This window comes from Hyposmocoma kahamanoa, unplaced genomic scaffold, assembly GCF_003589595.1.
Source record: "Hyposmocoma kahamanoa isolate Upper Pololo Valley unplaced genomic scaffold, ASM358959v1 62, whole genome shotgun sequence".
Classification (NCBI taxonomy): domain Eukaryota; kingdom Metazoa; phylum Arthropoda; class Insecta; order Lepidoptera; family Cosmopterigidae; genus Hyposmocoma; species Hyposmocoma kahamanoa.
Window position 1 is genome coordinate 10,643,190 of NW_020653850.1, and position 72,089 is coordinate 10,715,278.

General features: G+C 35.0%; 2 protein-coding genes across 2 annotated transcripts in view; both read left to right on the top strand.

The window, feature by feature from the left end:
* The first annotated feature begins 20,454 nt into the window (after positions 1-20,454).
* On the top strand, positions 20,455-47,383 carry LOC113229474 (protein takeout-like). The gene is made up of 5 exons (XM_026463073.1): positions 20,455-20,777; positions 37,063-37,282; positions 42,197-42,327; positions 44,370-44,525; positions 46,900-47,383. Exons 1-5 carry the CDS (start codon positions 20,612-20,614, stop codon positions 47,064-47,066), a joined length of 840 nt encoding a protein of 279 aa, XP_026318858.1. The 5' UTR covers positions 20,455-20,611; the 3' UTR covers positions 47,067-47,383.
* Positions 47,384-58,711: 11,328 nt separating this feature from the next.
* LOC113229763 (circadian clock-controlled protein-like) overlaps positions 58,712-72,089 on the top strand; it is a 15,871-nt gene continuing 2,493 nt past the window's right edge. Inside the window, exons 1-3 of the mRNA XM_026463445.1 lie at positions 58,712-58,852; positions 67,302-67,524; positions 69,641-69,771. Of these exons, the coding sequence (XP_026319230.1) occupies positions 58,777-58,852; positions 67,302-67,524; positions 69,641-69,771 (430 nt within the window). The 5' untranslated portion in view covers positions 58,712-58,776. The remainder of the gene's footprint in view (positions 58,853-67,301; positions 67,525-69,640; positions 69,772-72,089) is intronic.

Genomic DNA, 72,089 nt, shown 5'->3' on the forward strand with positions numbered 1-72,089 from the left:
TATATTTCGAATTAAAAAATTCGATTTTAATTTCAAATTCGAATAGCTCCGAAAGCACTAGTGTCCTGTGTTCGAAAATGTGCTGATTAGATTAAGGTCCGCTGCATACGCAGTCCGCAGAATACGTGAGCTTACCTATGTTAGTACTGCTAGACTAGTTTACTTTAGTTACTTCCATAGTATAATGTCCTACGGGATTCTCATGTGGGGTAAAGCGGCAGATATTCAAACGATATTTGTATTGCAAAAACGAGCGATTCGTTCTGTGTACCGTCTAGGCTCTCGGGTTTCTCTCAGAGAAAAGTTTAAGGAGACTGGTATCATGACTGTGGCATCGTAGTACATTTACTCAAATATTTTATATGTCCGTAAAAATATACATAATTTCAATAAGAAAGAAGGTATCCATAATATTAACCTTAGAGCTAAGTCCAAACTCATGGTACCACGATTTCGTTTAACCAAGGTAAACAACTCTTTTATGGGGAACTGTATACGTTTTTACACTAAGATTTCGGAGCATATATTAAGTTTATCATTTTCTAAGTTTAAAAACTATATTAAAAATATTTTGATCGAAAAATCATATTACAAAATTGAAGACTACGTGTTAGATAAAGATGTATGGAAAGACGACATGGCTCCAGAATCCGCACAAATTTGATTCAAAGTGTATTCCATAGCATTTAAGTTTATTGAAAAGAACAATCCCTAGAGTTTCTTGCTCGTTCTTCTCAGGGAGGTCAGCGTAATAATTTTTGACTTTGACTTTGACTTTGGCTGAACAGCGTAGTCAGGATGAGCAAAATTTAAATTAAAATTCTGTCAAACAAAATTTCACAAAACGACTAAGATATACTTATATGATTATATAAGATTTACATATAGACTTTAATGTCAATAGCGCTTTAGGGAATAGTAGAAGATTTCAGCATAACGGAATACAAGCATTTCAGCCAGCCATTATCATTAATCATCTAATGATGTCAAGAAAACTTACCTAATTTTTGGAAGTAATAAACAAAATAACTAAAAACTAAAACATGTGCCATCCTAAAATAGTATTCAATGTTGATATAATAGTAAAAATGTAGAATTTTAAATTATACTTATATACCTTAGATTACAAAACATAGGCAGATGGAGCATTCGTAACAAACTATGTGAAGCTGCTCGTCTTCTATTGTGTGCGTGACAACTAGGAGGGGCGCTGTAGGGACATGCGCATTTGTGTGCGTGTAAGATTGCCAGATGCAGCGAAAAAACTCCCGCATTTTTTCTGATGCTTTCTATAATACTAATGTTACAAACTGGAAATGTTATTTTACAATATGGTACCTACTTAAGTGGTATTAGGATATCAAACAAATTATATGCAATATAAGTTAATATGTAATTGTTATTATTTGATATACATCACACAAAGGAAAAAATATTTTATTAAGATATTTTAAAATCGAAATTTTTTGATAATTCAAAATATTTATTACAATCACAGTTACACAATATCTTAATAACCTTTATTTTGTACACGTTTTTATAATACTACTGTTTCGCGTCTATACATTGAGCATTCGTTTCTGATTTTGATATGTAGAGCAATCGCACCACCAAATACTATTATTATTTTTTATTATATTGACTTTGTAATCAATTCCATGGCATTGACAATCATCTTCTAGTTAGACAAAAATTGTTTGGTTCCCAATGAAACTTTTTAGAACCTGTGAAGTTATGTAATACATTATAATCTTTTACACCTGTAGCCTATGGGTTAACTACAACCAGAAAGCTCTCAGCTCCCTACGAGTTGTATATAATAATATATTCAGGACGCTGTTGCGGCTGCCCCGATTCTGCAGCGCCTCAGGAATGTTCGCGTATGCACAAATAGATGGGTTCGCTGCCATCATACGAAAAAGAGTAGCCTCCTTGATGCGCAGAATCCGTGGTAGCGGCAGCGGCCTCCTGAGTATGATTGCTGGAAGGGTCCAAGGTTCATTCCTTGAGCGCTGGACCAAAATTCACACGTACCCTAAACAGAGTCAATATTTGTAATTTACTAACATTAGTGTATAAGTTTTACTAACCAATATGGATGTATAACATTCGAAATAAATAATTTGAATTGGAATTCGAAAATATTTTATTTTATTTTATTGACACGTTTTCTTTCAAAATCATTCTCTTTATGACATGTGCACAGAACATTGAAAGTTCTATTTTTTCCATCCTCTAAGGAAAATTCTCTGTGTCTATCGGACTACATTTTCTTTTGTGCACATAATGGCTATTAGACATTGGTTTGAGAATAATTTAGGTAAATCTGAGTTACGGTAAAGTTGCAGTACTTGTCTGGACGAACTCTTTCATAAAGAGCTCTACTGTTAATGTCAATCGTAATTATAAATACATAAGGACTCACCTACACTAAGACCTGTGAATTAAGTACCGGTTAAAGAATTAGTTCTTATTATTGGTTGCCGCAGTACAGTTCCAATAAACAGTGATAAAAATTACATCATCAAGGTATTTTAGTATTCAATTTATACCATATAATTAAATTTCACTCAGTGATCTTTTTATTTTACATTCCTTATGAGTATTTAAATATATACTTACTATATCAATCCGAGATATCAATTAAATAACTAATAAATAGCCCAGCACTGGGGAAATCCTATATCGCGGGTGCCATGGTGCCACACATACACAACCACAAATCACACCCAAACTCACGAGATAAATAAATGCCATACAAATATTTCGCCCGGTCGGGAATAGAACCCATGACCTCTGCGTGGCAGACCGGCATAACAACCGTTCGGCCACGGAAACAGTTAATAGGATATCCGTTGGATTAAAAAATATCCATAGGGTTCAAATAACTTCAAGTGAACTTCTCACCGTTGATGTAACAATGGCACATATGCAAAATGATAAATGTTCATATTCTACGAAACTGGTAGATAACTTTTTGTTTATGATACACCGACGATTTTATGGATTATTACAACTAGTAAATTTTCCATTACTCAAAAATAAAATCTTTTTTTATAACGTCAAGTGAGAGACGAACAAATCGTGCGCCTGATGGTAAGCAACACGCCTGTCCATAACAGTTACAGTGTCACTCAGAGCTTTAAATTGTAAAGTTCTGATGGGCACTACCACTGCGCCCGTCACCCTGAGATATAAGTTGACAAGTTCCATGTGCCTGTAATTTTACCAGCACCCTTACCCTTCAAAACCGGAACACAGCAATGCTGACATTACTGATTGGCGGCAGAAATAGGTAAGGCACTACATTGGACGAACTCCTTCACAAGGAGCTCTACTGCTACTAAATCTGTTAGCACAATTCCCACTACTATATACTAAGTGCAAGTCTTTGCGTAAGTCATTTTATTTTCGCATGTCATACGAATTCGTACCAAAAGAAAGAATTTTCAATCCATCCACAATTGGTGGAGAAATTGGTGAGTTCACTGACATGCCTATAAAATTTGAGAATTTTTCTCGATTTTCATGGGATCCCCTCATCGGATTCTGATTTGGTGACAGTAGGACCACCACGAGAGTGCACCCTTTAAAAAGTGAATTTTCAAAATCGGTCCACAATTGATGGAGAAATCGGTATTGTACACTGTCACAGCTATAAAATTTGTGGATTTTCCTCGGTTTAAATGGATTCCCTAATCAGATTCTGACTTGGCGATAATGGAACCACCACGAGATTGCTCTCTTTCAAACAAGAAAAGAATTTTCAAAATCTGAAAACATATATAAAACATACATGCAGTTGAACGCATAACCTCCTGCTTTTTTTTAAAGTCGGTTAATAAAATATCATCTATTCTCTACGAAATACTTAAATCTCAACTAAAATGTTGTTATATCAATTTGTTTTGTACTTTGAGAGGAAAATAGGTCGTATTAAAGCTTTTACTTACTCAAACTTATCAATAACACAACCCTCAATAATCCATCAATCATGGTAATATCTACTGACTGACTGCACTGTGAGATAATACTGTCACATATGTAACAACATACGTGTCAGACGTAGTTGGTAAGAACCTGGAAAATGGATTGACGAAGATCTCTTCAGAATCGCTTTGATTGATAAAAACGATTTCTTAGCAAAAAGCTTTTGGTGGCGCGATTACATAAATATAAAAACATGAATAGAGAAAAATTGTTACTCAAAAAATTTCGTTTTGTCGTATCATTCTTCTTCTTATCGTATCGATTGCATACACTATAATGCTTGTCATCGTGATAAAAAGAATTGCCAATCAGCCAAAGGTATATATATACTCACTGATTGTTGCCCAGGGTTCATCAGACGTATAGGACAGGAATAGCACGTCGTGCGGGGACGGTGCAGTCCAATCCTAACCAAAAGTCTTTTCATTTTTAAACCTCGACGCAAAAAGAGGGACGTTACAAGTTTGAAGCCTTTGTGTATGTATCTGCGTCTTTTTTTTTATGAAAACCAGACGGGACAATCAAGACGTGCGCCTGATGGTAAAGACACACCTGTCCATAACAATTGAAGTGCTTCAAAACTTAAATATCTGAGGTACTGCCACTGCGCTCGTCACCCTGAGACATAAGTTGATAAGTCTCATGTACCTGTAATTTCACCAGCACCCTTACCCTTCAAAACCGGAACGCAGTAATGCTCACTTTACTGCTTGGCGGCAGAAATAGGTAAGGTGGCAGTACTACCCTGGATGAACTCTTTCACAAGGAGCTCTACTGCTACTACAGCCTTGATGGTTAATTGTACACTGTGTTGTATTTTTGCTTACATCGCATGTTGAAATCGATAACGTCACTAAAAAAAAAGTGGCCGTTAAAATTTCTGAAATTAAGTTTGAATTTGAAAAAACGAAAGTTTCGTTTAGCGTGCGATGTTATTGCCTTATCTTACTTCTATTATAAATAAGATTACAAGTTTTTGCCTTTTTGCCTGCAGAATTACACTACATTAAATTATATTCCTTATCACTGACGTTCTTGTCATTGTCGTTTAAATCTTTTATACAAATTCTTTAGCCGTCTATTCTTGGTTAAAACTTTTTCCTTGCTCCACTTATTTACATTGTGGTATTTGGGCCCTTTTACCTTCTTTCAATAGTTGTGTTCTTGGCGTGTAAGTTATTTAACTTGTTATTGATATTGTACAAACTCTTGTACCGTTTTTACAAATACACATTGTACCTTTTTTGCCTTTTTTATTTCGTTCGGGTAACATGTCTCTTTGTTTTGAACTTATTTCCCACTAATAATTTCGCTTGTACAGACATTATAAGGTAGACTAATCAACTCTATTCTTAACTTTATACATTTACAATTGTTATTTGGACAACATCGTTTTTGTACCTATAATATATGATAATATTTCAACTTTCCGACATAGATAAGAGCCAGTACTCGGCAATTCCTGAAAATGTTGAAATTAAAAAAATATATTGGAAAAAATAAATGGAAAAATATAGTATAAGCTTAGAAAATAGTATTATTGCAGAGGCCGGGAAGTAAGGGATTGCTGGACGAGTATGAGTTACAAGGAAAAGCGAGATCTTATATTAATACGAGTTAAAAAATCCCTTTCCCACCGAAACACGTATAGTATTTTACTCAAACAATGTAAGGAAATAATAAGAGACTAAAGAGAGGAAGATATATAAACTCGTATAAAAAGTAAAAAATATTAATTAATGTGAAAAGTAATATTTGACGTGTTAGGACAATTACTAAAAGAAAATGTTATTATTTTTCCAGACACATTAATAGTAGTCTGCTGAACTTCTGATGATGTGTTTGAATGTGTATCTATTACTGTATTTTTATTATTTAGCTCTTCAAACTGGCACTTATTTTCGCCACCAAAATCAAGTACTAAAAAGACGAAAAAACAAAAGTATACCAAAACACTTTAGTTTAAATGTTACCGCCATTTTCTTTTATTTTCTTTTTTTAAGTAAGCGATACAGGTAGGTACTTTTAATTCTCACAACTTTGAACGCTGGGCAGTTGGCTGTACGAGTTTTTCTTTTGCCTGTTTACATAGTTCATTAATTAGCAGGTAGATTTAAAAGTTTAGCGAAGTAGACAATAATGGATTTTCATACGTACTTTGTAGGCCTTGTTCAGAAAGAAGCCCCAAGGTCCATAAATGACAAACTTTCCGTGTTCGTTTTTTTAATAATATATAATACAAACATTTCCGAGCATGTTTGAGAAAAAATATTTTTTGTCTGAGATACAGATTTTTGCAAGTAGTAAATTTTCGATTACTCAACACCAATTACAATACTTTTTTTTCTTTTTTGGTAATTTTTAACTGTTCTTAAAAGCGGACTTTACACTTTTGTGTAATGAAATGAGTTAAAATTTGATTTTGTGAGTACTCGTATATTATAATTTCGCGAAATAAAATCTGTTAGCACAATTCCAACTACTACATATACTAGACGTAAGTCTTTGCATAATTCGTTTTATTTTCGCTTGTGATACGAATTCGTATCATAATTTAATGATTGATGACAGATATTTTCATATTAACAAGTGATGAAAGATGAAAACAAGTGCTCAACAAGTCTCTCGAAGGCTGCCAACGCATAGGCAGCTCATCTGACGTCGACGATGTTCATGGGCGACGCTGACTACCTCCCATCAAGTAGCTCGTCTTTTCGTTTGCCTCCTACTTTGCATTAAAAATACCAATAATCTAATCCCTACTTACCTATGCTTCGAACTTACTTTTTCATTCTAAATCTAATTTTAATATGTTGATTAAACCTTTTTAGAGGTCTTCAATGTTCAAGCTAAATGACATGTGAATACTAAACTATAAAACTTTAGCAAACATATGTCATTTAGTCGTTTTACTTTCTTTTGATAAAGAAAATATTTTGTCCGTTTACTTATACTGAAATTTGGCAAAAATATCCTTAAAACGTTTTTCCTTATTCGGCAATGATGAATTGTTCTTAATTCCGAAAGGAATTGGAAGGTAAAAGCCTTGCTTCATAAAGAAGCCAAATTCACTTTTGTTGTATTTTATTGAGGTTTACTGTTTAAGGTAAAGTAACGTACCTTCATAGCATTTATTTTTAAAATAGTACACGACAACACCAAAAATATTGCTTAGTCCGTTCTGTCATTCAATGCGCAATTTTTTCTTAATTACCACGTGACGGGACGAACAAGTCGTGCGCGTAGTAACCGACACGTCTGTCCTTAACAGCTGCAGTGATGCTCAGAGCTTTAAACCGCAACGATCTGAAGAGCACTGCACTGCGTCCTCCACCCTGAGACATAAGTTAACAAGTAGAATAAATAAACTGTACAATCAAGAGGGGTTACCAGGAGATCTAAGGCACAGGTTATCCTTTTTTAGGCTCCTGTCTCTCACAAAATTGAATACTGAAACTCTATACAACAGCAGTAGTAACAACTCTGTACCTCTCTGATGTGAGAGAAAATAAAAAAAAAAATATTATATTTAAGAACAATATTTTTTTAGTGTATAAAAGTTATATTTGCTCTTACAGCGTGATCTCATGGCGTTTGAGTTTGTTGATTGAAACGGTTTTAAAGTCTTGTTAAAAAAAATTTACTCTTTAATGCAAAAAGAAGTGGAAAATTAATTGGGAAAAGGAACTGAAAACGAATAAGCTCTAGAGAATGCTGTCTGGATAATGGTAAAGGCATCATTAAATATTTTTTATTTTAGTATTCAACTTAAAACGGTGGTCATTACGTAAAACAATTTTGCTATCAGATTTTATACGTTGCTTTTTTACCAAAATGCCCCGGTAGGTAGTGTTTTGGAACATCTTCATTCAACAATTATATTATTTCTTGTCATTGTTATTGTTGTCATTGTTGTTATACAGTGTTATTTTAAATAATGGGATGGCCAAAACATCCGTTTTTCTTCTTATATAACATTTCAAAAGATCTTTTTGAAATGTTATATTTTCTATGGTCATTGTGAAAATAACATTTGAGCGCGCATTTTAGGAATAGGCGGGGAAAGTTTTAAATTCTTAAGAACGCGCGGAACTGATAAATCGTTAAGATGTCTTATTTCATCATGATATAGTCAGGTTACACACATATTTCAAAACATGTGCTAATGTGTTACACGATGGATATATTTTATTCGATCATATAAAATCCTGAAAACAGGCTAAAATTAAAGTCTAAAACGAATTATTTAAGAATAAAATATGTAATTTTTATGTGGAGATGTTTATTTGTAAGTACGTAATGTACGTTTAGTACTTGAAAATGTAGCACTCTGGGTAGGTAATCGATTACCTACGTTAAAAAATTAGCTGGTAAATAATATACATTTATTGCATTAAAAGTTAACTTTTGGAATTAAACAGTTACTATATAACTTTAATTATTATGCAGCTTATGTTGATAGAAAAAGAAAACGTACCTTATTTTAACGCCTGTTAAAGGCGATGCCAACTTTAAAAAAATTATATAACGCGTTTTTGCTCAGTCTTATAACAAAGGCGTTATCTATGTGATAATTTGTATGCTGCGATTTTTTAATTTAACTTTCTACTTACCGGTATTAAGAGAGGAAATAAGATTTTTCTTATTACTATTTAAAAAAATCGATTTAAATTCTCTGATGTTGGGCACTATACTGTTATTACGAAATAAATTGAGATGTTTATCGCCAAATATCTACGAAAATTTATTCGTATGGAGAGAAACACATTCAAATAACGTGAGAGAATTAATGATAAAATTAAAATTTTTATACATAATATCAATTCTATTTTATCTCCTTTACTATAGTAAACTGCAGCCCTACGCTACTGAGCAAGTGCCAATCGTCGACTTTATTTTTATTAGTATTGGTCATGAAAATAGGGCGTTTGATAAGTAACAGCATTAATATGCATATACATATTTAGTCAATTAAGATCTTGACACTTGCCTTGTCTAGTACAATCCTTTACTTGGCATTAACTACTTTAGTTAATGGTTTACGATTTGTAATTTGATGTTTTAGTATTTGGTGTTTGTGACAGTTTTTATTTAATATTGATGAATTTTGAAGTCTTCCTTTCCGTATCGATGGTATGCCATCTATATAGTGTATGCACTATAATGTTTGCCATCGTGGTGAACGGATTTGCGAATCGGCGTAAGGTACTCGCCGATTATTGACCAGGGTGCGCAGGTGTGAAGGAAAGGAGTGGTACGTCGTGCGGGGAAGCTTTCTTTTAATAATATCAAGTAACGGAACGAACAAGTCGTGCGCCTGATGGTAAGCTAGTTAAGCCTGATGGTTAGGGGTGTCATTAAAGCACGCACAGCGTCGACACGATGTCGCGGCACTGAGCGTCTGCGGCATAGTGCCGGACGTTGGGTATTTGCTGGCGTAGCATTGGAAAAACGCTGACGCTAGAAAGACGCTAGTGTGGAGAGTCTCTAAGCGAGCTATTCGCAGCGCTCGCTCAGTTCGCTACGCGTCCAATACAACAATGCCTTTAGGGTGCTGCTGTTAGAGCTGCCACGTTTCTGCAGTGCGTCCACCATGTTTGCTGAAGCGCGAGTGAATGGCTTTAATGCTATGATGCGGAATAAATTGAAATCGCTTTGGACCAGTGTACGTGGCAGCACTAACAGCCTGCTGCTGACGGTAGCCGTAAGAAGTGAGTGCTCAATAATGCAACATTTAAGTAATAATACTTTGTTCTGTATAAAATACGTGTACTAACGTAGTCATAAGTGCATTTTTTATGATACCAAGTAACGGGACGAACAAGTCGTGCACCTGGTGGTAAGCGACACGCCTGTCCATAACAGTTGCTGAGCCATCCGGAGCTTTAAATCGCAAAGATCTAAGGGGCCCTGTCACTGTGCCCGTCACCCTGGGACATCAAGTTGACAAGACCCACATGCCTATAATTTCACCAGCACCCTTATCCTTCAAAACCGGAACGCCGCCGTAACGCTGCATTACTGCTTCGCGGCAGAAATAGTCAAGGTCGCAGTACTTCTCGGGATGAACCCTTTCATGAGCTCTACTGCAACTCCTTTCGTGCGCTTCCTTTGAAGTAAGTAGTAGATACATAATGTCTGGTAGGTATGTGCTATATTATTTACAAGGACTATTTACATGAATAGGTAGCTATATCAAATGGCAACACTGTATCATTCTTAGCCTTCACCTAATCGCTGTACCTCTGTTTTTAAAATTACCAATTAATTCAGAATGTACAAGAGCACCAGCTTAAAAGCCAGCAGAAAATATGCAAGCAAAAAAACTTTAATTCCTAATATTTAAAAAAGGGGACCTTAAAACGTACAAATTACAATATACAAAAGCGTATAACTGCAGCCATTAGTTTTATGTCTGCCTACGGTACTTCCTAGTCGTGTACATGGACACACACAAAACAATAAAACGGTTAATAACTTATTTTCTAAAAGTCGAGTTGTCCCCTGTAGGACTAGCATGACATGGTGCAACTTGCGCAAGAGCGACATAGCAGTATCGCGCCTTAGGGCGTGTGTACACGCTAATAATTTCCACTTGTCTGCTACAAAAAAGCTGAGAATGGTCTTGTACACGACAAGAACTTGGTCGGATCTAGCCACGAAAACATATCGTGTCTGTTGCAGACGAGAAAATGTTCCTTACCCCGATAAGATTTCTTTCTTGTCTGGCGCCGAGGCAGTGTACACAGTTTGTGTGTAGAATAAACACGAATTCTTGCATAGACCCGGCGACTTATCTTAGCGTGGTCACGCGCCCTTACGTCGCTGTCATGCTAGTAGCGCCATGTTGTGCTGGCCTTACTGGTCATGTTAACCATGTACAGCGCGCGAAGGTCGCTATGTAGTGCTATATAGCGTACACAGCCTCTATAAGCGAGTTTCCCTAACTTCATGGTTTTACCGCCACATACAGGAAATTAATTATTTGGATAGTTGTTAAACACCAGGTCAATACGTTACTTTGTATCTTACGTTATGGAAAAGTAAAGAATATTTTGTTGAAAATAATGTTCAGGAATAACCAGTGACAACATTAAAATAGCTCTCCATAGCGCTTATTATTATGATATGTGTATGTAGCTCTTAAACTCCAGAAGATTTCAGAATGCATGCATAACTACGGAGCTTTAAAATATAAGCTTATGTATCTAGCCATTAATAAATTTAACATTACACTTGTGTTCAATTTTATTTAGAAAATTATTATTAATTAAATAATAATTAAATTTATTTTACTGTCTCCGTGGCCGGTTACCATGACTGCCACGCAGAGGTCTCAGGTTCGATTCCCGGGTCGGGAGAAATATTTGTATGGCCTACATTTATTTCACTCGTGAGTTTGGGTGTAATTTGTGGTTGTTTAAGTATGTGTCCATGGCACCCGCGATACAGGGCTTCCCTGTATGTTGAGTGTGTACGTTATTATTAAAAAAAAGTTAATTGTATTAAATAATATCTGAAATCCATAAATATCTCACTATTAGCATTGTTTTTTGCTAATAAAACGGAAAATGTCGATATCCGTTTTCCGAAATAAATGAGACACCGTTCGGAAACTTGTTTGAAACACAGATGTTGCAATTGAGAAAAAAAGTAATAACAATTTTCAGCAGAGTGAAACAACAAACAACAGTCATTTTCGTATAACAACATTGTTGGATTATTCATTCTCACTCTCACTATTTACTCTAACTTTGCATGTTTCACTTAAATTCACATACATATATTCAGGAAGAACCCTCTTCAAGCTAAAAATAGCTGTATACCAGACGTCAGTGAGATTAAGAGAGATTACTTGTTTTTTACACATGTGTATCCCTTACCTTTGAACGTCAGCCAACATTATTCTATGGTCACTTAAATATCACAACACCTCATAAAATAAACCCAGAGACTGGGTTTCAGTGACGAATAAGAATTTGAAAGTTTTGTTTTATTTACAATACTGAGTGACTGGACGAACTAGTCGTGCTTCTGATGGTAAGCGGCGGTGGTTAGAAAAAGAGTACCTCAATATTGGGTAAAATATTCTACTTCTATTGGTGATAAATTTATCCGGTTTATTGAATTTCACCCAATTCACGTTAATCCAGTTATTTTTTATGAGACCGAGGGATGAAACGACTAAGGCGTGCGCCTGGTACGCCTGTCTATAGCAATTGTATTGCCACTCACAGCTTTAAATTGCAAAGATCAGGCAGTGCCACTGCACCCGTCACCCTGAGACATAAGTTAACAAGTCTCTTGTGCCTGTAATTTCACCAGCACCTCACAGCAAATGCTCATATTACTGCTTGGCAGCAAAAATGGGTAACGTGGTAGTACTTCCCTGGACGAACTCTTTCACAGGGAGCAAGGTGTATTTCAATTTAAAAGTAAATCCATATGTAGTAAAAAGTTTACAACAAGTGTTGGAACACGAAGTGAAGTAACTAAGTTGTAACATTCGTCGGTATATTTTCTTTGTAACCATGATGTCTACATAAGTTGAAGTAGTTTACATAGGTCCACATTGTTGCCCTTGCAACATAATAAATATGTTTTCCGGTTTTTGCTTTACAACCTGGTACTTTTCCTCTCGTTTAGAAAAGAAATTTACGCGATATGAGCAACGTACCAGCACCATTATACCCAAATCAAAATCAAAATCGTAACGAAGTTCACATTTCTCCTTGGCGGCAGAAATAGATAAAGTAAATAAAGTAAGTTCAGAGCATCGAATATAATATATAACCAGAAATAGAGACGAAATGTCATTTAATTTGTTTGAAAACTATTCTGCCGTATCATTACTGTGACAACTGCACTGCGATTGGCTAGCCCGAGTTCGAAACAATTGACGGGTGTCGTCAATGGGTGTCGTCAACTGTTTCACTTCAAATCGACCTCTTAACTTGAGCTTTGATATAATGGACGAAAATTGCAAAATTACATATTTAGTATTCAATTTCCGATGAAATGTGATTCCGTTTGTTTTGTAATTAGATGTTTTGCTGTTTTTCCTACACCACCGAATAGAACAGCACGGCATTGTTAGAGATATTATCTTTATTACAATAAATACAGAATATTTTTTGGAATATACGGAGACGTACACACAGGTCAATAGTTGGCCTGTCTATATTTCAGTGCAAACGAGGGTTGATATTTATAAGAGCTATGTCGCTAATGTGTAATTACAAATGGTCAACTTGGGGCCATATTCGATGTCAATTAAAATTTATAACGCACTCTTTCACTTTTTAAAACTGACAAATAGCGTAAAAATGTTTAACAATCAACTTAGTAAACATCTGTCTCAAAAATGCTACTATTCATTGCAAGATTTTTTTAATGACAAGGAAAATTGTTCATAACGTCTTGAAAAAGGAATTTTGATATGTTAACTATATTTAAAAAATATATGACATAATTATGTAATTTAATAAAATGACAAATGTTATGACTATTATTATATAATTCTAGAATAATTTGACGATTAATTTTTTTTTTTTTTAAATACTTTGGACTTCAATTTGACATTTATTTTCCAATTAATTCATTGACTTTTCAGAAAATATTTTGTTTAGATTTAATTATCATTATAATGATATTTTAATTAATGGTAATCAAAATGTGTATTTAAAAAATTGACATTGCTACGCCCTTGCAGGGTACATGTTTGATACTGTAAACTACTATAAGAACTATTATGTAACAACATGTTTCTCAATAAACGTTATTATTATTATTATTATAATGCATTACCAGGAATATATGGCCCTTATTTCGACTCTATTTCTGGTTATATACTCGATGGTTTAGAGTAACTGTTAAATCCATTTATAATTATCTGGCTTTAAAGTTCCATGTTTAAGAGTTATTGTAGGCACAAACGTATTTCAGAAACAATTGCAAAGTTAATTTTTATAACCAGACAATCAGGAAGCAATTCATTATAGCAATGTATTTATTATTATAGTAGCAAAACTCAATGTTGCTATAAGGAAATAAGACAAAACATAATCCTGTACAAAAACAATTCAGTGAAAAAAGTTAAGAAACGCAAAATATTGAAGAAAATTAAGAAATTCATACCGTCGGCAAAATTTTAACAACGTAATTCCTTTTTTGACAAAATCCCGTTTCTACTCTTCATGCGCAATATCGGGCAATTTGTGCAACCGTTTTTACTTAGAAAATAAAACTATAATAATAGATAATAGATTGTAATAATAGATTTTTGTGCCTACTCACATATTGAAGGTTACGAGATTTACTAATTTAGACGACGTTATATCTTTACGTAATATGTATAATAAAAAATTATTACTTTTTACTAATGACGTAAAATATTCACGGTATCTTCCGTAATCTTATTTTGACACGTCAACATTTCTTGAAACAAGATGTTGATTTATGTTTTTTGACTGTTCGCTTTGATCACGCGTACAAGAGAACACACGCAAATATATTTTAGATATAATTCAAAAGTCAATGAACTCATTCGCATACGTTATATTTACAGAAGTTAATGCGCCAATTTCGCACTTTTCCGTATTTCAATTTCAACTGACTTTGACGACTTCCGTGATCGAATGGCTTGCACAACGGTTGTCACGCGGCGTCAGCATCTCTACGGTCCCGGGATCGAGTATTTTTTTAATGATACCAAGTGACAGGACGAACAAGTCGTGCGCATGGTGTTAAGCGACACGCCTGTCCATAGCAGTTACAGTGCCACCCAGAGCTTTAAATCGCAAAGATCTGAGGGACACTGCCACTACGCCTGTCACCTTAAGACATAAGTTTACAAGTGTCATGCGCCTGTAATTTCACCTACCAATCAAAACAGAACCACAGTAGTACTTACGTTACTGCTTGGCGGTAGAAATAGGTAAGGTGGCAGCACTTCCCTGGACCAACTATTTCACAAGGAGCTCTACAGTTACTACTACTATGTAGAAAAACTAACTTTAACCATAACTTGTGCCTTAATTACTTACTTTGGGATCATTACAACGTATGTGATGTTGTATTGGCGTCTAATATTTAATTTAAAACAGTAACGACTTTATTTTTGCTGTTGTTGTGCCACTCAGATGTTAGAATCGCAAAGATCTGAGAGGGCGCTCCTACTGCACCCGTCACTATTGAAACTTAAACACGACTAATCCCATGATGTGCCTGTATTTCACCAGCACCATTACAATTACTATTCAAAACCTAATCTCAGTAACGCTCACATTATTGCGTGGCGGCAGGAATTGTTATGATATTTTACTATAGAGAAACCAATTAATGGTTTCACTTAATGCCTCTAAAGTAGAGGGTCGTGGGTTTGAATCCGGGCTTGCACATTTGAGTTTTTCGGAATCTATGTGCGAAATTTAATTTCAAGTTTCATCATCATCATTACAGCCTGACTTGACCCAATGCTGGGTATAGGCCTCCAAGTTTCTGTGCCACTCCTCACGATCCCGTGCTAATCTCATCCATGTTCGCCCTTGTCTTCTTCGTTTAGTCCTTGGACGCTCCACTTTGCAGTGTCAACAGAATCCCGATTGATATTAAACATTTTAATGGTAATCAATCCAAGGCGCATTTAAAGAATTGACAAATTGATTTTCTATAATTTAAGTGAATTTTTCACCGACTTCAAAAACGGATGAGGTTCTCAATTCGACCGTATGTTTTTTTTTTGTATGTATGTTACGCGATAACTCCGGTATTTGTGAATCGATTTTCATTATTCTTTTTTTGTTGAAAAGAGAGTATCTCCATAGTGGTTCCATTTAATTTTGAAGAAAATCATCCACCTCTAAGGGTGGTTGTTCACGCATGAAGATTTATTTTTATAAACAGCGCCTAAATATTGTTATAAGCAGCAATTATTTTAATTGTTAATTTTGCTATTCTCCAATTCAAGGCGTTTTTCTCTCTCGATATACTTTGAGAAGTGAGAACCGATTTTTATTATATTTTAATGGCGAACTAGGGGATGAATCCGGGTTTGCGAACTACCCGATAACCGATTTCAATAAAACATGGTAATTATATGTAATTCCACGTACTTTTGAGGTCGGTTTTTTAAGTACTCTGTAATGAGATTATATAAAGTGATGTCTAATGTATTTTTTTTTGTTTTTTGGACATTTAAATTTATAGTATATCTTAATTTAATTTTAATGACTGTAATTTTAAGACGTATACGCCCAATTTGGGCACGAACTGCGAAACAAATGTATGCATACATATGTAACGTCTTAATCTACCAGTTCATACAATAAATGTTTCTGATTCCTGATTTCGAGCTTCGTAATGCGGTTCCTCACGTCCTTTACCTTTGTTCAAATTTATCAAGGGCTTTTTCGGTGAAGGAAAACATCGTGTGGATTTCTGCACACATCTGCAAAGCAATTTTATTATATGTGTGAAGTTGTCAATCCACATTGGGACCGCGTGGGAACTGCAGCCCAAGACTCTTATCGTGAGAGGAGGCCTATGCTCAGCAGTGGAACTATTATATAGGCCATGTAATTATAATATTTATAATATGTTTTTGAAAAAGTCCTTCTTAGTTTAAAATAAGCACAGTAATGATTTATAAAGTAACCGACTGTACTTTAACATTTGTAATTTTGTACATTGCTTTTTATGATGTATTTCACAATGAAAACATTATAACTCACTTTTTACTGAGTGTCTTTGAATGCCTTCTTATTGGCATAAGGAACGAAACAACTGTTAAATTATTATTACGCGGTAATGTTATTATTATTCACTGTAAAAATAACAAGAACTCGTGTCTTGCACGAGCGAGTGAGAGTTTCGTAGTATACATATAAATTTTAGAAGCCATCATTTTGGTGGCGCAATGTTTTTGCGTTAATCAAATTGTCCATAAGGCAGCTATTAATAGGCAATACTTTAGTAAAAAAAAGTTACTTTGACCAAATTTTGCCACTAAAATTAATACGACGCCACAGTAATGTCGACAGACACTTTTAATAATCTCAGTATAGAGTACTAAAAAAATCGCCCTCTAAAGTCATTCATCTCCTAGTTTGCCACTCTTAGAGGTGAAACATTTTATTCAAATTGAAATGGGACCATTTCTGAGGTACCCTCTTTTCAACAAAATAAGAATCACCAAAATCGGTTCTCAAATTATCGCGTAACATACATATTAAAAAAAACAAACAGGCGAATCGGGAACCTCCTCCTTTTTTGAAGTCGGTTAAAAAGTTGTGTGCTGTTTCTGTAAAAAGTTTTCGGAAAAAGTACTTTCCTTCACAATTTCCCGTTAAGGCGAGTGACTGGAGGAAATGCGAAGAAAAATGTTTTGTTAGATCAAATGTTAAAAAATAAAAGTTTAAGGGAATGACGTTTAGTATACCAGTTTCAAAGTAGCGTAATAGCTTTAGGTCAATCAAGCATTGTTTAAGCTAAGCATTTAATATTAAAAATGCAAGGTGGCTCGAATTATGTGTCCGTGAGTATATTTTGCTATGGACCTCTATTCTTCGAAAAGCTGCAACATATTGTAATATGCTAGGCGTACAGGGAACGAAAAAGGTAACCATTATTAGCGCTTCAGTGTGTGCGAAACTGAACATAATTTACATTCCCATAAGGTAGAATTTACAATGTACTTGTAAAAGGTAACAAAAAGAAATTGTAAATCTGTTTACTCCTTAAGTCAGAAATTCCCTTAACATAAATTGGTTCTATAGGCAATCAAAACGACAATAAACGTCTTATATACCTGAATCACCGAAATCAAACATGAAGATGTAAAATTTTATTTAGTTTTATATAATATGTTTTTTATATTATATTCAATTATCTTTTGTAAAATTACTCCACTACTTTGTTATAATCATACAAAATCGAACGCTAAAAAAAATTCCTTCAGCTACATTTGAACCAACGCCTTCAGTATGCCGCGCCTGACGCTCTCCCAACTGAGCTACGAAACGTATCAGCAGATCTGACGAATCTTTCTGTACTGTTGATGATTTTTGTTTTTGGTTTTTAACAACTTTTTTGCCATAGCGCCATCTGTGTGAAATCTATGAAAGTTTTTCTTCACACAGTCAGGTATCTTTACAGCTACCAGCGGCTGATAGAGATGTCGCATTAAGAATTGTAATATTAAGTTCATTGAATGTCACGAGTTTTACTACCTATATTATTTAAGATATTCAATTAGTATTAGTTTGTTATAATTTTTACTATAGCCAGACTGCCAGACTACATTGACGTCAGATGTTGGCCAAGATCGAGAGCATTGGGAAAAGAGGGGGGAGGTTTTTGCCAGTGTTAGGACAAAACGGATTTATAAAAAATAATATAATATATAAAAACATTAATAAATAGATTTAACATTAAGAAAAACTCAGTCTATCCGGCTGCATTCGAATTAGTGCCTTCAGCATACCGTGCCTGTTTTATATATTTTAAAGATTGTTATTTCAACGATGCTTCTCGTCATTCATTACATTATCAAACATTGTCCAGCCAGAAAGTATAATACCATCACACTAAGGAAATCCCTGTATAATAATATAAACACAAAACCACTTACTATTTTATTGTTCGTTAAAAAATGTCAACGTGTACAACATGACAAGTATCATGTTGTGCACATGACATCATTGTCATAATATGCATTTACGTACTAAATAGTTCGACCAACGATTATTACCTGATTTCTCACCACGAATTGACTTTTGTGTAATCTATCTATGTACTTATATTAGTGCAAAACTAGCCAATATCTTATTGTTCCCTAAAATATGTCAATACTCTGGACGAACTCTTTCACAAGGAGCTCTATTGCTGCTTAATATCTATCGGCGGGGAACTGTTTGCTTACCAATGTTATTTTAATTTATATTATGTTGTAGTATAAGCTGTTTGTGTCTATTATAAAATAAATAAATAAATAAAATAAATACATAGAAATCAAAAAGAAAACCGACCTCAAAAGTTCGTGGAATTACATCTATTTGCCAAGTTGTATTGAAATCGGTTACCGGAAAGCGAGTGAAACCGATTTCATCCCCTAGTTGGACACCCTTATATGTGAAATATCTTCTTCAAATTTAAATGGGACCAATACTGGGATACTCTCATTCCAAAAAAAACAAACATCAAAATACATGTAATCGCGTCACATACACAAATACAACACAGTCGAATTGAGAAACTCCTCCTTTTTTGAAGTCGGTTAAAAAGAGAAAGATCGCTTTTTAACCAGCTGAACGGATGTTCATCAAACATAGATGAAATTAACCTCCAATAAACAAAAACTACTTTGAAATTCGTCCATCCGTTTAGGAGCTACGATGCCACAGCAGACAGACATACATACATACATATAATAAAAAATAAACACTTATTAGTTGTAATCCCCTAAAACCCATAAAAATATACATCTTTTCAGGAAAGCAACGTTTGCTCTTTTTATTTAACAACCGCACCAATATCTTTTAGTGTTGCCATATTATTTATTTTTTTATTGATTATACCCAAATCGCATCGGTAACTTATTTTTTGAGTCTGATAGTTATTGCAAGCAACAACAAGCATTTCAAATCAAATAACCGATTACACATCTTTTGCTAACACATACACATACAGAGATATACAGGCAACGGTTTCAAACTTCTGTCTTTTTTACGTTGGGTTTTAAACATTCGTTTGCGGTAATTTTATAATTAATTGAACAAATGTGTTGCTCCGACTGCGGCATGGGTTGCTTTTGAGGAGAAAGTTCAGTTTTCCATGGGTTGTTTCATCACGATGTTTTCCTAACCGTATTTCCACTAAATTTTCACAATTTAAATAGTAAAATCATGTAGGTACATACATGCCCACCACACGGATTCAAACCGTCGACCTCTAAATTGAGAAACCACCTTACTCCCACTACGCTACCAACGCTCTTAAACGTAAATAATTTGTTATTTTACGATTGGAATGATGGGAAATAAACAACTTACAAATTTCAATAACAAACTTTTATTTTATTGTTTATTCAATATTGTAACACAAAATTCAGCTAACTAAAGTTTACAATAGATATATCTACTTTTGTAATTTAAATTGGACTTCATCTGACATTATACAAGAGACACCAGTCATGCATTATTTCAAGGGAATAACATTGCATTGTAAGTCATGTATACCGTGTAGGTATTGAGCGTCGATGGAAGTACAAATTTACGCATCGTTTACCCTACTGCAGTATGGCCTTAACATTCCGGATTTTACAAATTACGAAATAATTTAAACTTCATGCAGTGGGCTCCGTAGATATTCTCATAAAATCGTTAGTCCGAACCTTCGCAGTTGATCACGTCCTAGTTTTAAAGTGGCTGCTTCTAAAGTAGTGCGTGGACGAGTGCACCGCCATAGAGCGCGTTTTGTAGAACGGATTAGCAGAGCTCAGCGTTGCGTGAAAAGCAGGCTTCACATTGGCACAGACCTATCCGAATTTATGCAACCAAAAATGAGAAAGAACTCGTTTCATTTTACATAAGCGCCGCGTGTAGCCACAGGGGTCAGCGGCAGTATGTCTCTGGGTTTCGATACGGCTGCCGCCTTTGTTTTCGTAACTATTTATCGAGCAGTCGTACAGACAGTGCGTGTGGGTAGCGCAATGTGTGAAAGACATGTTATGGTTTTCGCGTTTGTGGCGATAGCTGCGTTCTTCCTGACAGCAGAGGCGAAACTTGCGCGTGAGTTTTCTTGATATTACTTTTTTTTTTTTCAAATAATTATAGTTGTAAACTAACAAAGTTTTAAATTCGTATTTTATTTTAAATGTAATTAATACTTAAATTATAATATCCACATTTGCTAAAACATGTTCAATGTTTTTAGCAATACCTTAATTTACGTAAGCAATTGAATGTTGCCAAATAATTAACGCAGTTAACTTCGTCCGAATCGTTTCGAGTAATATCATATCGATTGATTTTTGCAATACAAAATATTTCGTATGCGAAAATTTTGCATAAAAAGTAGGAGGTGATGATTAAATGAAGGAGAAATCGTGACAATCAATCATTAAGTAGCAAATTAGTACCACCTTCGTAATAGGTAATACCGGGCTGCTCATCCGGGAACATCAGCTGATGTCCGGTCCACTTCGCAGGTTCATTCGTGAGTCACAAACTCAACGATTTAGCACAACGAATTATAGATATTACATACATCCTCGTGATTTCATGTTCATTATTTTATAATGATCCAAATTAGAATCTAAATGCTAGGATAAATAAACGCGCCAAATGGAGTAACTGACTTTAAAATACGTAAGAAGTTTAGTTTAAATATCGTAATTAACCCGAAATAAAGATGCCGATTAGCGAAGATATTCCTTTTTTATTTTATTTTTTCATAATACCAAGTGACGGAACCTACAAGTCGCGCGCCTGGTGGAAAGCGATACGCCTATCCATAACATTGCAGTGCCGCTCAGAGCTTTAAATCGCAAACATCCGAGGGACACTACCACTGCGCCCGTTACCCAGATACATAAGTTGTTAAGTCCCATGTGCTTGTAATTTCACCAGCAACCCTCACCATTCAAAACCAGAACACAGTAATGCTCACAAAATTGCCTGGCGGAAGAAATATATAAGGTGACAGCATTTCCCAGGACGAACTCTTTCACAAAGAGTTCTACTGCTACTAAATCCTATAATACAAATCTCACATAGGTTTTTATACGATACCAAGTGAAGGGCCGAACAACAAATGTTTAAATCGCAAAGAACTGACAGGCATTGCCACTCCAGCCTGACTGACTCCAACTTTATAGTTGACGAGTCTCGTAGACCCTATAGTTTGAATCACATGAATCAGAACTATAAACGTGATGCAAATAAATTTAACGAGATCGTGATTACGAAAAAAATGAACCAATTACTTAAATTCTTAATAAACATCGCCACAAATCTTCACAGCCTGAAGAAAATTGAAACTTATAATCGGGTTCGTTGATTTGCACTAGACTGCACGAGTACTGATAAAGCTTTTCTTGTATAATATTTGTTTCATCCGCTACCCTGAGGTTGTCTAATAGTAATTAATGGAAGCATTCAATCCAGTTGAACATGTTCTTAATTTGTTTTCATGTATTCATTGTTCTATTTCCTGTAATATGCAATAATACCTATTTGTTATGCAAGGCTGTAAAGTTGTTGTTTGAGGCGAGTGCTTATTGAAACCTGAGCAAGCAAAGGAGTTTAAGATTGAACGACGAGTGAAGCGAGTGGTTCAAAAATAGAATCCTGAGCGAAGCGAGGGTTTCAAGGCACGAGACGCGAAACAACTTCTCACCTCACTATAGGGAGGAAAAAGGCAGATGAAAGAAAAACAGTTGAAATATAACAAATCAGTTTTATTATACAAAATTGGTCATCGTTGTCAATTTAATGTCATATATACTACATAAGTAATGTTCGACAAATCGCGTAAGTGAACGTGTCATTATGATGTTTTTTTTCACCGAAAGAAAAAGTTAGGTGCACCACAGTCCATTGTCAAGTTCGAATTTCAAAAACGCTTTTGCACGCAGATTTCTAATGAGAAAGAAAGCCTTTCCGAGCTAGTGAGGTGAAAATTATAATTTTTCACTCAGCACCGATACGCTTTTTAAAGTCCAGTCTGATCGTTGGATTTTTTTTTTTGTGTTTGTTTGATCGATGAATTTGGTTTGGGTGTTATGGGAAGTGCCCATGGGGCAAAGTTTAGTTGTAACTCCAACATGCGTTTTATTCTTCTTTGTAGTTTAACTACATCTATAAAGCCTTGTGGTGAGTATATGTCTTGTAATACTTAATTTTCCAATTAACGACTTTCTTCTAACTTCTATTCACTTTTCACTTCTCATTTTGATTCGATTTGATTTTTTCTATCGCACAGTTAATTCCGCTGAAATCTGCTGTCTAGTTTTATCTGCGATAATTCGGCGGATTTTATTACAGTCATAATGGCACATTATTTTGACGTAACAGATAGTTTACTTCTGCTGCAAAGCAACTATTCTTTCTTTTGGTGTACGGCCATTAGCAAAATCCCGTTCTCGTTTATCTGTTCTTGACTTGCATATGAAATTTCGTCAAAAAGTGCTCTCTTTCTTTAACTGGACATTGACGTCGTTCGCCATAATGATTATATTATTTTTGTAAAACTACACACAAAACTGCATACTCATTTTTAAACTTGGCATTGGCAGAATCATTGTAGAAGTCGATGGAGTCATTGTAAAGAAATTGGAATTTTAATTAACAAAGCGCCCAAAGATTAAGTTCTTCCCCAGTCTCTCGTCTAGAAGCCAAAATATATAAAAATAAAAATCTACTCTTTTAGTCTGAGATTTATAAATCGAACTTATAGTTCGGCTAACTAAAACTTTTTCCAACTCTTAAATTTCTATCCTAAGGTTGCCTGCAAAAAATTGCAACTTAGCAATAACGCGGCCTGTTGTACGTTAGCTTACTCTGTGATACTTACATTATTGTTCTGTGTTGTCACTTCACATTCACATTCATTCATTCATTCAAAAATGACGAGCTAAGCGAGTGTTTAATTTTGATTAATCAAAGTCAAACTTCGTTTTAAAATCTCAGCCTTAAAATCTCAAAGCCAATAACTTGATATAAGCCCTTAGGTACGCGTTGATTTACCCTGAGGAAGTCCTAAAAGTTGTTGCATATCAGTTGATACGTACTCATACGAGTTGTCACGCACTAGTTTATGGGTACCAACCTACCTTGGCTTTCGAATAGCTCTGCGTACGGACTACGTATATACGTAGGTACTGCGTATCATCATCACAGTGACAGAGAGATCATCGACCATATGGTCGCTCGTCTCTGTCACTCACTACTTGAAATCCTGAGTCACCTTATTACGGTGTATGCCGGCACTAGCTGCATCTCTTGTTCAACTTCGAGTTACAACTTGAGCAAGTGGCCTCTATTCGTACACTCTTATTTGCTCTTCTTCCCTTCTACCCTGTTACTCAGGTTAGCCTTCATCATCATCATCTCAGCCCGTTAACACCCCCTGCTGGGTATAGGCCTCCTCTTTTGCACGCCAGCTCAATCGACCCCGACAATATCGTCCGACCATCTAGCAGGTGGTCTGCCTCGTAAAAAAGAAGGCTCGATCCACATAAATTTATTACAAGAGGAAAAGAAACGCTGTAACAAATAATACAGTGATATTAAAAAGGTACAACAATATAAAACAATCCCTACAAGCACTAAGCAGTCGAAAGTCCAAGTGCTTACCCCAAGGGGGTCTATATGCGTATATATATCTAATGCTTTATAAACAGTTTAAGTAGAATTAAAGTTATGCATGATGATAAAGAAGCACGCGCTCTCGCTTCGAGGTTTTGATGAGAATGGTGACGAACAAACCAAAGTAAAAATAATGAAGGAAAAGGAATTCGAGAACGATTCAAAATTATCTTAGTAAGGGCCAGTAACCTGTAAAGAGGGTGATAAAAATGTGGGATGATGATGAAGGAGATCGTTATTCGTCGAGACGAATATTACCTATTTAGTTTTAAAGCGACTGTGTTGTCCAGTCACTTTGAAATTAAATCGTATATGAATGACACATAAATATAGCGAAATTTTGGAGATAAATTATTAATATAACGCAATTTTGAGATAAAATAGAACATTACACAATATTTGAGATAATACTATGTTAGTTGTCATGTGCGATGTATTCCCTTTATTGCTTGACGGCCTCAGTGGTCGAGTGGCTTGCACACCGGTTTTCATGATGTCGCCATCTTTAAGGTCCCGGGTTCGATCCCCGGCCGATTCAGTGTAGAAAACTAACTTTTCTATATTGTCTCGAGTCTGGGTGTTTGTAGTTTCGTCGTTGTTTCCGATTTCCATAACACAAGTGCTTTAGCTACTTACTTTGGAATCAAAGCAACGTATGTGATGTTGTCTATTATTTATTATTATTTATTATTATTATTATTGCTTTATTTTATGATACTTCTGAACTTAGATTCCTCTTGATCAGAGTCGCATGACATACTACTGTAGGCTTGTAGGTTAATTTAAGTTTATAAGTTTGTCATTGAATAACAGTCTGATAACTAGTTTTGTTCTGTATAAATATTTTTAATTTAATATTTGGTGTTTCTTGATTTAATGCCATGTAATTATAATATAAACCAATTAAAAAAACATGAAATGTACTTTGTAGTTGCAATTCATTGATGTCTCAGGGGCACTACCTAGAATGCCCAAACCAGTACTGAGAACCGAATCCGAAACATCCTCGTATAGCGCCCAAAGTACTAATCGGCTTCCGAGGTCGTCTTTTAAATTTAACAAATCACAATGCAGCCTTTCATATTAGTTAATAAATATTTCTTCCTAAAGACTCCAAAACACCGGCAAGATATTTTTTATATGATGCCAAGTGACAGAACGAACAAGTCGTTAACCTGGAGGTAAGCGACACGCCTGTCAATAAGAGTTGCAGTGCCACTCAGAGCTTTAAAACACAAAGGTTTATGAGCCACTGAGCTCGTCACCTTGAGAAATCGTAAGTTCACAAGTCCGATGTGCCTGTAATTTCAGAGGAACCAAACCGGATCGCATTAATGCTCAAAATACTGCTTGGTGGCAGACATAGGTAAGGTAGTATATAAGTTCTTCCCTGGGCTAACTCTTTCACAAGGAGCTCTACAGCTAATAAAGATATACCGTCAAGAATCAAAAAGTTTACTGTAAAAAATGCAGAGCACGAGTACGGTATTAATCTGTCTAACGTTCAAACTAAATTTTAAAGTACTTTGCAATTTAAAGGCCAATTCGCAAAAGTAGTGCCATTAGAAAGAGCTTGTTTAATTGTCTACAATCAACTTACACGTATTTGCTTTTAAGATCATAATTCGTGACGTCAAATATTAAAAAAAAATCAATTTGGTAAGTCCAGTGATGACGAAGTCTTGAATTAATTAATTAGGCTATGAATGAATTAGTCAGTCCCATTGAATATTAACGTTGTTACTAAGTACTGTAAATATTTATTATATTAAAGTAAGTGACAGTGAAACGACAGTTAATTTTATAATATGAATTAAGTATAATAAATAAATAATCATTTTCCTCTTCACGGAAAGCCTTAACTGCCGACCCCTAACTCCGTGGATACTTAAGACGTCGTTAACCCATTATTCATCCCACTACTGGACACGCATTTCCTCTAAAAAGACGGTTATGGACTTCACACGTTTTCCAAAGGTTTCAAATCTTCCTCGACGTTGATGTTTTATTGCGATTTTCCCTTCGTCACTGTCGAAAAATGTTTCTGCTATGCGTTTTTAAATTTAAGTAACCTAAACATTAATTTAAGAATTCCAAATTAAAATTTACTTCGATTTAGGCTTTTGCGAGGTTTAGGATCCCATTCTGTCGTAACGTTTTGCGTTGGACGACTGTCGCGTCTAACTTGTTCCCATATCACGACTATCTGTCGTGACTGAGTCGTGGACGTTTTTTTATCGCTGAACGACTTTCGTGTCTAGCAGTTCCCACTAGATCGTGACGACAATTTATCGGTTCACAGCAGCTGCCTTATCGTTTGCACGTCAGAATCGTATGAAGCTGCGATTATCTTTCGTCACATTTTTATCGTGACGTTTTGTTTGTCGTCAGACGACTGTCGCTCTAGCTCTTCCCATTGTCACGACAGTCTATCGTCGTCACGTCAAATAAGTCGTGAATGACAGTTAATCGTGTTGTTCCATATGTGAACAACTCCATTTAAATATACAAGCTACGACATTTTAAACTGCACGACATAATGGGAACGCGTCTTCACTCTGTCGCGCGTTGTCAGGAGCGTACAGAATTGCGCGCGGGAAAGCCTGCACGCGCAATCATACGCGATTACCTGTTTGAATTTTTTTAAACTAGCGTAATTTCGCGCGCGATTGCTCGTTTTCGCTTTTGTTACAGCGGAAAGAGCGTCCATGTAAAGGCTAAATACCGCGTGAAAGGGGCGCGTGTTGGAGCGCGCGAATGCTCACCCGACTAATGAGCGTAATCGCGCGGTCTTTCCCTTTTCGTTCCAACGTTTTTACACGCGCGCTCAATCGCGCACGATTTCTGTATCAGGCTCGATAATGTCTGTGTAAAGCCTATTAGCTATTGCTACAGACTGGCAATCAAACTATTATTTAGGACCTGAGAGAAGAAGAAATAGCCTGAAACGTCGGTTTGTTGCAAAAACCAAATACACGCGACTTAGATCCAAACAATGCTTTAATTTCTAATGCTCCTTGTATTAGTGAAGAAGAAACTGCCTTGTACCATATAACAAATAGATTTTCGTCTAAACAACAAAATTAAACTATCTCAGAAAACTATTTCATAAAGCCGTATAAAACTTCTTTTCCTTTATTATAACTCACTCAATTCAAATGAAGGGCGTTGTCAGCATTTTATGTCCTCGGCCCGCCGCAAGGAACTCAATCTTATTTATTTTTTCTTGCAGAAGTTTCGATTAGCGTCTTCAATTTCTGTTCTATCCAAGTTTAAGTGCTGCGCAAATAAATTCGTATGAATATAAGAGAAATTCAGGCAATACGTGACGGAGCACAAAAGATAAAACTATTACGCGACATCATTTGGGGTCCCTTTTTCGACACGCGTCTCCGAGTAAGTACGCTTGAATGAAAAGTCGAGGTCAGAAAAATTTTACCTACGTACATATTAATAATGTTTATCTTTTTTGTAACTTTGATTTTTCTATCTTTCTCTACATCTTAGAGTAGAGAAAGATAGAAATCTTAGAGGATTTAAAATTAAGATTTCGGAACTTTTAAATATACTTATATAGGTTGTGTAAGGAAAACCACTAGTATGAATGAATCAATTGAACAAATCGATTCATTCCATTAATTAATCGATTTGTAGTTGGCATTACAATTAGTCATCACTAAACCGTCTCTGGTCGGGTCATTGATTTGTTTGTTTACATTTTGTTAAAAATGGATTGAAACTAAGTATAATTAATATTTACGAATGTCTACGTCCAAAATGTCAAAATTGTTTAATGGACTTATTTTTATAAAAAACTTATTCTTTAACAGAATTAAGAACCGAGTACCTCGTTGATGGCCGCGTCACTAAAAAGACCTTCAACAATTCCTTTTAATTTATATTTAATACAAGGTTTCATTCAGCGTGGTTGAACGCCTTAAAGGTCATATACTGCAAAGTACAGAACACAAGATATTTGACCGTATAACAACTAGAGCTAGAGGGACATCATAGGAACAACTTTAGTAAACAAAAAAATATTTCAAATTCGTAAAAAAAATATTTTATGTTTCTCATACGAGTCGTGGACGATCAATCAAAAATTTCGGAAAAATATGGTCGGACCTTTTTGTTACACCCTATAACAATAACTTTATTGTTCGAAAAGGTTTGCAGTTTGATTTATAGCAATGTCCTACGTAGTCCCAATACCGATGCTATCACGTCGGTTTAAAGCTCTATTTACATTCTCAAATCGACCCATGGATATTATGATATTCTACATCAGCCAGAAAGTAAATGTTGCTTTGTTTTTGTTATATGTTTTATTGCTAGTGATTTTTACTTTTTTTAATTTATCATGCCCACTCACAGAAACGGATGTTATGTTATTTTAACTGTACGACGGCAAGACAGGGACTCTGCAAATTTTCTTGAAAGTCTGGCCATTATAATTCCATGAGACTCCACTGAGATTATATTGCGTTTTTGACTATATTTGTTCTACTAAGATCCAGTTGCAATGGCAGTTGAATCTCAATAGAGAATCAGTGGAGTGGCAGTGATAGCATTCATTCATTCTATCACAAGCGATCGATGTTGCCTTACTAAAAGTAACATCTTCCTTCATTTACCGTTCCACCAACATGTATAATAAAATTTTTTCTAATATTGATTTCTTTGACACCACTCTTAGTAAATTAAAAAAAAAATTGATGTTACAAATTGTAAATGACATTTAATGATTTTGTAATCGCTTATTAAACTCTGTCTTATATATTTAATCAATGATATTATACTTTGTTAGTCATGCTCACTTAATTTAGAAAGATTAATTAATGATATTAATGTAAAACTCTAGTAACGCATAAAACAAGAATGTTGTCATTACAAATAACTCTATAAGATATGTTACAGCCGTTCTTATTATAATCTATTTATAATCTGCTGGCACTATAGGTCTATTTTAAGAGGAATATATGTAAATAATTACTATTTCATGTATGACTGTTTGTTGCCACAAATAAATGAAAAAAAAAAAACATTGAAACTTAATTTTTATCTCGTTTAAGCAACAATTTAGTCTTTTTTTATATAATACCAAGTGGCAGGACGAACTAGTCGTGCGCTTGGTGGTAAGCGACCCGCCTATCCATAACAGTTACAGTACTACTCGGAGCTTCAAATCGCAAAGATCTTATGGGCACTGCCACTGCACCCGTCAACCTATGACATAAGTTGACAAGTCCCGTGTGTTTAAAATAAATGTATTTTTAATGTCAAATAATGACTACGTCATCAATGCGCCATTGACTAGCCATTGAAGAGCAGAATACCAAAAAATTGCAATGGCAGTTGAATAATAACTCGATGGGTAGCCACTAACAAGCCTCTCTCTCAGCACTCTTAACTTTTAGCAAAACACCAAAGTACAAAATCCTGCCACTGAGACTCTATCGACAAGCATTAGAAGCTGAAGCCACAGAACGCTACTCTACTCTATCCTGACACACCTCTCGAGCATTACGTATATCAACTACCCTTTTCATACAACTTCTTTTATTCTTGTCCCTTGAAATCGCAACCTTTTTGATGACATCACTGATTCGGCCAATTTAAGTCCTTCTGGGACCTCCTCTTAAAACTCTTTTTATTACACGCAACTGAGACGATTTAAAATGTACAGACTTAATGCCCAGGTCTTCATCGTTCCACATCAATAGACAGTGGGACTTATTTCACTTATCTGATTCTGAATAAATCCTGTTCTTTAAAGTGTATTAACTTATACACAACCGCACGCTTATTCTTCGAGTCTAGTACCGTCCGCTTTCATTCACTACCGGCTACCTCTCTCAGGTCGTTCGTCCACCTTGCCTCACAGGAACCTGCACTACGTTTGTTTTGAAGTTGCCTTCACTCCAGAACTTATCTGATCCATCGGCCATCAGCCCTCTTTCATACACAGCCGGCCCACTGCCACTTCAGCTTATTGATTTAGCGAGTTGGGTTAATTTAGCACTGCTGGCTGCATCGCACATTGAGCAACTTTAAATCTATCATTGAGACACGATGTTAGTGTACACGGCTGGACTACGTGTAGGTTGTAACGCATGCTTGGTGTAAGAAAGCCACATCTGCAAAATGACAACTCTTCAGGAGAGAGGCTTAAAGATTCTATGAACGAAATTAGTGGGTAACTTTGTATATTAATAGAGCTTCTTGTGAAAGAGTTCGTGCAGGGAAGTACCGCCGCACTGCAACTGTCATGGATTAACGTGTCGGTAATCACCAGGCGTACGACTTGTTCGTCATGTGGCTTGATACCGTAAAAAAAAGAAGTATCACAAAATTTTACATACTATGTATACATATTATGCATTAAATTTTATTTTGATGTTATATAGCAGATAAAGATACTCATGATTATAATATGTATTGGTTTTTATTTTATTTATTTTTAGTTTATTTCAGATTATAACATCGTACTAAAGAGTGTACTTTTTGTTGTCTGTTATGTAATTACTTTCTATCCAAAGATTGACTTTACAATAAAGAGTTTTTGTATTGTAAATATATCTATCATCTATATTTTTGCATTCATATTAAACTAATACATCGCTACAACTACAATTAACAACACACGAACGGTTTCCGCGCAATACACGACTGTGTTACTGTTAAGGGAATGTTGTTTACTTTTGGCATATAAAGAATTACTTGAAAATTGTATTACCCACACTATGTGATTTGAAATAAAATAATTAAAACTTTTGAAATAATATTAAGTTTATTGAATATCACGGTCTTTTACTTTTTTTTGTGAAATTATTCCAATAGTTTGTTATAATTATTAAAACAAAAATCGAACTTTACGAAAAATTCCATCGGTCCGACTGGATTTGTACCAGCGCCTTCAGCATACCGTGGCTGACGCTTTGCCAACTAAGCTACGGAACAAATCAGCAGACATTACCAATTTTTCTGTGTGTTGTAAATTGTTTTGCAGCGCCATCTGTGAGGAATCTATCAATGTAAGGCATTGGTCTTCTATATTTGATACGGAGTGATTCATAAAATTTTGAAAATAAGAAAATAAAGTGGCCAGTACAAATTTTTTTTTATCATGATAATGGGACGAACAAATCGTGTGTCTGGTGGTAAGCGACACGCCTGTCCATAACAGTTGCAGTGCCACTCTGAACTTTAAATCGCAAAGATCCGAGAGGCCTTGCCACTGCGTTCTTCACTCTGAGACATATGTTGACAAGTCCCAAGTGCCTGTAATATCACGAAGTAAAAATCTGCTTCAAAGGACTAAAACTTCTCAAACTTTCTTTCATTATGATAGGATAGACATTAACAAAATGTTGTAAAGTAAGTTTGTTCTATATTCATCAAAAGGTAACTAATTTTGAAACAGTTAAGAACTTATACCGCCTTAACACATTGCGTGCACTAATCGCGAAATAGCACTGCCACTCTTGCCCAACCGCGTTGTGGGTAGATCCAGTTACTTAATTTATGATACTGCGAATATGTTGTGTCACATGTTGTATGTAAATTACTGCTTAATATGGTTCAACCTATACAAATTGACTATAATAATGTATCCATCAGATAAATCGTTCGTGTGTTGTTACTTATACTTACACATTTATTCCGGAAGCATCTATGACTTTTACCACACGACATCATTCACCGGCGACACGCGATTTTATGACTTTTGAATAGCGTTGCTTTGTTTATATGAAAACCGCATCACACACACCTGTCGCGGCTCGAATCGATACCTCCAATGAATGAATGTTATTTTTGTGAACAGCCATATTTATATACTAATATTGTACTCCCAAAATTTTGTGAAGACAAAATAAAGAAACAAAAACAAAATTCGAATTTTTTATGAAAAAAAAAACAAAATAAAAACAGAGCAGGTCGAAAAATGAAGTTGGAGGTGTCGAGAAGAGCGCGTAAATGCGTAGTATACAGTTTTCTCCTTGCACATTCCTCCATACATTGCTCTCATGGACTTATGACAGGTGTCTCTTGGTCGCTTAGGTCTTGATATATTTGATTGTGCTAAGGGTCTCAATATCTAATCGGTTTTTATACAGAACGAAAAAGTGTCACGTACATTTTACGCCTCTGTTGTACATTTCCTGTATTAAAATGATTATAGTAATAATTATATGTAATATTTTAAATAATACTCTATAGAAAACAATGCTGTTATTTTGCTTTTTAACCGGCTTCAGAAACTTCGCAAAGCATATTTTTTGTGTGTGTGTGTGTATATGACGTGATTATTCTGACATTTGAGAACCGATTTCGATTATTCTTCTTTTGTTGGAAAACGGTACCTTAGTAGTGCTCCCTCAAATTTGAAGAAAATATTCCGCCTCTAAAGATGGCAAGTTATGGGATAAATCCCGTTTATTGGGTTTGTCCCACTGCGTTAACCAATTTTAACAAAACTTAGCAAATAGATGTAATTCCACAAACTATTGAGATCGGTTTTCTTATATAAAAAAGATATTATTAATAATTATCAATTTAATTGTAAGTAACCTGATAATCATTTTTTTGTGTCCATCCATGTTTCTTCATCATTCTAATACTCACTCTAACACAATCTACCCTAGTAGAGAGCGAGAGAAAAACGACCCATTAAACATTGTAAACTATTTCACTACACTTTTTACTATCTCGCAACTAACAATCGCATGAAGTTAGCTATGCATGTCGCATTGCAGTAAGAACATCATGGAGTCAACAATCTTTGCGGTAGAAACCTTGACTTACATTTTCATAGACGTCTTTTTTATTAGCACCTTAGCCAAGAGCTGTTTGAAGTAACCTTATTTAGGTTTATGATACATTTAAACTATTATTGGCATTTCTAAATTGCTACGCTTGGTTTCTCTACTTCTATCTAATTTTTAGGTTTTGAAGTTTAAGAAATTGTAAGTAATTTAAATAATCAAGTACACATAGTCTTCCAAATAACAATATAACATAATTTAGTACAGAGGTACGAAGTGTTCGTAAATATTGAATTACTTGATATAGCATATGATATATTATTCTTAGATGATAAAATTTAGATTTTTATTTAGTGTACACTGTTTAGTGTACAAGGTGTTGAAGTAAAAACTTTATATACAAAGAGAGTAAGTGCAAGTTATTACATTACGCACAATTTATATTGCCGTGGAATGGCAACGAAGTTTTGTAACCATAGCAATACATTTTATATTAATTGTGTAACGTACAAACTAGATACAAGTCAAAAACAGGTTGGGCGTATTCCTGAGAATCCCACAGCTATCGTGTCGTATCTTATTTGTAAACTTACACGTAAGTAAAAATATTGCTTCCATTCCGTTCCGTTGCAATGTAAATTGAGTATTAATGGGTGGAATTAGCGCAATGAAGTAAATAAACAGTATAAATACTACATAAGTCTCACTGCTAGGCATGGATCTCCTCTCATAGTCCGCCACGTTGGCCCAATGCGGATTAGGGATATTACAAGTTTGCCGAGGGTTGTGAACGTCTTCGACGCACAGGTTTCGTCAGGTTTAGTAGCAGTAGAGCTCCTTGTGAAAGAGTTCGTCCAGGGTAGTACTGCCACTTTACATATTTCTGCCGCCAAGCAGTAATATCAGCGTTACTGTGTTCCGGATTTGAAGGGTAAGGGTGCTGGTGAAATTGTAGGCACATGGGACTTGTCAACTTTTGATGTCTCAAGGTGACTGGCGCAGTGGCAGTGCCCCGCAGATCATTGCAATTTAAAGCTCTGAGTGGCACTGTAACTGTTATGGACAGGCGTGTCGCTTACCACCAAGCACACTACTTGTTCGTTCCGTCATTTTATATCATAAAAAAATCACGATTTTTTTCTTTCACCAAAAAACTCATGATAAATTCGCACATAAACTCCGAGAAACTCAAAGATACGAGCCTGAAATCTAACCCACGACCTTTACTTGAGAGGTGGTAGGTCAAACCGTTAGGCTGCCACGGCTTATACTAAATAAATACTAAAACTAAATCAAACATGAGCAGAAAGGATTGTAATATAGACTAGATTATAGACACATGGGTCACTGTAAATGAATTATTCGTCTCGTCACTTGATATAATATAAAAAAATACCCCGGAAACATTTAATATTATTTAATTAACATAATATACAGGTAAGGTAAAAAAGACAACAAAAGCTTAACTACTAGAAAGTAAAACTAGGATTTTTAAAATATATGAATAAAATTTGGTCCCCGCGGCAAGGTGCCCAAGATGCTGGCAGCGTTCCCCCTTTGTATTGCTATGCTAATGCGTTGGGCAAGGTAGCCTTTGGGTTTCCCAGACAGTCTATTAATTTTTCGATAAAATTTTGTATAGATGAAGGGCACTGGGGCAAATGAAACCAGATTCCTAAATTAAAAACCTTCACCTGACATAATAGTCCATCTCGAGAATTCGTATTTTTGAACTCTCTCAAGCCCGGATTCAATCTTTCTGGCGACTGAGTGAAGACCAGCGTTCAAATGCCTTACAATATCTGTTAATATTGGCACCGTTTGTAGACAAATTGTCTATGGCTATGGACAGGCGTGTCGCTTACCACCAAGCGCACTACTTGTTCGTCCCATCACTTGGTATTATAAAAAAAATAAGTGTACGAAAATCGCACCTAATGTGAAAACTACATAACTATAATATTATATATAATAATATTATTCTATTATACGTATAATAATAATAGTATTTTTATTTACAACCATTTTTAAAGCTACAAAATAAAAGAGTAGAGTCCGGAGCAAATTATTGGAAACTGTGCACACAGCGAAAACTAGAAACATGAATACTAGAGGATATGTTACTTTTATTTAGTGTAGGCGTACTAAGAACGGATTTTTCGAAATTCAACCGCCGAGAGGGTAAAAATGTTCGTATGAAAAATAGTATTCCTTGAACTTACAAAGCTGAAACTTAGTACAAATGTTCTATATATTGCACCTGGTAAATGATTGACACGATATTTTTCAAAAGTACTTAGTAGTACTTAATAAGGGTGCATGGGTTCCCATACAAATTAAAGTTTGTATGGGCACTTTCTAACGCTTGGTGCCATTAGCTTCAAACTTAGTTTTGGATATGTACTTTAAATATAATTATATCTTGTTTTTTTAAATAAGCCAAATTCAAAAATTTTTGGATTTACATCTATTTGCCAGGTTTTATTGAAAATAGTTAAGGAAAAGTGGTAAAAATCATAAACCTGATTTATCCGCTAATTTGCTGCCATTAGAAGCCGAATATTTTCTTAAAATTTAAATAGACCCGGGAACCCTATTAAATAATAAAAATTAAAGTCGAATTGAAAACGTCCTCCTTTGTTTGAAGTCGGTTAAAAAATAAATAAACACGTGTTTCACGGTTTTTCAAAACAACCCCTAAAAATAGGTAAGCCATATTTTTTAAAAACCTTTTCTAAAAAAATCGTATTCCTTACATTTGCAAAATGAAATATGTTTTTGTTCGTATTTTAGTAGTTTATAACACATATAAAAATATTACGCAGACGAAATAGCGGGCAACAGCTAGTTACTTCATAAGATGATGAAAGAAACCATAACATATAGGAAGCGTAAACACCTATTATTAATATACGCTACCACACATACTTATTACCATGTTGTATCATTCTAACAATAAACATCTAGTGCTCCCTTCTCGTGCCTATTTTGTACTAGAGACTTATTTGTTTTACGTAATGAAACTTCTGAGGCGTTAGTCGTAATACAATTTCCTCGTTGAACTATCTCGTTTAAAAGATAAACATTTGTTTGGATCAGTACCCCTGTTTCCGGTTGCACTGCTTTTGAACCGTAAAGCAAATCCTTGTTTAGGCTGGCTGAGTGCGATGTTCATCAGTACTTTATTGCCTGTCTTAAAAGTGAATGGATGCAGTATTACCGAAACATCTCTATAACATTGTAAGCATTGGAAAACTTAGAACATTGTAAATTGTTGTGAAAATATACTTTATCGATAGGAAGTTGCTTAACTTGAATAATATAAGATTGGTACACCTGCAACTCGGTCTGTAATATCTTCAATGTTTTTGTTTTTCCATAAGTCACGAGTACCTTCGGCGAAATATTTTTTGTCGTAATACAAATATCTAATACCTTTTTACTAATACCATTTTCCATTTAGTTTGATACTGCCAGAAACCCTTGTTCTCTAGCATTTGTTGTTTTCTAATATTACTTTTTTACAGTTACTTACTTTTTTAAAACTTTATATTTATGTTCATTTACGTTATTTTTGCAAGTTGTGTTCACTCATAATTAGTTGTGCAATTAAATGAAATCTTAACCGTACTTAATTTATTTTATGTCGTATAGCAATAACTGTAAGTGAAATAAATAAAAAAAGTACTACAAATCCTGAATAAAGAAAATCTCTCATAGACTTCTCACAGATGGCGTTACGGCAAAAAGTCGTTACAAGCAAAGATTTATAACAGACACATAAAAAAATTCGTAACGTCTGCTGGCTCGTTCCGTAGTCAATTGGAAGTGCTTCAGGCACGGTATGCTGAAGGCGCTGGTTCGAATCCAGCCGGATCGATCGTGTTCGGTCTTTGTATTAATAATAATCTTACTCAAGCTCTTCTTTCTAAAATTTCCAGCGGACTACATCCATCCCTGCAACACCACAGAACGAGCCTGTTTAATACAAGCCACCAAAGATGCAATTCCACACTTTGCCCAGGGTATCCCAGAACTGGGAGTACCATCGCTGGACCCATTTATCATCGATGAGCTACCCATACAGCTGCCAGGAGTCAAGGTCACTTTTATTGACGGAAAAGTAACGGGTCTCAAGAAATGTCAGGTGTTAAATGTCGAGTAAGTAGTTTTTAATTACAGCGATAATATTTAATGTAATAGAAAAAAAAATTGTGCTTCTTCCGGTGCAATTTTTGTTTGCAATTTGCAATATTATAAAATGACAAAAAAATCGAAATTAAAGCGCAGTTGTGTTTCCAATGACTATTTAAAAAATTTAATGTAAGTACAAAAAATTATAAAAATTGTCAAAATCTTGTGTTTCTAGGATGCGTAAAAAACATAATAAATTTTAAAATATTAGATATATTTTGTGTCGACCTATTTGACCTATTGAATTTAAGAGTAAATGTAATGAATATTTCAAATGTGTAGACTTAGGTGAAATAATTCGGTTTAAATATTGTATACACATTTAATTTATCCAGTAAACAAATTTGCCAGTAATGTAAAATCGTACTTGGACAACGAACGTTCTTAAAAAAACTGGTTTATTCGACAAAGAAAATCAACTGATTGCTAACAAATAAAAAAAAACTCGAAATTCTCGAAGACTGTCAAAACAGTGAACATCGACATTGAGAACTATTTGGATAATTCACTGACACAAAACAGCGAAACTCGTTGGTCACATAACCAAAGTCAGAACTTACACTAACCAACGCGTCTCAAGGCCACAGAAAGTAGTTAATGCCATGTCAAGGTGCCATTATGACCGAGCAGACGTACATATTTATGAGGTAGGTTTTATTAACATAACCTTTATTGAAGTTAACTCGTTTTTAAGCTTTGAGGCTGTATAGCATGGAAAACAATAGAGGTAGTATAACTGCTTTTTAACCGAGTTCAAAAAAGGAGGAGGTTCTCAATTCGACTGTATGTTTTTTTTTTTCTTTTTTTTGTATGTATGTTACGCGATAACTCCGGTATTTGTGAACCGATTTTCATGATTCTTTTTTTGTTGGAAAGGGGGTACTTCCATAGTGGTCCCATTTCATTTTGAAGAAAATCATCCTCCTCGAAGGGTGGCTGTTCACGCATGAAGATTCATTTTTATAAATAGCACCTAACTTTAATTTAGGAGCAATTACTTTAATGGTTGATTTTGCTATTTCTCCAATTCAAGGCGTTTTTCTCTCAATATACTTTGAGTAGTGTCGTAGTGAGAACCTATTTTTATTGTCTCCATTGTCAAGTTCTGTATAATGCCGAACTAGGGGATATTTCAATGAAACTTGGCAAATAGACGTAATTCGACGTACTTTTGAGGTGGGTTTTTTTTATTACTCTGTACTGAGATTATGTTTATAAATAGCACTAATGGATGTAACTTAGAATTTCGATGAAAATTAATCGTTGTCATTTATAATTATTTAATATTTTGATATTATAGGTGTACCACAATCTCATGGCATTAAATATTAGGAAAATCCAACGCCTTTCTCTTGGCAATGTTCACTTGTTACATGACAATTCAAAATATTACTTGTGGCTGTCTGCTAAACTTTTTTCACCTGAAAATAACGATTTTGTAGCAATAATCACTGAGAATCCACTTCAATCTCAAGCAAAAAACATTGTAATTATGTTTACCATTTTTAATGTTTATGAATTAGGTGCATCTAAGTCACAATTCACGATTTAGAAGCGGGTCTTAAATCTAGCCGATTAGTAGGAGTAAATAAATTTGATCTTTGAAATTTTAACGAAGCCAAATCAATGTATATGGTAGATATGTAATTTTTGTTGGTGTTTGTCGGCAAGACTACAGTGTGTAGACTATGATTGGTAAAAAATAACGATAAATGTAATTGATATATTTTTGCTTCATCTTAAAATGTGTCAGAAAAAAATGTTAATTTCCTAAGTACACATTTAACGATATTGTAATGAAATCATTTTCAGTTACATTATTTTTTATATTTTATTTCATTACATATTTATTAATGATAACATAAGGGTTTAAAAGACATAAAGTTGAAATATACAGGTAAGGTACAGTAAAAGCTTAAATACTAGAAACTAAAACTATGATTAAATTATGAAGAAAATTGGGACCCCCCCAGGCAAGGTGCACAAGATGCTGGCAGCGTTCCCCTTTGTATGGATATGCTAATGCGTTGGGCAAGGTGGGGCTGCCGGCCCTTGGGTTTCCCAGACAGTCTATAAACTTTTTAATTATGAATTAGTTTAATATTATGTATTTATGATATTTATTTATGTTTAATCAAACTCTCAAATCTCTGAGCAAATTTCTTTGCTTCAAATATCACTTTGATTGCAAAAATGCATGACGAAATTTCTATATTACCTAGGAACATATTATGTATAGGATATTCGTTATTGTTATGTATCATATGCCCGCGACTTCACCTGGCTAGAATAAGTACTTCGAATAGTCTACTGCACTATGCTAATTATAATAGTTTTATTAGTTCTCCATACAAATTTTCGTCTCCTATCTTACCCCTTTTAAAACTTATTTCTGTGACAAAAAGTAGTCTATGTCCTTTTCCTAGATCCCTTCGATCTTATTCCCAAAATTCATCAAAATTGGTTTATCTGGGAAACGTAACAGACAGAATTACTTTCACATTTATAACATTACTTTAGATAAGTAATTCCTGAAAAGGATACAAACACTTTAATACTAATTTTAATATTAACTACAGGATTTTGTATCTATGCAACCCTGGCTCCAACCTTCGGATAGTGAATTAGAAACTATTCCCACGAATGAAGCAACACATGTTGAACTATAGTGTAATCATCATAATCAGAGTTGAATCTAAATGAAATTAAAAGCGCTGTTGCAAATTATGATACAATCTACGTTCATCGTATTTTGATTAAAACTTCGTAATGTCAAAATTTCGGTACCTCCAATGAACACTACGCCAACTTAATTTTGGATGTTCTGTTTTGTTTCTTCATTTTTTTCACAAAAATCGTTTTTTTTTTTTTAAATTTTGTTTTTTGTTTCTTCATTTTTTTAATATTCATATATTTTTTGGTGAAAATGCTCCACTAGTTTGTTGTTATATATTGACACAAAGATCGAATAAACACAAGCAAAAAGTTCGGATCAAGTGACGGTACGAATATGTCGTGCGCTTGGCATTAAGCGATACGCCTGTCCAATGTCCATAGCCATTGTAATGCCACCCAGAGCTTTAAAATCGCAAAGATCTCAGCGACACTGCTACTGGTCCCGTCACCTTCAAATATAACTACGTCTGTGGCCGAACGGTTACCAAGCTGGTTCGCCACGGAGAGATTATTTCCGGGCCTGGACAAATATTTGTATGGCCTACATTTACTTCTCTCGTGAGTTTGGGTGTATTTTATGGTTGTCTATAGTGTGTCCATGGCACCAGGGATACAGGTTTTCTCTAGTGCGGGACTATGAGTATGTGTGTTATTATATTATTATAAGTTATTATTTGTACAGCTGAATGATGAAGTTAACAAGTCCCATTCGCCAGGACCCTTATCTTTCAAAACCATAATGTGAACATTACTGCTTGGCGGTAGGAATAAGACCCATTTCCACCAGATATGTTTCACAGTGTCAACTTCAACACAAACATAAAAACGTCATTTGTGCCTGCAACTAAGTTGCAATGACATAGTACTTATGTAGGTAACCAAAAGTCATTAAATACATTGAGACCAACGATCTTGACACCGAACGCACAATCAAAGCATTATTAAAGATCTTTCGTGTATTAAATTCTGTGGTCATAACTATGTCTAATTATTTCCAGTACCAAACTCAGTAGAACCTTGCCTACCCCATTATATACTACATTCTCACGCATAATAGGCCTTACAACATCTTTTGTTAGTGTTATTTCGTCGAAAAGCATACTAGCAACTATGCATTGCATTTCAAGAGTGTATTTATATTTGTTGTATGTCATTTGAATTTGTCGTTGGTAATGAATATTAGCAATAATAATATCAACAATAATAATGATAATCACTCTACCTCGTTCGTCGTTCGGCATTCAGTATCGCAAATGTGAAATTGGGTCACTTATATTTATTTATATATTAAAAGCACTTGAAAGCTTACAATATTTACATTACGAAACTACAGACTTTACAGGACACCAGTACTCGAAAGGTAGTTCAAGAACAGAAGTATCCTGCGCCGGATAATATACTGTTTGTCAAAGAATATTAAATTCTGATAATGGGTGAGCAAGAGCACTTACAGGAAAGACAAAAAACTGATTATTTTATAATATATGCCTTATCGAGTTCTTAGGTTTTCGCGATTGTTACACATAGGAAATGAAACTATTTTTCCGGATTTAAATCGCGTATATTTGTTTTTTTCAAACAAACCGACGTTTCGGACCCTTTGCAGGTCCCATGGCCGTGACTATTAACCATGACCTGTAAAGGGCCCGAAACGTCGGTTTGTTTGAAAAAACAAATATACGCAATGTAAATCCGGAAAAATAGTTTCATTTCCTATGTATGCCTTACTTTACAGTATCATAATTGTTGTTACCATAAATATTATTACTTTTTGTTGCCAATACCGTAAAATGTAAAACGTACGTTTATATTTTATAGTAATGCACATTAGCGGTATTTATCTAACAGTTTTGGTCAAGAGAGGAATATTCGCATTCTGGATTCGGATTCTGTAAAGGATATTAGGTCGTTTTGTAGTTACATTGGTCGTTTTGTAGGAACAAAACTAAATATTGATGTGTAATCTAATTATTTCTCAGTTATCTTTTTGGTGCCTTTACCCATGAACTTCGAAAAGGAACATATCATACTGATTTTGATCTTAAAAATTACTCTACAGTTGATTCTATTCTATTTAGTTGATGATTAATATGTTGACTGACTAATATATTTTCTTTATTGCAATAGTGATGACCTTAATTTGAAATATTTTTATCTATGAAGTGACAGTCCTTCTTTTACCCAAATCTCTTTTATCATTTTCAGGGCATACCTAGAGAAGAACCTCTTCATCCTAGAAGTTAAGTGCAACATGACCATCAAGGGCAAATATACTGCCGTTGGAAGACTGCTGCTGTTCCCCATCAATGGAGAAGGGGACTCTAAAATTAAAATCGGTAATTGCCTGATTTATGTCTTGAATATGCTGAGTTGCGTTTCGGATAAAATACAAATTATTCCCAAGGTATACTACCTTTTTGTGTAGGTAACCTCACCTTTCGCACATTGGCCTTGTCTGTAACAAATACAACAAAAGAAACAAATTTTGGAGAATAACTAATTGCGTACGTAATTTAAGGAAAAAACCACGTGAATAACAAGAAACACACAGTTGTTTAAATAAAAAGTAAACTATAGCAAACTGTAAATAAAAATATTCGTATTGTATGCAACCGACAAAAACATAACTTTCAAAATGATTGTACCTTGACCACGCGTTGCGCCAACCATGGAATTTTCCTAAATAATGCAACAGCAGGTATCACTACAATTTCTACAAGTAATATGACCGATAAAGCCTTGAAGAGCAAAAAAGAAACATCAGATTTTACAAAGTATTGCGTAATTATGGTGTATTGTGATTGCGTACAGTTTTAGACAGAAACCTGCGGTTGTACTTATTAGAAGCTGTAACTACATTGTCATTAGAAGACAACGGCACGTCTAAACTGTCTAAGCGTACCTAATTATTTCAATTTGGTCAGTACCTAAGTTATATTAACTAAAATTTATCGAGGTTATACTATATAATGTAATTTATGTAAATAATGTAAGTGATATAATTAGTCAAATCAACGTCAAAGTCAAAGTAACAAGTAAACAAATTACACTGGAAATCGTCGTACTGATTAAACTCTACAGCTCATTCGTAATGCAGATTCCCCTGAGAAGAATGAGCCAGAAACTGTAGGCGTTGCTCTTTGTAAATAAATATACATTTGAATACATTTATCAATTATATAATATTTAATTTACACATCTTAGATCGAGAATAGCTGAAAGAGCTAAACGGGTCAAGACAATACGGATTACTGTCATCCAAGTACGCAGAAGTTGTATAATTACCTTTAGTATAAAATCTTTGTTTCACAAAAGTTTTAAACTTTGTAAATGGCATATTTTAAATATCAATCGGAATCTTATTACAGTACGTATTCAACACCCCTTAAATGAATTTGAGACTTAATGAAGACGACTGTTTAACGAAGAACAACTAGTTTATTTTTATTCCTCGTATTAATGTTATGTCTGTCACTATTTTTCATTAAAAAAATTAATATATTTCTTAAAATAAATAACATTTTCATAAATGTACTGGGACGTTAGTGTAAGAATGTTAATATCTTTAAACTTATCTCTCAAAGACACTCTGAGGCCCAGATTGTAAATTGCACTAACCGTATTTTTTTGCAGAACAAAAATAATGCCGCCGATATTAATAGAATTATTGATATCCGCGGCATTACCCCAAAGGAAAATACCGTATGTCATTAAAAAATTAAAAAGGAGCTTATGAGTTCGTTATGTGTTCTTTAGTTTTTACTTTTAACAATATAACTGCTTTTATTTTTATGGTAATCGTGTCAACTTTGCCAAAAATTTTAACTTCTACCAACAATTGTTATGGAAATAACCACAACTTTAAAAAGAAAATCGAAAACCTTGTAATAAATATGTACATTACGCATACTCGGTATATTTAAATGAACTACGATCTTCACCTTACTGTTAATTTTTTTTTTTTTTATTTAACGGCCTCCGTAGCCGAACGGTTACCATACTAGACTGCCACACAAATATCCTGGATTCGATTCCCAGGCCGGGAGAAATATTTGTATGGCCTACATTTATTTCTCTCGTGAGTTTGGGTGTCATTTGTGGTTGTCTATGTGTGTGTCCATGGCATGTGTGTCACAGGGTTTGCCTAGTGCGGAACTATGAGTGTGTGCGTTATTATTATTAATTAATTATGTTTTCCTATTTTATGTCTGGTAATTAAATTTAGATCTCAAAAGTATTTGTCACTATTGTACTCCTCATCTCGTTGTATCGTCTCATCGATCGTACCTCGTATTAAAATTTAACAACATCTGTTCATCTATTTCCGTACAAATATGTTTAGTAATTATATTAACTATTTCTATTCTCTATTTTTCAGTGAACTCTGTAATTAAACTAAACATTAAGACCAAATATTTCAAAGATAATGAAGGCCGTGACCACTTTGGTCTCAAAAGCTACAGATATAACTTCGACTATGGAGAGAGGATCCACTACACCATCACCAATCTCTTCAAGGGAAATCCTGAATTAAGTATGAAATTTTATTACCTTTAAAACTTGGCCGTGCTTTAATCTAAATTTGATATTTCCCCCGCCCCTCGACCCCGCCTTACTTTGAAAGTTTTCTTGGACCTTTGTAAAGGCTCTGTTTAAATAATTTAAAGTTAAGAAATTAGAGTAGATTAAAATTTGTTCTTCCTGTTTGTGACAATAATAATAAGAAATTAGTGGAGTATTTTCAACATTACATATTTTTAGATGAATTATGGTTCGAATCTGGGCTGGCACCTCTGAATGTGTATATAATTTTATTTGTAACTTACCATGAGATTTTCGGTGAAGAAAACATCGTGATGAAACCTGCACGTCGAAGAAGTATCGAGGGATGTGACCCTCGAAAAATGTACCCAACCCGCATTGGACTGGTGCGGCGGAGTAAGGCCGAAACCCTCGCCTGAGACGAGACCAGTGCCCAGCAGTGAGACGTATACATGGGTTAATGATGATGAGATGAATATTATGGTAGTAAAACATGATATTCAAGAAAAACAAATATTACAATTAGATATTTTTTAGTAGCAGTACAGCTCCTTGTGAAAGAGTTCGTCCAGGGAAGTACTGCCACCTTATCAATTTCTGCCGCCACGCAGTAATTTCAGCATTACTGTGTTCCGGTTTTGAAGGGTAAGGGCGCTGGTGAAATTACAGGCATATGAGACTTCTCAACTTATATCTCAGAGTGATGGGCGCAGTGGCAGTGCCCCTCAAATTATTGTGATTTAAAGTTCTGAGTGGTAATGCAACTGTTATGGACAGGCGTGTAGCCTACCTTATAGTGCACGATTTGTTCGTCCTGTCACTTGATATTATAAAAAGAAATATTTTAAAGCTGCGATTATTACAATTATTCAATTAAAAAATCTTGTTTGGAATAATTTATTAAGTTTAAAAACTCTATTAAGTTTTATTCTTTCCTTCTTTTAAACAATAAAACCACCAGATAAATTACTTATCTGGTGGTATTGATTATAATAATCAGTTGGAGCCGCATGTCGTCCACTTTATCGAAAGTGAATGTAACTTACAAATGACTACAAGAAGTTATAATGTATGATTCGATTTTGAATTTCTATTTAGTAATTAATCTCATTAAAAGACTATATTTACAGAAATAGATTTTTTCTTTGACCATATCTAATTTGTTCCACTAGGACTCTTGAATCGCAAGTGTTGTTGGCGTAAAGATCAGAAGTCAAAGATTACCAATCAACCAAGTCATTATAACCGGTTCGAGTGTCAGCAGCATTAAAATCATAATTGTCTGCATCGTACTTGACCTGGACAAGTCAAGTTCAATCATAATTATTTGTGGCACACAGCCATAATCCGTTTATTGATATTTTTGAATATTCATTGATTCTTTACATATAAGACAATCTTTGAACTCTACACAGCAGTATATTACTAGGTATTTATATCTGGAAAACTTCAATGAACGACTACCTTGACCTTATTGTTATTTATGTTATGCCTGGTCTTATGTCTAATGATTATATTTATATCTCAGAATTGTTTATCACTATTGTTCTCATCATCTTGCTATATTGTCTCATCGGAGTTACCCTCGTATTAAAATTTGACGTCAAAAAATATTTTTTGAATTTAAATGAAGGGACGCGCTTGAATGAACAGTCTCTTGGAGACCATGGACGTTGCAACACAAAAAGAAATAGAAATGTTATGATGCGCGCTCTTCGTTATGGTACAGTAACTATGTAAGGTTACGCATCAAAAATAGAATAGTAATAGCATGCAAATTTTTTACAGTAAAATATACAAAATATTGAATTATTTACAGATTATACAAAGTGTGTGTGTGTGTTGCGTGGTCTATCTCTCTCTCTCTCTCTCTCTCTCTCTCGGTGTGTGTGTGTGTGTGTGTGTGTGTGTGTGTGTGTTACGTGATATGTGAGCGCGTGGTTGCCTGTGTTGCGTGATGTGTTTGAGTTTGTCTGTTTGTGCGTGGGGATGCACGTTTTTATATACATCAGTCAAAAAATTTTGGTGTGTGTCTGTTAGGTATGTAGATTATACAGTTATTACTAGCTTTGATGTAACTATTCCAGCACTTTTAAAAGATGTTCTATTTCTTCACAGTCGAATGATTTTAACCATTTCTAAAGCGAACTTTTACAATCTTAATAGCTTAATGGGTATAAGTTTAATAGTTTATTTATGGACGTCCGAAACGTCGATGTAAAAAAAATACTCGTATACTTACACACGATTAAGTACCGATATTTGAATTCAATTAATATGTGATAATCGTAAAGTTTAAAAAAATATGTGTACCTATTTCCGTACTAACATATTTAGAAATTAATTATGAATTATCGTTATTCCAGGTAACACAGTTCTTCAATTCCTAAACGAGAACTGGAGGACGGTGACCGAGGAGTTTGGGACACCAGTTGTAGAGTATGCTATGAATGTCACCATAGACACTGCTAAGAAATTCTTCGATGCAGTACCCTATGATGAACTTCTTCACGTCCCCATCCCTAAGTATTAGAATTTTGGTTTAGCTTTTGTAAATAAAGTACCTCAAGAATTTATTTTATAGTGTTTGTTAAAAACACTTATTTATGTCTGGAACTTAGATTCGTGCGACTTTTTTTTAATTTGTTGTCAAGTTGAAACAATAAAAAACATATCTTGAAGTAATCTTTAGCTCATTGAGGGTTTGGATTTTCCTAAACACATTTAGATGTTAGTACCAAAGAAAAACGACATAATTGTTTATTTTCTCACTTTTGGACACAGGCAACTTTTTGAAGCCTTTATTTTTACTTGGCAACACCGACTAACGCATGAATAAATTCCACAATTTTAGTTGTAAAAATGTCTACACGAAAAGTGATATAATAATCATCTTATATAGTTGATTATGTAAAAATGTATATGCATATGTTGATATAAATGAACATAAATATGATCAACTTGAAAACTTTACTTTTCAAAAAAAATTTCGCTATTGAAAAAATCTGTTGAAAAACATGCAGTACTAGTATTATTATTTCTGTTTAATGAATAATAAATCGTAAAAGTGTGGTGTTTATTACAATATTGAGGTTATGGATGTTTTTGTCATTTTAATTTGCAGAGAATCCTACAAATGTTATCAATCATTGTTATCTTTAAAACGTGATAGCACTAAGGCTTCAGATAACTTTTCGAGCATGTCGGAATGTATTGGTACAATTAGGTAAATAAAGAAAATAAATTCTTTTAAACATTATTGTAGTGTATTTATTTTAATGACATTACTGATCGCCGTGAGACCTCGCAGGCAATCACTGAAAAGGTGTTTCCGCAAAACAAATAGCTTCAAGGGAAACAATTACTCTATAACATACCTGCATAATTGGCTAAACGATCAAACGGTGTTGTACTTTATATATATATGCACTCAAGTCATGACTCTCAATTTTCCCTGTCATAATATATTTAATTTTTCTTAAGCCTCTAATCCCTCTCTAAGTACTCTTCCTCTTTTGTATGTGACACAATTATTTATGGGTGGACATAAACATATCTAAACGACAATAATATATTTGACTCAGATGACAAAGACAATAGGTCAATGAGGAAGGCTCAAATGAGCTCTTAGCTTGAGTATAAATATACTTTGACCTATTGTCTTTTACACATTTACAGAGTTCGTTCAGGGAAATATTGCCATTTAAGCCTTGGCGGCAGTAGATAAATTGATGCACGACTAGAGCCACCGTCTTCTAGACGTCAAGTTTCGACAAGTTTGAAGACGAACAATACAAACGACCAATATAGACGAGTTTTGTGGAGCTGCCCACACGTTGTGCGCTGTCAGCTTTTATTGTGCATTGAAACTATATGAACGATGTAGAAGTGAAACTTATATTAACATTTTAAAACTTTAGAATTGAATATATTGTTCATATCTAAATCACGTATATTTGTTGTTTCAAACAAACCAACGTTTCGTGCCCTTTACAGGTCCCACAATCATCAGGCCATCAACCAGTTATGTCTAATGTTAATGCAAAAATGTCTATTTTTCACTATAGTATCAAAAGTTATTCATTTGAATATCTTATTTGTCACAAACGTGAAAACACCATTGGCCGTATTTGTACAGAAAAACCGACACCTCTCCATTGTGACAAGCTACGCTAAATGAGCTCCATACACGTTGGCGCTCGCCTTCACTCAGCCAGCTAGGCAAGCGACATCGAGCGTCGGCAAGGCAAGGCAAATAGGCTGTCTATACGTTGGTATTGGGCTCTTTTTATAGATCTCAAAACGCGACGTCTTGATAACGGCCTAAAGAATTGTGTTGTAATGAAATTGCAAAACACTGTACAGAGAGTTGCAGTGTTTTGGTTTAACACTATAGTATCTATAATATGTATTCGCGCATAAAATTATCATAAATCATTGAATTAACCATTGCGACGTATTATCCATAGTATGAAGAGCCAGTGACAATTTTCACTAGCGATCGTATAAAATATTTATGTATACCGAGTGTTACTTCTCAATAAGCAACTGTCGATTATTTAACACACTCGCTAACGACAATCATTACTACATATTTATGGTAGAGGCTCTGATTCACGGTTATCACCGATCGCTTTTTGCTATTAAAATGAAGACAGGCGTCATTAACAACACTTGGGTTGAGATTGCGTGACAAAGTAAACAAGAAACACCTGGGATATATAATTGAGTTTCTTCTTAATTAAATCCAATTGAAGAGTTGTTATGAACGTTAAATTATTTTTATTATTACTCATGCTTATATACAATTATAGTTACACAGACACAAACGTTTGTCTTCCGTCTGTCGGTTCCGCATTTTACAGTTATTTGGCCACATCACTACTTAGCACTGACAATATTGAAAAACTAATTGTTACAGGCAAAATAGAGAGCTCGCCATCTACAGGTCGACGTTCAAAACGATGGTGTAAGTAGCTGAAAATCTGACAGTACTATTAAATGTCGTACTCCACCTAGCCGAAAACAGAGCTGAGTCGATAGGATTTATTGACGGTGTACTTGCTTAAAATCACGATTGAGGAGGATAGTAAGATTCTTTTGGTCATATTATATATTTAGTACTTTGTGAAATTGGTAGATAGGTAAATGATAGGTGACTACTAATGGCAAAAATACAACTTAATTGCATAAATCACTTAAAAGAGAAGCTAATTGCAGGATCGTATAAGGATAACAGAGAAACGAGACGTCTATTATTTTCCAAGGCATACTTCATACGTAAATAAATTACACTTGAATTCGTCACATTGATTATACTCTAAAACTCTAAACTAAATTTAGTAGCAGTAGAGCTTCTTGTGAAAGAGTTCGTCCAGTGTAGTACTACCACCTCACCTATTTCTGCCGCCAAGTCAAGTAATATCAGTAGTACTGTGTTCCAGTTTTGAAGGGTAACGGTGCTGGTGAAATTACAGGCACATGAGACTTGTCAGCTTATGTCTCAGGGTGACAGGTGCAGTGGTAGTGCCACTCAGATCTTTGCAATTTGAAACTCTGAGTGGCACTGTAACTGTTATGGACAGGCATGTAGCTTACCATCACGCGCAAGACATGTTCGTCCCGTCACAAACTCTATTACTCATTCTTAAGGCAGATTCGCCTGAGAGGAATGAGTAAGACACTTTAGGGGCTGGTCTTAGTAAATGAACAGTGGTCCACATTTATGATTTCGACCTTCTGATTAACCAACAACCGTAATGCTCTTGATTCAAATCCAAAAACCGGCTAAACGAGCACTATTTTTATCAGAATTTTTGAGAAATTATCAATAAATCGCTATATTAATAAACATTACACAATATCACATACCTTGCTCCGATTCCAAAGTACGTAACTAAAGCACTAAACAACGACTGTACCACAAACACCCAGACCCAATACAATGTAGAAAAGTTATTTTTGTACATTGACCCAGCAGGAGATATATATATATATATATATATATATATATATATATATATATAAATATAATAATATAAGAATAATAGTGCCAGACTAACACACCAATTACCTGGTCTCAGATTTGGAAATTACGTGTGCTGTAAGCGCCAGAGCAACGAATTTAACTCCAAAGCACTATCCAGGACATCCAGACCCAGAACCAATTCAGAAAAATTCATTTGCCAAATTGATTCTACCGGAACCGACTTACCTAGCGTCCAAATTGTTAACCGTTGGGCTGTCGTCGATATAGTACCATAGGTATTCTGTTTTATTATAACATTGGTTACTTTATAACCATCAATTTGCCGTGTTATAATTTCATTTGAAAGACAACGTGGCGTTACTTATTTAGAACACGTATTTTTATCTAATGTAGTAAGTACTTCGGAACCTTTCTGATTATGTATATTTATAAAGGGTTTGGATAAAGTCCATCACTGTGATTGCCAAAGCCGATCGAGGAGTTCATAAGTATTCGACTAGCTTCGAGAAGTTCTTGTTCATCACGAGGTTTTTTTTACACAACAAGGTGGTATTTAGTAAAACAAACTTTGTAAGATATGAAAACTTCAGCAGTTGAGGCTGATATCGAATCGTAAAACACGTATATAGAAAATTTGTTGATATTAAGTATTATACTTCTACCTTACCATACAAATATATGGATAGTCCATCTTACGATGTTTAGTAGCACATTTTCTTAATATCAGATCTTTGAATTTAACGACATTTCTGGCCACTTAGTAACCGCTTTCATTTCTTTTACATTCCACAGACCATATATCTAAATAGACGCTACAAGTGTATCTACTTCGCGTGCCCAGTGTAGTACAAAAACGCTTAGTTGCTGCTGCTATATATCAGTTGAAAACGAGAAAAATTCCTAACTGTGCCTGTACAAACTGCAAAAACACCACAGCTATGAGTAGATGAATAAACAGGAACTTTTCCTTTCACACTGAAGTCATTTTGTAATCAGAATGTGCATAATTTATTTTAAAATAAATTCTTTTCATTTTGTATGAAATGAATAATACTAAAAAATAGATATGGTCTGTGATCTCGTACTTACACACACTCCTCGGTCTTTCTCTATCGAGGTAGTCAAGGACAGCTTTCCACTTTTTACAATCCTCATAGATACCTCGTCGTAAATAAATTTGACCTGACCTCTGTTTAGGACGTCCTCAGTTTGATATCTTTTATTTTACTCATCTTTAACAATTGCGTAAATCTAATAACTGGAAATAAATAATAATTATAATGGAAAAAGGAGGCATGTATGTTGTAGTTATGAACACGCGGCGTAGCTTTTCGATGTGTATAAATTGTTTAACCTTCAATACTATAAAAGTTAGAATTTTTCATATAATTGCACAACCAGACATCGCAAGCATATAAATTACAGAACTTGGAACGGAGGTCACCAATGTGAGAATTTAAAACTATAGTATTATCATCAGTCAACAATTACAACGAGGCATCTCAGATCAATGTGATAATGGGCCATGACTTTGGTTTGTCCAAGTTCATGCCGAGACCAACCGGCTCGAGGCGGATGGTAGCATGTCTAGCATCTTTTGCATCTGCTCCAGCAACTTCGTCATTCAGACTTCAAAAATGTTCTAATGACTTAAACATACCTTAATTTATTATTTTTATTACGCGTCTAAGGACCACACTAAAGTGAGGAACACTAGTAAAATCCCCAAAATAATTCAGTGTTTTTTCAAATTTATTCGGTTTTTTGCTTTTTTTTATTTTAGGTTTAATTGGAAAGAAAAAAGTAGTCGACTGTCATTTTTGTACATGTTATTTAATTTCTTTCATTTTTTTTCTTTAAATTATCTAATTTAATATTTGTTTAATTCCCTACTTCTTAATTTTTAAGTCTTCTATTGAATGTCACGGTGGCTATCTACCGTAATCTTCAATTATTTTTGTGACATAACCCAACTAGTTTGTTATAATTATAAATACAAAGATCGAACAATACAAAAAATTACTTCGATTTGACAGATCTCGAACCTGTTTCTGTATGGTTGAGCGAAGAAAAACTTCCATAGATTTCTCACAGGTGGCGCTACGGTAAAAAAAGCCGTTCAAACCAAAAACAAAGGTATGTAAGAAACGCACAAAGAAATTCGTAAGGCCCGTAGCTCCGTTGATTGGAGCGGTTGTCCTAAATTGACATACAGACACAGGCTCGAGTCTTGTCAGAACCGTAACTTGTAATAGTTAGTTGAAAAAGTTGTTATTTATTAAACTTTGATTTAATCAATAATAAACTGTTACAATTTTTAAATTTTTGTCTGTTTCTGCTTTGTCCTTATTTATTTATTTTATTTATTTAGATTTTCTCAAATAAAGATTGAGTTTGCTAAGTTAATGCTTAAAAAATGTTTTCTTGCTACTTTATGTTTTTATGTCTTATTCAGGTTTGTTTAAATATAAGCGTTCTCACATTTTTGAGCCGTTAAATGTGCCGTGTGTGTATTATGTTTTATGGAACCGTTGTCAGCTCTTCCTAACACATAAAGAAACAAATGAAGGACTAATTACGTTGTGCTGTGTAATTACCTTACGTACATGTGATATGCTACATATTGTGTATATTAATTTGTATACGTCCGTAATAATTATAATTTGCTATTTATCCTCAACACGTGTAAATTTTAGTAGGATTTTGTACATTCGTAGCATATGTAGGAACGTATATTCATGTCTATTCTAAAACTGAATACAGACGATTATTTAACTTATTGCAACAGAAATCATTTCGTTTTCTAGAATATAAAGAAAACTTCGGTGACCTTGAGGCATTAGTGATCAAGGCAAAGAAAAAACAAATTCTTTTGAAACCACTATATTTTGACACTAAATTTAATATTTCAGTAGAAGTGGAGCTACTTGTGAAAGACGTCGTCCAGGCAAGTACCATCACCTTGCTTATTTTTGCCACCAAGCGGTAATGTAGGCATTATTTCGTTCCGGTTTATGGGTGCTGGTGAAATTGCAGGCACATAAGACCTGAGAGAGAGAGAGTCAAAGTACGTCAGTTCAGGGTGGTACTACAACTGCTATGGACAGGCGTGTCGCTTAGTATAGTGGCAGGACTTGAACATTTTTTTCACAATACCACACTTTACGCTAATTATACTACCAGCAAGAACACCGCCTCATTAATGTTGCCATGATATTGAATTATTTATTTACTTACTTACTAAGCAAGTAAATTAATGACAATACGAATTAAGGTTCAAAACCTCTCAATGTTATCTATCTTATGAAACCGTTTAACTCTCACTGACCACATAATTATTAAAATGAATAAGAATGTCAATGTCACGATGTTACTTCATTTCTTTCTAATTATAGGTGGTTACTGGTTATCATCGAGTATATAACCAGAAATAAGGCCATATATTATTGGTAACACATTAGCGATACAGCTCTTATAAATATCAACTCTCGTTTCCACTGAAATATAGACAGGCCAACTACTGACCTGTGTGTACGTCTCCGCATATTCCAAAAAATATTCTGTATTTATTGTAATAAAGATAATATCTCTAACAATGCTGTGGTGTGGGAAAAACACATCTAATTACAAAACAAACGGAATCACATTTCATCGACAATTAAATATTAAATATGTAATTTTGTTATTTTCGTCCATTATAGCAAAGCTCAAGTTAACTCGTCAATTTGAAGTGAAACAATTGACGACACCCATTGACGACACCCGGGGCAAAGTAAACGTTTAAAGGGCAACGTATACGCTTCTATATTAACATTCCGGTTGATATTTAAAATTTGGGGTTTGTAGCATCTGAACCCGGGCTCAGTTTAAAGTTGCAATAAAGTTGCTAAAATTATTTCATCGGAATAGTGCTCAGAAACAAGCTCATCACCCCTTAAAGCAACAAAATGTACCAACATCTATCGAAAATGATTTCGAGTTCAGACGATGCAAATTTAATGTCATCTCTCCAGGTGCAACTGAACCCGGGACTGGATGCGACTCAAACTTAATTATTTTTGACAAGCAACCAGTCCTGGGATCACACGATACTCCCATTTGGGCTCGTTTGGGTTCCGTTACAACTTTAAACCGACCCCGGACTCAGACGCTACGAACCCAAAATTTGCCATTTACGATGTTTAAAACTATAATCAAACAAAGGCGGTGCATTAAAGGTTATTAGAAAGCTTCAGCGTACTTGGAAGACAAAAATCCATGGTAACGACCCGCTTAGCTCTTGCATATTGTCGCGATCTATAAGGTTTACTTACAAAGAGCAACCTCTAGAGTTTGTTAATCATTCTTCTCAGGGGAATCTTCCTTGCAAATGAGTAATAGAGTTGAATCAATGTGACGATTTCAAGTGTAATATTTTTACCTTTGAATTATAGATTATTTCAGCTTGATTTCAAATTCGCGGATCACATATAGTATTGCGTATTATGATGGAATGCCTAAATTGCTTTAAAAAATTACAAACGGGCGTTTATATTAGCAAACAGTGAATTTAATAGTAACATTCAGTATAATATACATCACAATGTTTTGCTACCATGGTATTCAATTATTTATTGTGAAATGCTCCACTAGTTTATTTTAATTATTAATACTAACATCAGACACTAAGAAAACTTCCGCTGGTAGCTCTAAAGGTACCTGGCTGAAAGAAAACTTTCATAGATTTCTCACAGATGGCGCTGTAAAAAGATCTAGTTTTATTTAATTTTTTTAAATTTATTTATTTGCATTCAGTTAACAAAGACCCATAAATACATACCGTATAGACTAACATACATAATAATACAATAAAAACACTAATGAGTAATTATTATTTACACGTATTGTCTGCGATATGTGACGCAACGTGGGTGTCCGATAGCCGGCCTCGGAAACGTCAGTACATGACCCCCTTCGACCAAAACTCATCTTTCATGAAGGTCGACAGATGTTTAGTTGGTACTCTCACCACAAATGAACTAAAATTTACATAGTGGCGGGACACCAACTGCTCGACCCTCAGGGTAGCATTGGCTTTCACCCGTATGTACTCCACAATATCAGCGGACTTTGTGGAGTAATGAAGCCGTGACACGTATAACAACGTCGTCGGTTTCGCTGGACGCAGTAAATGATTAGGGCCAGACGGGGCGGTACTACTAACGTTACGGCTGGTGTACTTCTTCCTTTCCACCTTTTTGAAACCGTCCTCGTCGCACTGTTCAACTATTCTCGGTGGTACTGATGATACATCTCCAGAGATGAGTATCCGTTTCATTTTCTTCCCCTTTGTTGGTAACTGCCTGGATTGTGGTTGTAGAGCACTGGATCGGTTAGCAGCGGCAACAGCAGCATAGTCCCGTTAAGGGGTCAACGTGCTTACGCGTGACCTCTCCGCCGGGGCGAAAGAACGAGTGGCGGGGAGCGGGGAAACGCATGTAGTGACAGTAGTCGGCGACGTATGGGCCGACTCAAAACTGCCGATAGATGCGTTTTGCGCCCCGCAACAAGTATTCACGTTACAGGCCTCGGGTGACCTACTTACCGAAGCCGCACTGTTCAGTAACGCAACTTGCCACGCAACTCACTAATGATATTGTCCGAGGCCTCCAATTTACAGTGAACTTCAGCAAGACTCGCTTTTAGGGACGTGATGTCCTTCAGCAGCCTGGTGACGTCGACGTGGTCGAACGTGACAAAAGGCAGCTTGTGCAGCTCCTTCGCCACGAAAGCAGGCACGTTTTCTGGGTCGGTCTCCTTTCACAATGTGATGATGTCCTGGAGACTCTTCGCTCCTCCATCCCTCCGACGAAGTGGCATCTGCTCAGCCTTGCCAAGCATACGGAAAAGCACCGCCATGCCACTGCAAAAGTCCTCTTCCTTGAAATTTGATTTGCAGACCTGCATGATGCTGATCTCGTCCATAGTGTCGACGGCGTGTTGGATGAACGCCAGCAGTTCATTGGCTATGAGTTGCTGGGAATCCATAGTCATTTACGCACAGCGGCTATTGTCGCGCGGGTCGCGATATAATGAGCACTTAGCAAATTTCATAAGGTCTGCTGATTCGTTCCGTAGCTCTGTCGGGAGAGCATCAGATACGGTATGTTGAAGGCGCTGGTTCGAATCCGACCGCATCAAAGGAGCTTTTCTTATTGTTCGATCTTTGTAGTAATGATTATAATAAACTAATGAATTTAATAGGTTAGTGATGACTATTAGTTTCCGACTGGACAATAGTTAAAATAAAAATCGTTTATAGGTTAAAATTACTTAATAAGATCATTAGAGAAATTGAAATTATTTAGTTCAAAAATGTATAAGATTTTACGATTATGTCACATTGGAAATGAATCTATATTTTCAGATTTGTTTTTTAAAGAAACCAACGTTTCGGGCTCGTTACAGGTACAATGAGCTTGAAACCAGAGACGGGCAGTGGGTTAAAACCCAATCAACCCGCCCTGGTTTTAGCCAGGTGTCTACCTAGAGCGCCGGCCAGGTGTTAAACACACGCCACACAATACCCAACTTGCAATCCTGTGGATTCTCTACTACTAAGGATGCACATTAACATTCGATTTTTATGAACATCGATTTCAGTGCATACGATTTTACGATTTGTTGTATAGATTTATTTTAGTGCGATTTTCACGCGAATTGATTCAATAGAAAGGAAAAACAAATCGAATCGTACAGATAAGAAAGCAATAAATATTTTGTAATAATATCATACAATTTGAACAAAACTCGATTTACAACAAAGTAATTTAAGGTAAGTAAAACGTTTTTGCCCTAGATTTCAGGCATTAACAGATTTTGAGCCATAACAAAGCGTCGAGTTGAAACCCGGGCGCTTGACCATCTCCGGTTCGGGCTGACTGCCACTGACAAGACTAAAACAAATCCAAAAAACCTTTTGAAGGCGAGAGTGATTATGCTTATTTAGGTGTGCATGCCTTACAATTGACCTTATCGTTACTTTCCATCAGGTGAAATGAAGGTGAAAATGGGCACTTATTTAAAAAAAAACTAACGTGAAAAGAAATTACTTTGACGAGGAACAAGTATAGGATACTTTAGCATTGTTACGTGTCTGACAAGCTAGGTAATCGGTACATGACGAGGTCTCGGGTTTGATTCCTGGTTGACCAATTTGTGATCTTTTGTTTCAATCTTTTCTAAATTAATTTTGGACTGGGTGTACTGGGTCGTGCCCCAAAGTTACATTCATTGCTCTGGAATTCACATGATGGAAACTGACGATAAAGTCGACGATAGAGTATACACACCTAAATAATGCCTATTCATTTTCGCCTCTAAAAGGCGGAGAACTCCACTTCAAAGCCGTTCACCATACAAATGTAAAAGAATCCTTGGAAAATCCAGGGCAAAGGTGCAAGCCCTGCCTACGTCTAGTCCCCGATGATGGAAAGTGGAAGGCGGAATTAAATCATGTAATTCCAACGCACACTCTCCTTCATATACCCTGTAGAATACCAATAAACAGATAACTTTACGGCGATGTGGCTATGTTCAAGGCTTTGGAACTATGCCTCTACCAAACTTGAGTCAGATATGAGCCTATATACGTTTTCAAGCAGTTTTGGACTTTGATGATCATAATAATCGAACATATGGATCATAAGGAAATAGAAAAAGTGATGTAATTCATCTTTTCGTAAAAATATCATTATCGATAACCCTTTATACGTCCCACTACAGGGCACAGATCTCTTCTGAGGAGTGAGTTTAGGCCATAATCCGCCACGCTGGTCCAATGTATGATGTGTTCGTAAAACATACATTCTAATATTATTTCAAAATAAACAAGCGCGTGTCTTAGTGAATATTTTATTCACTAAGACACAAGCGATAACACAGGAAATCTTGGATGAAAAAATAAGGCCGTCAACATTAAAATCGCATTTGTTAGTGATAATCAAGTAACTTGCATTTCCCAAGTAATCTCTTTTTGATATATCTCATCAAAGAGAGGAAATTTGCTTTTCTGTACATACATAGCACTTAACGTAACAATCTAAATTTTATGAAACGTTTAGTCCTATCCGAACCGGTTGTCTGTTGCCAATGTCAGAGCCCTAACTCATAATACAAAATGTCTTTCCATATAGTTGTTGCATCAGTTCCTCTGTGGTCAGAAGCGCTATCGCAGCCACACATAGTTAAACCGAATAAAAAAAATCGATTCAAAATGAAATCGATCGTGATATTCGTTTGTGTATTCCTATGCGTTCTGCTTTTTAATTGTGGATTTGCAAAATTAGCTCGTAAGTTTTGATCATTATTCTTTAAAAAAAATGAACGTCAGAATGAAAATTGTATCTAAACCTAGATGCCGGCCGTACTGCCACGCAGAAGTCCCAGGTTCGATTCTTGGACCGAGAGTAATATTTTATTTCTTATAAATTTGGGTGTAATTTTTGGTTGTCTTTGTTTGTGTCCATGGCACCCGCGACACAGAGTTTTCCTAGTGCGGGCCTATGTTGAGTGTGTATGTTTGTGTGCGTTCTTTTGCACTCATAATGTTATATATAAATCGTATTTAAGTTGAGAAGTTCAATAAATTTTATCGAGTTCTTACATTTTCGCAATTGTTACACATAGGAAATGAAATTTTTCCGGATTTAAATCGCGTATATTTGTTTTTTCAAACAAACTGACATTTCGGGTCTTTACAGGTCCCATGGTCACGGTTTACTGAGGTGGTACAGTCATCAACCGGTTATGTCCAATATTAATGCAAACCATCCTATTTTTTTCACTATAGTTACAAAAGTTATTAATTAAATACCTTGTTTTTAATTTCAAAAAGAAACATTCCAATTTTCGCTACATTACGTTTTTACAAATTATTTTATTGAATGAAATTTGATAAAATACAATTTATTATTAATTAATAATCGAATAGAAATTAGAATAAATTAAAACATTAATTAGTACTGCAGTCTTATGTCTGTTTGGGATTTTTTATTAGAGGAAATACTGGATCCCAAACTGGTGGTACGGAGAAACCATCTTCCCTGTTGAAATTAGGATGTTTTTTAATTTCAATGGCCTCTCGCAGCATCCTGGGTAGATAACGGACTTCTTTTGCAAGGACCTGGGATTTGTCAAACTTCATTGAATATGTAGGTTTGTCCACAACATACTCGCAGACTGCAGAATTGTTTACGCGAAAGTGTTTGATAATATATATGAATAAATTTCCGTTCAAACAAAATACCAAAACATAAAATTTTTACTAGTTAAGACTAGTCAAAATTTTATGTTTTGGCTAGTCTTATATTTAGATTGTAGGATCCAGTCATTTGTAAGATTCGTACTAAAAATAATACGTAGACATTAATCTGTTGATTTTATTTAGCAAGGAATTTCAGTGAGATAAAACTAAATGTACGAAGTATAAAACAAAAGCGAGGCGCTCATGGTGGGATTCCGTACCCTTTACATAATTCGGTTAATTAATTATAGGGTGATGTTCTAAAACTTACTTTGACGGCGTTTACCTGGAGACTGGAGCGTTTAGCATACTTGGGTCCTAATGTCTCTTTTTATGATACCAAGCGATGGAACGCAGTGCTTTATATCACGAATACACGATGGTCACTGCCACAGCACCCATCACCCTGAGACATAAGTATACAAGTGCCATGTGCTTGTAATTTCACCAGCGTACTTTTACCTTTTAAAACTGGAACTCGGTAATGCTGACATTAAATATTGCAATGATAAAACTAGTCAAATGTATAGTTACAAAGAGCAACCCGTAGAGTTTCTTTTTCATTATTCTCAGGGGAATCTGCCTTAATAATGAGCAGTGATACGACATATATTGCATTTTGAAATATCTGAACAACTACACTTTAATAAAATGACGACCTCGGTTGCCTCAAGGCGTACACTGTGGGCACTGGATGTGGAGCTCTGGGTTCGATTCCCGGTAGGGCCGAATTGCGAAATGAATTGCTCTACATTGGTTCTGGTCTGGGTGTTCTGGTAAGTGCCCCAGAGTGAATACAGTTCCTCTGGTACTCATAGTCCAGGAATTCACTAATTTGAGACCAAGCTGGTCAATTGGTCTTTATCGAGTACAATATTTTAAAAAAATCGTTCATCTTTTTTTTCGAAAAAAAAAATTATTGTCCCATACAAACAAACAAACTTAACGAAACTAAAAGGCTCCGAGTTGGACTATGCAACCCTAAAAACTAAACTTGTTTTTTTAGAATTAGAATAACTGTAAACAAAAAAGCAATGATCCTAAACTATTTTGTTCAGACAAGACATTCTAATAAAGGAAAAATCGTGACAAATGATAACAACTAAACATGACATTTATAAATGACAGGATAATGTTGTTATTTTAGAAAAGTGTTCGTTTAATATTTGGAGCCTTTGTTTCTTTAAGTTTTTACAGTGCTAGTCTTTGAAATAGATGTTTACATATATATCTTTATTATAGAAAATTTTCTTTTAATGTTTGTTGAATATTACGATTAAAAAATATATAATAATTACATAAAGATAGTAAATATGTTTGAGAATTTTGTTTCACGGTATTTATTAAATTACTTTGCTTACAAAATGGCTGATAAAAGGCCCAAAAATCTTTCTGTTTAATACTCAACTGAGCGAAGTATTAGTGTTGATTTGCTAAAAGCGTATGACCAAAACTATGTAACTTCAATGTTTTATAATTCACACATACTATAAGGAACGCCAAGCAGTAATGTGAGCATTATCGAGCGTTCCGGTTTGGAAGGGTAAGGGTGTTGGTGAAATAACAGGCACATAGGACCTGTCAACTGATGTCTCAAGGTGACATGCGCAGTGGCAGTGCCCCTAAGATCTTTGCGATGTAAATCTCTGAGTGACACTGTGCCTGTTTTATCACCAGGTTAGCAGACTTGTTTGTCCCGTCACTTGGTAGTATAAAAAAAATGAAAAAAGTGTCACTTTTGCTTCGCTCAAATCTCTTGAATTTTTTTTAAAATAATGTGCTAGGTAAGTACCTGATCTCAACCAGGGAATTCCGTATACTATGAATACCAGCATCAAGTTAGAAAAGTTAATTTCGGAAATTGGTCCTGTCGGAAGTCAAACCCGGGACTTCCCTATCCAGCATACATAGTACAAATCTTTGGACCATCGGGGTCATCGGGATGAAAAAATATTGTAATAATAAAAAAAGTCTGAACTGTATTATTCTGAATTTCTCGTAATTAACTACCCATACTCATCTCTTTATTGGGGGCTACTGTTTTACAACACGTTTTTTACAACAATGTATTACTATAGCAATGGGAATATTTTTTATTCAACTCTTAGTTATATATGAAAAAAAAAGTATTATTATTTCTGTAGCAAAAATGAAACTTGTTCATACAAGTTTGAGGTGATGGTGCATTTGCGTATTATTAAGTCCAATTGTAACATAAAGCAGAAGACACATTTGCTAAAGAGTTTCCGTAACTCTGAGGGCAATACCCAGAATACCCTGTCCAGGACCAACTTAAAAATGTTCGTTTCATATATTGACCCAAATCGGGAACATACCATTCATTACCGCTGGCTGATCGGGCTCCAGGTATGGCGCATCACGCAGCACAAGCACACCCCGCAATCTAAGCCCGACCACGCGCCGCAGGCCGAGGCCGACTCCACCGTAGATAGGAAACAAGCCTCGTTAGTTATATGTTTACAATGAATATGTAAACGTTTTGACATGTTTTTTATAAGAACTATAAAAGGTGCAATTGTCCCCATCAAATCGCGAATGCAGCTATCCCACCGTTTCCATCGAGTTGCTCTAAATATTTTGCAATGAAAAAGTGACAACTTTAAAGGAGAATTCCCTAGTAATAGTAATTTGTATTGATGAATAAAATGACCCTGTAAACAGTCGTAAAATAAAATACGTCAATGTATATAAACAACCACTAATAGACATTGAACAAGCCATAAAAAACACAAAGAAAGCATAAATAGCAAACCTTCACATGATAATGTAACATAGTATAGTAATATAGTATATAGTAACATAGGTCACAAGAAGAAGATTAAGGCATATTGTCAATCCATGTACTGGGGTGGTCTATGGATTAACTATACGCAGAAGGAACTCGGCGACCAGCGCGTTCAATACAATATAATAACGAATTCAGGATACTGTTGGAACTACCGTCACACTGTAGGTATCGTCGATATTTGCCCAAGCGGAAGTAGATGCCTTTTTTTGCTGTAATTTGAAAAAAGACGGCGTCATTACTCTCTACACTGCGTTCTAGTCCTAACAGCATCCTGGATACGTTCGATGGGCGTCACAAAAAAGGGTTTCTTTTCACATTTTGTCAGCTTGATTCCCAGATGAGACAAGCAACTTTTTAAAATTTTTTCGAGTGTTGTATTACTTATTTTTAAAGTTTCCATTTCAAAATTTCATATCCATAATATTTAAAGTATAGTCGACGCCCCTTTGATACCTGAGCCACTTACCGACCATTTGGTGCTAGATAGATAAGTGTGACAAAAATTGTTAAACAAACAATCAATCTGTGAGCCTTAAAATTCATTTTATTATGACATCGTTAGTGTATAATGTTTTTGGAAACTTTTTAAGTCAATTTGATTCCCGGCCCGGAGAAATATTTGTATGACCTACATTTATTTCTCTCGTGAGTTTGGGTGTAATTTGTGGTGTGCTATGTCCATAGCACTCGCGACGCAGGGTTTCTCTGGTACGGGGTATGTTGAGTGTGTGCGTTATTATATAAAAAAACGCACACTTACTTAAATACAGAATGCTCATTTCAACCAATAAGGCTCTCAGAACCTAAAGGTCATCATGGGGGTAGATATCTTGGGACCTTCCCTCCGTAAAGCCCTTTTTATTTATTAATATATATATTATTTAGTAGCGTTCACTTGCCTTGACTTGTATGCTCTACATCGAGTCTGCACTATATTACCTACAGATAATATTATGAATACGTATTCGAAACATCGCCAAAGTCGGATTTCTTCTTTAGAGCACATATGACTCTGGCGTGGTTTATCACATTCTTATTAAATAGTTCAAAATTACACGTGAGTGAAAAACGTAAGCTAAAAGAGCCCAACCACATACTTACATACAGCCCAGCTACTTTCTAATTACAACAGAACTAAAGAAAATCTTTATATCGCACCCTGGGTGTAATAAGGCTACATCTGCAAAATTACAACTTTTCTGGATAGAGGTTTAAAGGATATACGATAAGTTTTTATTTATTATATTATAACTTTTTTATGCTTATATAGGAGAGATAAATCTCAATTATACATATATTTTTTTTCATATTATTATCGCATTATTTCGTATTATTTTTATGACTTTCACAATATAAAAGCACTTTTGATGTATGATGTGGCTTTATTATGCCAAAAGTACGATATAATATCTACTGAATGTCGTCTAATTCAATTTGCTAATACCTAATTAGGGTAAAACCCGTGTCGATAAAAAAACGTAGTAGTATATTTCACGTTGAAATCAATACTGTCACTAAGAAAAGTCAACGTTTGAAAAATGGTAATTAAAGTTTCTAAAAATTTAATTTTTTTTTTTATCGAAATTTGTAAACTGTATTGATTTTTAAATGCGATCGGAGAAGATTCACATGTGAAATTCTCAACCAACACTGGGCCAGAAAGCAGCATGCATTATCGACTCTTCCTACCTAACGTTAGCAACAGAATACACCTAAGTATATTTTCTCATAAATCTCTTCTTTATGTAGGTCCATTATACTCAGCAGTGAAATTATAAAGCATACAAAAAAGTGGGAATGTTTTAGATTTCATTGCAATACCTCGAGAATCGCAACTATTACTTTCGATATATTAAAATGTTCTCCTTTAAAGGTGTGAATTTAGGCTTACGCTACTTTACATATATGGAACTCATCATCATCGTCATCATCAACTCATTATATGTCCGACTGCCGGGGACAAGCACTACCTATTCCTATTCCTAACGCCAAGCAGTAATGTAAGCGTTACTGTATTTTGGTTTTGAATGATAAGGTTGCTGGTGAAATTACAGGCAAGAAATTACATGGGACTTATCAACTTATGTCTCATGGTGACAGGCGCAGTCGCAGTGTTCCCCAGATCTTTGCGATTTAAAGCTCTGAGTGGTACTGCAACTGCAATGGATAGGCGTGTTGCTTAAAACCAGGCACACGACGTGTTCTTCCTGTCGTTTGGTGTTATAAAAAAATAAATAAAAACTGTCGGAGCTAGATAAGTCCTTGAGTTCTCTAATGCTGTTGGCTTTGGCTCTGAAATGTAACTAGTGTTCATCACAATAGATCAGTTGATGGTCGCAGTGATGAGGGGCTGCATAGGCTCCGAATGAAGCCACCTTAATAATAATAAATAAATAATAATAAATAAGTGTTTATTTTCTATAAACAAAAATGTACAGACTGTATACAAAATAATCAAATATAAAATAAGGCTAAGAAAAATTGTACAGTGCTATTTATGTAAGCCTCTACAGCCGAAATAGGGGTTAACCTGTATCTCAGCATACAGCGCCTTACCCCACGGATAATACAAGCTTTAGCCAATTAAAGTTGGTGATCAATCCGCCTTATCCGTAATAACAGACTGCTTATTAAAGTATATCTTACAATTTTGCGTCTTTTATAAGGCATAAAACAAAAACCAATGCACCAATCCTTGACATGAACAAAAACAATAACGTCATTATTTGTCTGTATTTTAACCCATTGTGGTAAGATAATGTTTGCCCTCTATAAATATAAACACAGGTGTCTTAAACAGGAAGATGTCTTAAAATGGTTTGCAAATAAGTTCTATTCAAATTTTCAAAAGATTTTACGTATAAGGAGGTCTAGACATTAGCTGCTTATAATTAATCGTTTTTAAAGGTCAACAACGAACCATATTTATTTTCGCACAATACATCGGCTGTTGACATCACTATTTCATTGTTTATTTGTTACGTACTGAGTATGTGTCCTTATGATTAGTACGAACGTACTTATTATTGTACATGTAAGAGTGTATATTTGTAGGCCAGATGATATGAAGGTGAAAAAGAGAAGGTATAGAGTTTCTTCACTTTGGGGTTTCTTTGGTTATGGGGAAAGACTGTAAAAGGTTATCCAGTTAAGAAACCAACGCTTCGCTTAACGAGAATAAAATTGCTGTTTCATACATACATATACATTCAACGAAAGGTGTGAGAAAACTTTGTTGTTACGCGAATCGAGTAGCATCTCGATGATAAAAATATTTCTTTATTATTAAAATACAGGGTGAAATGTAAAATACTAGCAACCCCGCAGGGCTGTATTATTAACGACAACTTTTGTTCCATGACTTTTAATTATTCATCAGATTTTACTTTCTACTTTACAACCAAGTACAGATCTAAAAAATCAGTCAGATAGTGGAATAAAAACTTGAATGTCTATTTTTGGTAAATTGATTACTTTTTGTAAAAAGTCGTTAAACAAAAGTTCTTGTTGATGATATTGTTAGTATTTTACAAATAACTCTGCATAATAGTAAGAATCTCGTAATCTCCATACTTTCATATTGGCGAATGCGTGTCTAGACCCACAGAAGACGAGGCTTAATGCCTGTAATATATATATATATATGTATATGTATATGTGTATATATATATATATATATCATATCAATATCTATCTAAAACTAGGAAAATAAAAATTCACCAAACCATGGCTGTATGGTTCTGAGTCTTTGTTTTTCCCTTAACGGAAAGAATTTTAAAACAACAAAACAATAACAACTTCGCTAAAACTATCAAAAGAAAAATTCATCAAGACTTAGGTGTATGTTTTTAAGCCTTTGCCTTTTCCTGTAGCGAAAAGAATTTAAGAACAATAGCTGAAAAATTAAAATGACAAATTTAAAAAAGGTAAATTTGTTAAAAAATAGTTTAACTTGACATTTCTCCAAGATTTTTATACATTATTTTGAAAAACTTGAGCGTCAAATTTTGCAAAAAGCCAATTAACAAAAAGAAGTAGTGAACAAACCTATTTTAAACCTATTTAGACTTTTCTAATCAACTTTGTTTATCATATACTTCCCAAAAAATCCGCTAGATGGCACTGACCCTTTTTACTTAATCGCGGTGTTAAGATTTTCCCTCGAATCGCTATTGGTGACTACTTTAACCCAATATTGTTTAAGTATGAAACATCAGTACTTTTGATAAGTATCTAAGACTTGACTCCTCGTGCAAAACGACTGCCTGGACCCATCTGTTAGTTACCTTTGTATATTTTTTCATTTGTACTAGTACCGCCGGTTAGAATTGACCTGGCACCTTGTATACTTTTTAAATAAAACCTGAAGCACCGAATCTGGAAGTTTCTACTCAATTTTATGACGTCGTCAGTACGACAAAGTACTCACTCTACAGTAGTAGTTTACGAAACTATTAAGGGAAAAAAGAGTTTACGAAACAAACATACAAAAGTTATTGAAGAATTTGGTTGATAGAATCATTAAAACGCTCTCCTGAAAATTTGTTATTTTGTAGATGTCGCCTTATTCCACCAAAGGTGCGGTTTCTGTTTGTTTGTTCATTGCTTTAGTGTTTAGTAGCTTTACAGACACTGTGCGGGTAGTTACGTGATTTCACTTGAAAATGACTTGATGTTTTGCTTTCAGCCGACTTCATTCATCCATGTAATGCTGGCAACTGGAAATCCTGTCTAATTGAGTCAACTCAAGAAGCGATACCTGACTTTGTCAAGGGTATTCCTAATTTAGGAGTGCCAAGTTTGGACCCGTTTGTCATTGAGAAGTTAACAATTCCCCTGAGCGGGATTAACGTCACATTCTATCAAGGAAAAGTATCAGGATTTAGAAAGTGCATCGTGGATAATGTTATGTGAGAGTTTCCTCTGTTTTTTTGAAAAAAAAAAATCCGGATGTATTCAAGTAACGAAATACCAAAAACGACGTCCTCCGTAATGGAGCGTCTTGAACTTGGTTCATAGAGTCGCCATCTCTGAGGTCTACGTAGGAAAACTATATTTTCCATATTGTCTCGGGTCTGAGTGTTTGCATAGGGTGTTTGTAGAACCGTCGTTGTTTCCGAATTCCATAACACAAGTGCTTTATTTAACTAATTTACTTTAGGATCAGAGCAACGTATGTGATGTTGTCTAATATCTAATATTTAAAAACCTCGATTAATGAATTATATATAAAACATCAGCTAAAAGTTTAAATATACAACTTGATGTATTCTAAAATAATACTTTAATAATTACGATCAATAAATCGACTCGTCCACCACAAAAACAGGTGCATTTTTTCGTAAATTTTTGTAGCTCTATTATACTAAGCCAGTTCACGCGTATACGTTAGTTTGTTCGTAAACATAATCTTATCATATTCAGTTAATTTTAGGTAAAATTAGAAAGCAAGAACCAGTGAACATCAGTGGAAGAATATTTAGGAACCAAGAGTACGAAGCCTCCTTTCAATTATTCGAAGGTTAAAATATATAAGCTAGCCTTTGTACACTAACGTTTTAATTCTTTGTAAAAATTTGAAATTTGTTTTGTTGTGCAATAAAGTGTATACATACACATCCGTAAATGTATTCGATGATGGAGAATAATTATTTTGATGCATCAAATTTAATCAAAATACCTCAAGAACCGTACCTATTGGGCTCTTTTTAGTCCTTTCAATACATTACAATCCTTTAAAACATTACCATGTAATGTTGTGAACTTGAACTTACGACCTTTACGCAGGAGAGGTCGAATTGTGCCAAATAATTACCAGACTTTGTTAATCTTGGTGTTGATTCCAGGACAATACCTAGAACATCCAGACAACAAGCATTTTAAAAAAATTCGTCTAAATCGGAATCAACCAGAATAGACCCCGGGCTCCTACATGAAACCCATATTACTAACCGCTTAGCCGCTAATTTCGTCACATTACTTACTTGCTACAAAACAACTTGATGTTACTTTAATATAAAGTACATTTAAAATAGATAACTGTAATTACTCCACGTGTCTACACTTATACCACTCAGACTCACAAGTCAGATAAAAAATTCAAGGCGAAACATATTGGCATTAAGAGCTGTATATAAAACTTCTATCTGGATCGTTCTAATAGGAAATGAGGAAATAACATAGTATAATAACATCAAGTAGGGCAACTCCTACCTGTTCGGCGCGTAAATGCCTACACTTCGCTCTAACCGTAGGGTTGTTACACTATTATTTTAGTTGTACCTACTGGTTGTAAACAAATTAACATGTTTATCGCAGTATTCTCGGACTATATTGAAATAACCTTTTTTAGACTACTGCATCTAAAATATTTTTATAGCAATTTTTTAACTGTGTCGGTGGCCAAACGGTTACATGCTGGTCTGCCACGCAGAGGTACCGGTTTCGACTCCCTGGCCAGGAGAAATATTTGTGTGGCCTACATTTATTTTTCTCGTGCGTTTGGGTGTAAGTTTTGGTTGTCTATGTGCGTCCATGACACCCATGATACAGGATTTCCCTAGTGCGGGGCAATGAGTGTGTACGTTATTACTATTACTATTAAATTCAACGTCACATCTACCTTAGCAACTATATTTCACATGATTAACATACTTAATTGAGCAAGAGATTGTTCCTTTCCTGGAAACGCTGACGACGAGGACTTCGGATGTTTCATGTTAATCACTACTTTGGATTCACAATTGATGGTTTCGTATCAAAAATGTTTAAATACCGGTTGCATTGTTGACGTTCTTGCATAATAATTAATTGTTGCATTTGACCACAAAAAAAACAATGCTTGATTGTGAATGCTATGCATGATTTTAGAGACTACTAAAACATTTAACACGCATATAACATCTTTAATTAATTAATAAAGGTGACTGAATAGTAGCCTTTAATATTAATATTTAATGTTGTAATATATCAAGGAGATAGACATTTTAGAAACCGCCTATATGTTCTGATTTCTTTCGATTTCAGTTCAGAATTGGAGAAACGTCACTTTGTCCTAGCGTTTCATTGCAATTTGACAATCAAAGGACAATACGATGCCATCGGAAGAATTCTGCTTTTCCCAATCAACGGTAAAGGAGACGCTAAAATCAAATTGAGTAAGTTACTATCCTTAGTTGAAACTTATTAGGTTTGTTATAATGATGAAAGAGACTCGGTTTTTTAAGGCCTATTAAATAGACTTTTAACCCTTAAGACTTTAGTCATAAGACAAAACTGACGACTAATTTGAGTCAAAGTCTTTTACTTATTACTACCGCTTGCTCAGCGACCCGAAGGGTTTGTCCTCCGATACAAGTTGGCACCACTGTGCCCGGTCTTCTCAATTCTCTGCGGGCAGGGCGTAGAGATCTGTCTCCACTTCGTCCCTCCATGGGTGTTTGACAAGGACCAATTGTTGACCTACTAGTAGCCAGCGGAGTCTTAGGCATTTGATTTCTCCGATAACATCAAAGTCTTTTAACCCTAGGTTAAAACCTATCTGACTGCCACCTCATAGTCTCTGTGGTTTATGTCGTCGGCATCTCTGTATAATTTACATTTAGGAAATTAATCTCTTTCACCACGAGCGAATTATGATCATGCTTTTTTAAATAGGCTTTCGAGAAGAAGCCTAAAATGTTCTACACCCACGAGTTACTCTGTTTCAAATTAATGTAGGCACATTCGTTTTCAATAGTACGTATGCACCTAAGGAAAAATCAAGGTAAATGGAAAAGAAATCTGTTCACCAGCAAGTCACAGTCCGGAAGAAGATAAATAGTCTTTAAGATACCGTGTCGTCTTGTAAACACCGGTAGTGGAATCAAAACAACTGGATCTTACAATTTTCATTATTGTTAAGGTGTATGCGTTTTCACTGTGTATTTCTAAGCAACCGGTAGCGGTAATCGAGGTATATAATCAAAATACATTTCAAATCATAGTATCAACGTGAACAGTGTAATAAACAATACTTGTACAAACAGGTGATTGGATCCTAGTGTGATAATTATTACCTAACAAATTTGTTTAATGTGTGCACGCTAGTACAATTTCGCAGAACACTATGTTTTATAAAAAGTTTGATTTTGTGTTCTTGTAACTTTCGTAAATATCAGTTGAAATACTTTCATTTATTTAATAAAACTTTAATCTATGGTAAACTGTTACTAATGCCCGTGTGTGTATTAAAAATACAAACAATTACAGAAAATCCAAAAGAAAATTGTTTCGGTGCACGAAAGGAGCCATTGAGAAGAAGCCATTGTGAATTAAGAAGAAGAATATTGTTTGAAATGATAAAGGAATAAGATTTCAATATTAAGGAAGATTCATTGTCATAAGTACCATTATAAACAAACATCGCTTAATAAGTCCGAACCTAATCATGTCCCAGGTAACACGCAGTTTCGCCAAGAATCAAAACCCGTACCATCTATGCCAAACCCAGAATAGCAATAAATGTCGTACCCGTTTCGTCAAGATAAAAATTGTACAGTTAATACACTAGTAAAGAAAGAGAGGTCGAGCTAGCGGCTACGAAACAGTTGGTAGAAGCGATGAAATAATTGGCGCAAAGTGCAACTGCAAAGTGAAAAAACCATAGTAGAAAAAACTACAAGTGGAGTTAGCACGTCGTAACACGTGCGAGAAAAGACGCTCTAAAGTGAGCCGGTCGAGTCGAAGCCGCGCTAAGTAAAATGTGAAACAGAAATATGAAACATTGAAAGAGAAATGCACACACCTTGAACCCACTTACATACGGCTCCTAGCACGAGAAATTACAAGCCTGAGACGTCCCCTCGAACCAAAGGAATCACTGTACTACATTGGAAGCGTTAGTGACTGGCTTTCGTTCGAAGCTGCCGTTACGGAGATTAAAGTTACTTAAACCAACAATGAACTCATCTCCATATTCCGATGCTGAGTACAATGCGAAGCTCTAGTAATTGACGATGCGCTTTTAAGCACGTAACTCCCAGCCAATGAGATAATGGAAACTCTAGAGTTACACTTTGGCTGTTCAGAAATTACAAGAGGAAATCTATGTGCTAAAAGACCTGCCCAGACACGAAGCAGCTTATTAGCAAAGTTGTTTCGAAGATACGAAACTACGTTACAACCAATAAAGCACTCAACAAAGCGGTACACCTTTTAGCTTGTAGCTTTTTAACTTTTGCGGTATCTACCTGAAACAAATAAGACTCGATTTGCCGACCCTGAACTTGTCTATCCGTCAGTCTTTTTTTAAGTACAAACTTCAAATATTGGAATCGGTCTACTCAACAGAACCCATTACGCAGAAATTAAAGATAATAAACTAGAACCCTATTACACTTCAAATATACTAAGACCATGACGGGTGGCGATGAGGTTCGATTTGTAACTCATGAAAAGTGTAGATGGTTTGATCAACAATATACGCTTGACCTTA

Coding starts and splice junctions, on each gene's coding strand:
- LOC113229474 (XM_026463073.1), top strand. CDS start 20,612: ATGTCTCTGGGTTTCGATACGGCTGCCGCCTTTGTTTTCGTAACTATT. Junction 42,328..44,369: donor GGACTCTAAAATTAAAATCG/GTAATTGCCTGA, acceptor TCTATTTTTCAG/TGAACTCTGTAATTAAACTA. Junction 44,526..46,899: donor CAAGGGAAATCCTGAATTAA/GTATGAAATTTT, acceptor TCGTTATTCCAG/GTAACACAGTTCTTCAATTC.